The sequence below is a fragment of the Corylus avellana genome, chromosome 10, assembly GCF_965113065.1.
Source record: "Corylus avellana chromosome 10, dhCorAvel1.hap1.2, whole genome shotgun sequence".
Taxonomy (NCBI): Eukaryota; Viridiplantae; Streptophyta; class Magnoliopsida; order Fagales; family Betulaceae; genus Corylus; species Corylus avellana.
In genome coordinates, this window is record NC_142499.1 from 22,034,884 (window position 1) to 22,089,238 (window position 54,355).

A 54,355-nucleotide genomic window follows, 5' to 3' on the forward strand; every position below is an offset into this window, starting at 1 on the left:
AAAGCCCATGGCCATAAGGCTTGAGCGTTGGGTTTATTGGGTTTATGGTTTGCTTCCTTTTCAAAAAGCTAGATATCATAGTCATAGACACGTTAACCAATTGGTGACAAAAGCAAAAAACCAATATTGTATTTGTGTCGACTACTTTTGAAAATTGTGTAAAAGGAAATGTAAATGGAAGAATTAATAAAGTAGACGGATGGGGGTGGGTACCGTTTGAAGGTACATTATTGGCACTTTCCATCACTATTACCTTCTCATGCATTCTATCACCTTTTTATACTGTCTATATTGCTTTTTGACAAAGTCAGTCACGTTAAGATAAAGCAAACCAATTATTGTTGGCTATTGGTGATTGGGTTAATTACTGCTTTCTCCCTCCCCTATATAAGAAATATCATATACATGGAGATTTAAATTACAATCATTGTTCGTTCGAGTTGAAGCAAAGCCTTTGCTACCTCTTATTTTACACTTCTACAGCTGCCAAATCTCAGCAGTTCTCTGTCAGCCAACGGCTCAGCTACAGCCCCAAAATGTAATGTACTCTTCGCTCTTATTCTCTTCAACCCATCATTAATTTCATTAACTCTTCTTCAACTCATTATATATTGTGTGGATGTCTCTTATATATTGCAGCTTCCAATGAGAATTCCACTCTTTTCATGGCTTTTCTTGATGCCCATGATATGCTTACTTTCCATCAGCTTTTGTATCTCTGCCGTGTCTGGCCAATGCCTTGGCAATCAGCAATTCTTGCTGCTCCAATTGAAGAATAGCCTCGTATTTGACAGTAATTCATCCACAAAATTGGTGCACTGGAATCAAAGTATCGATTGCTGTTCATGGGAAGGTGTAAGCTGCAACGAGGGACATGTTATCGGTCTTGACCTGACCAACGAATCCATCTCTGGCGGACTTGATACTTCAAGCAGCCTCTTTGGTCTTCAACATCTCCAGCACCTGGGTTTGGCTTCTAACAACTTTTCTTCCGAGATTCCATCCCAATTTGACAAGCTCACCAACTTGAGTTATTTGAACCTATCAAACGCTTGTTTTACGGGGCAGATTCCAATTGCAATTTCGCACTTGACAAGGTTGGTTACTCTTGATTTATCTACTGATTACTCCAAATGCGAATCTTATTATCCATTGAAACTAGAGAGTCCAAATCTAAAAATGCTGGTTCAAAACCTTTCGGAGCTTATGGAACTTCATCTTGATCGTGTCAATATATCAACACAAGGGTATGAGTGGGGCACTGCCTTATCATCTTCACTACCAAAGCTTAGAGTGTTGAGCTTAACAGATTGTCTTCTTTCGGGGCCTCTTGATTCCTCGTTAACGAATCTTCAGTCTCTCTCAATTATTCGTCTTGATGATAACTATTTTCATGGTCCAATTCCAGAATCTTTTGCAGATTTCAAAAATTTGACATCCTTGATTCTCTCTTCTTGTTGGTTCAATGGAACCTTTCCAGAAAAGATCTTCCAAATTCCAACACTGGAAACGCTTGACTTATCACGTAACTCTTATCTTCAGGGTTCGTTGCCAGAATTTTCTTCGAACGGATCACTTCGAATGCTGGTGCTTGGTGACACAAACTTTTCAGGAACATTGCCACATTCTATTGGTAACCTGAAAATGTTGTCCGTGATAAATCTTTTTGATTGCAATTTCAATGGATCAATCCCAAAGTCAATGGCAAGCCTCACACAATTGCTTTATTTGGGCATGTCATCCAACAAGTTCGTTGAATCAATTCCATCATTCAGCATGAGCAAGAGTTTGACCACAATAGACCTTTCCCGTAATAATTTATCAGGTCAGATTACTTCCACTCGGTGGGAAGAACTTTTGAATCTAAAGGTTCTTGACTTGACGAACAATTCATTGGAAGGAAGTATTCCAATTTCTTTGCTTTCTCTTCCATCATTGCAAGTACTAGGACTTCACAACAACCAATTTTCTGGTCCACTCAATGAATTGCCGAATGCTTCTTCTTGTCTATTGGAAACTCTTGATTTGAGCTACAACAACTTGGAAGGGCCAATACCCATGTCCATCTTTGAACAACAAAGTCTTAGAAGTCTAGGACTTTCCAACAACCAAATTTCTGGTCCACTCAATGAATTGCTGAACGTTTCTTCTTGTCTATTGGAAACTCTTGATTTGAGCTACAACAACTTGGAAGGGCCAATACCCATGTCTCTCTTTGAGATTCAAAGTCTTAGCAGTCTCTCACTCTCTTGGAACAACTTTAGTGGCTCCTTGCAGCTTAATGTGATTATGACTATGAGAAATCTTTTAGACCTCGATCTATCACACAATAGCTTGGGATTCGCTTCTAGCAAATTGAAATCATATCCTCCCTTCCTAATAAATCAATCCGTATTATCAAATCTAGACCTTTCAGACAATGAGATTCACGGAGAGATACCCAATTGGATTTGGAAACTTCCTTATCTTAACTCATTGAATCTTTCTTATAACCATTTGGAGACTTTAGATTTGTCTTTACTCAACATGTCTTCTTTGAGCTCCCTAGACCTTCACTCCAACCAGCTCCAAGGGCAGCTCTTAGTTTTCCCAGAACATGCTCAATACTTGGATTTCTCAGGGAATAACTTCAACTCTGTCATACCAGCTAATATTGGCAACTTCCTTAGTGACACTTATTTCTTCTCTCTTTCGAGTAATAAGTTTAATGGGAGTATTCCTAGATCAATATGCAACGCTTCAAATCTTTTTGTTCTAGATTTGTCTAATAATTTCTTGAGTGGCACAATTCCTCAATGCTTATTTATGATGACTCGGGATCAAGGGAGGTTTAGTATGATGATTAAAGGTTTAAGAGTGCTGAATCTAAGGAGAAACAACCTCACCGGCACAATTTCTAATGCGTTTCCAACCAATTGTGGCTTACAAACTTTAAATCTCAATGGAAACCAAATAGAAGGAAAGCTACCAAAATCTCTGGCCCAATGCACATCTTTGGAAGTTTTAGACCTTGGGAACAACCACATTGAGGATGCCTTCCCATGTTACTTGAAGAACATATCCGTGTTGCACGTCCTTATTCTACGATCAAACAAATTTTACGGGCCCGTTGTTTGTCGAGGGCCTACTGCCTCTTGGCCGATGCTTCAAATTGTAGACGTAGCTGCAAACAATTTCACTGGTGAGCTTTCAATAAAATACCTTTCTGATTGGAAGGCAATAACAGGTGAAAAAAATGAGGCTGAATCTCAACTCAATCAATTACAATTTAAATATGTTTCATATCCTTTTGACCACAGTATGGACATTCGGCAAGACATATCTTATCCTGATGTGATAAATGTTACCATGAAAGGCATAGAGGTAAAGCTAGTGAAGATCCTAAATATCTTTACCTCCCTTGACTTCTCATGCAACAATTTTGACGGGTCTATTCTTGGAGAAATAGGAGAACTCAAATTGCTACATATTCTCAACTTGTCTCATAATGCTTTCATAGGCCAAATCCCACAATCTTTAGGAAAATTGACTTATCTGGAGTCACTAGACTTGTCAAGCAACAAGTTTACCGGTGAGATTCCTGTCCAACTTGCAAATGGTCTAATTTTTCTGTCAGTTCTCAACTTTTCGTTCAATCAATTGGTGGGACAGATTCCACAGATCAATCAATTTGCTACGTTCTCGGAAACTTCCTATGAAGGGAACAGAGGGTTATGTGGCTTTCCTTTAAAAGAAAAATGCACGCATGAAGAGCCAAGATCATCACCTCCAACATCTAAAGAATCTCATTCAAATTCTGGGAATGCAATTGACTGGAACTTCTTAAGTGTTGAATTGGGATTTGTTTTTGGCTTTGGGATTTTTATTGGGCCTCTTATGTTTTGGAAGAAGTGGAGGATATGCTACTACAAACATGTTAATCACATTTTTTTCAAGATGTTCCCCCAGTTATACATTAGAATAGAAAATCGCCAAAGAAGAGCACACAGGAATCAAGGACAACAAGCACATAGAAATCAAGGACGGAGGCATTAGTGATTGATATGAGGAGCAAAGCAGTCAGGTTTGATTCTTTCTTTTTTGTTTCAATATAAAGTTAACTCTTTATATATATGCTATTGGGTGTGAATGTTGTCTTAATTGAGTTTGTAATTATCAATCTATATATATATATTATTGAAATACCTTTCTAATACTAGATTAATTTGCAGGTGATCACTTAGGAGACGGTCATGGGATGGTGGAAGTCAAAACTAGATAACTCATGCTGTCACACTTGCCTTGGTTACAAGTATCTAGTAGTAGTCGACTTTTACTATAAGATTTGTAATATTACTCTACGCTCATCCATCAAATGTGTAATTCTAGTGGCCGGTTACATAAAACGTTCATTGGGATGCCACTTTCGTATCTCACTGAGTGGTATATATGTATGTATTCTATTTTTGTTTTTCACTGATCAGTTGTATGCTTCTTCATAAAGATGATGTTTTTCAGACATTCTTGTGTTTCTTTTAAGTCCTCAAGTGTTCTTGAGAATCTTTATAGAAAAAAAAAATAGAGAGATCAAAATTAAGAACGCATTATTGTTAAAATTATTTTAGCGTAAAATTAAGAGAAACCATATTCTTACACATAATCTCAAGTTGTGAACCATAAATAATGTTCATCCCATAAAAGCCAATATTCAAGAATTTCATCTACACAAGCGGTGAGGAGTTTGGATTACATAAATTCCGATCCGAAGATGCTCATGCATTGAGAGCGTAGAGAATGTTAAATATGAACCTACTTTCATATATAATTAAGTAGATTTAATTTTTGTTAGTCCTTTAGAAATCAAACTAATCAAGACTTAAATATGATAGAAATTGAATTATATATATATATAGTTTCAGAAAGATTTACTATTGTTACTGAAGAGTAGCCTGAGTAGGCGTGTGTTGGTAGAGCCGCTAAAGATTTCAGTCAAATGACTCAAATCGACAATGGTAATTCTTGCACATTTATAATGTAGATTGTAGCATATTAATTATGATATTTCTTCGTCTTGAATTTGCGGGATCTTTTTTTTTGGGATTTTATTTATTTATTTATGTTGTGAGGGGCTTTCTTTTTGTGATTGTCATTAAGATGGCACGGGCGAGGACGAAGGCGAGAAGCTCCTTAATTCCCCCAATATGAACTTCTTTGCCAGTACTTTCTATTAGCATTGGCAATATTGCTGTGGACAAAATTTACCTATCCATTGGATTGGACTAAAATTTCTTAATTTAGTTTATTAAACTGACATTAATTTTTAGAGAATGCTAAAAACATATGTAAAACATAAAAATCGTAACATAATATCATAGCCTCATCATTATTTCAACATAAGGAAAAGTTCATCAGGCTTCAAAGTGAGTTGGGTTTTTCATTAGAAACATCTGGTGGTTGCATCATTTCTGCAAGCAAAGAGTAATGATATAAGGAGGATTAGAGTCCTTCCAAAAGTGATGTGGCATTTAAAATTGTTAAGAGATCAAAATTTAATAATGACTAATTATCTCATATTCAATAGTAATTTTAAAAGTCATGTCACATTTGGGAGGACTCTGTGAAGATTCTAGTCCTCCTTATATCTAAACTCATTTGATATTCTAGTTTTGAAAACAGTTTTAGACTTGAGTTGTTTTGAGATTGGAATTGAGAATTTGTAACGTTAAAATAATGGCGTAAGTTGTGGGAAAGTAGAATCGTAATGGTAAGCAGGTGTTGAGTGGGGAGACAAATTAATGTTCTCTTAATTCCAACTCATCATTCATTAACAATAATTAACCATTAATTGCATTTTGATTTACAAGTCAAGCAAACCGTAAACCAATTGGTAGGATAGATTCCATAGATTAAGCAATTTGCTACATTTTCGGAAACTTCCTACGAAGGGAACATAGGATTATGTGGCCTTCCGTTGAGAGAAAAATGAACACATGAAGACTCGGGATCATCACCTTCAGCATCTGAAGAAACTCATTTGAATTCTAAGAATGCAATTGATTGGAATTTCTCAAGTGCTGAATTGGGATTTGTTTTCGGCTTTGGAATCGTTATTGGGCCTCTTGTATTTTGGAAGAGGTGGAGGATATGCTATTTCAAACTTGTTGATGACATTTTTTTCAAGATGTGCCCTAAGCTTTATATTAGAATAGAAAATTACCGAAGACGAGCACATAAGAATCAAGGAAGGTGAATACACAAGAATCAAGGACGGAGGCATTAGTGATAGATATGAGGAGCAATGTAGTCAAGTTTGACTCTCTTTTTTCAGTATTATTATTTTTTTTTTTTTTTGAAATAATTATCCATGCAGTTGGATGTGAATGTTGTTTCAAGTGGTGTTTGTAATTATCAATCTATATATATTATTGAAATACTTTTCTGATATTAGATTTGTAGGTGACTTTATAAGAAGCTAGCCCAGGCATGTGGAAGCAAAGCTGACCCATGCTGTCACACCTGCCTTGATCACTATTATATGTTTGCATTCTACTTTTAGTATAAGATTTGTATTAAATAAATCTATTTTTATATATAACTTGTTTTAAATTTTGTTAGTCCTATTCGTTCATCTAAAGTTCCATTCGGACTATATACAATAGATATTTATATCCCTGTTTATTTGCTCCACTGCATTGTTTGGAGAAAGCATGGTCAAAATGACTAAACATAGAACACTAGAACTGGAGCTCTTGATTGGTTCTTTCAAAGCTTCAATGCAAAAGACCACAAAGCCTTTGAATCGAAGTGATGAAACAATAAAACTTACCAAAAAAACAAGAAAAAAAGTGAAACACTAAAGGAAAGCATATATATAGTTATTTAGTCAGAACAACCTAATACTACAAGCTCAGACCATAATTAGGAACGTCTAGAGGAACCGGTCTAGCTGTATTTAGTTTTTTTAAGGGGGTAATTTTAATAATTGTTTTTTTTTTTTTTTTTAATTTTATAAAAAAAGACTCTAAATATGCTAAAAGTTTTATTTTAACATTGTGTTTTTGGGAGTATATAGGGGCCTGGGAGGGATGTGTCCTTGAATAAAACCTTGTAGTTCAATATTTTTCTAAAAATCCGATTTTTTAAATTAGTTTTGTTGTTGTTCTTTTTCCTTTTTTCTCAAATATGCGGTGTTTGATCTTTGATCTTTCGTATTGATCCCATATTGTATTCGAATAACATGCAATTCAACCTCGACAGTACATTGTGGTTATCCTTTTTTTAAAAAAAAGATTTTGAAAATATTTTTCTGTTTTCAAAATTATAAAAACACACTTTTTTCGACACCATTAACAAATAATTCAAAAAAAAAAAAAAATTATGACACTTTACATTTATATCACATATATAAAACACTTTATTAAATTTTTTTTTTTTTTTTTTTTTTTTTTAAATATTTCTCAAAACTATTATCAAACAAATCAATGGATAACCTTTTTCCGCGTTGAGTAGGATTTTTTTTGGGTAGAAATTTATGAGGTGCAATTCTTCTCGTTTTAATTTGCAAAGAGCCTTTTGGAAGACTTTTAATTTGCAAAGAGGTCATTCTTTTAGTATCTTCTGGTTCTGGTTTTGCATGGACTCATAGACTTATTAATGCTAAATTTTATGTATATTTTATTGTTTTTTTTTTTTTTTTTGGGAAAACATTCCATACTCATTTATTGATAAAAAGACGCGAACAAGAGCTCTTACAGAACAAAAAGCTTTGAAACAAGACATAGCCAAAACTAAAGTTACAGTCATCAACCAATCAGGTCAAACAAAGGCAACAACATCAGCTAACCCATGACTATTCATCAGGTTTAAGATCAAATCTGCACCAAACAGGCACAATCCAATGCATAGGTAGTGCTTATTCTTCGGCCTTGAGAGCAAAAAATTTCATATCAAAACTCATCCTCCTCGACACGACAGTCATGATAAGTCACGTGTTTTAAATATCATTTATATCAATCACTTCTAAATTTATTTTTTTATTTTTATTTATTTATTTATTTTTTTATAAAAAAATCACTTAAAACAAATCATGTCTAATTGTGAACGATATAAAAAAAGATATAAAAAGTAATATTAACTCAACCATTATTGTGCCCGAAAAAATGATACAACTATTTAGTTCTGAAAGTTCAAACCAAAACGTGTTGGTGGCATTTTGAGAAGGCCAACGAAAAAACAAGAGAAATTATATATCCTTCTCTACGTATCTCGTAATTTATGGTCTCTTTTGTTTTTTTTTGTTTATTTTTTTTTATTTTTAAAAACACTAAAATATTCATAAAATATTTAGAAAAGAGCAAAAAAAAAAAAAAGAAAAAAAAAGAAAGAAAAAAAAATGGCATTTGTAACAATGAAAAGTATTTTTAAGATTTGAGCATTCCATTCATACCGGACTTTGAAGGCATGTCTAATAATTCTTGTTTTCACAAACAACTATTTTCCTCCATTGACAATTTACTTGGACTATTACTTTGTCTTGCTTAAGAGACCAAAACGACTTTGATTTAACACTTACACTGTTAGGAAAAGAAAACCCATGGGCCACAAGGCCTCAGCGTTGGGTTTACGATTTGCTTAATTTTCAAAAAGCTATATATCATAGACACGTTAACCAATTGGTGATAAAAGCAAAAAACCATTATTGTATTTGTGTCGACTACTTTTGAAAATTGTGTAAAAGGAAATGTAAATGGAAGAAAGACGGGTGGGGGTGGGTACCCTTTGAAGATACATTATTGGCACTTTCCATCACTATTACCTTCTCATAATCTCATGCATGCTATTACCTTTTTATACTGTCTATATTGCTTTTTGACAAAGTCAGTCACGTTAAGATAAAGCAAACCGATTATTGTTGGCTATTGCTGATTGGGTTAATTACTGCTTTCTCCCTCCCCTATATAAGAAATATCATCTAAAATGGTGGTGTTTGGCAAACGACACTAAACACCACTATACTATTCATCTCATTTTTTAAAAAAATTAACATCAAAATATTCTTACTTTTTATATCATATCATTTATTTTTTATTATTATTTAAATAAAAAAATTATTATAAAACAAAAATTTTCTACTTTTCAATACAATTTTTTCACTTTTTTATACTAATTATTACACTCATTTTTTTCCTCTACAATTATGAACAGTGCATTGTAATGGGCTTGTTGTTTACTAAACAAGGCCTATATATATATACTACCTACTTGTGTTTTCTCAAAATAAGCATATAATTATATATATATATATATATATATATATATATATATATATATATATTTTCTGAAAACACAACACAACCAACAATTTTATTAATTGGACCCCACATAAAACATATAAAAACATAAAAAAATGAAGTAGAGAAAGAATTTTGTTCTCCAAATTTAATAGTAAATTTTAAAGATGCTCTTATTATATCATAACCAAATGTAACGTTAAAATCAAGCAAATCGATTATTGTGGTTGCTGAAAGAACGCTGCTACAAGTATATTTTGCTTTTTGAGAAGTCAAGAAAACTGTAAACCCAACGCTCAAGCCTCATGCCAGCGTGACATTTACCAAGTAGGAAGACTTTAACAGTCAAGCAAAGCCTAATCTTTCCAGTCCAACTAGAGGATGTATGGAAGACTTATAGAGTCAAGCAAAGCAACCATTATTATTGTGCTTGTGGAAATTACGCAACCACTCGGAACTGGAGTATGAAATGGATCCTCTCCATTGGAGAGCATCGATTAATTATTGCAATTAGGATATTAAAATTCAATGCTAACACTATTAATAGACCAAATTAAACAACCCAATTTAACATGTAGAATAAGCTGAGAACAAATCTATGAAAAATCACGACTTGGCGCTTTTTAAAATGGAAAATATTTTAAAAATAGAAACCATTTTCTAAAAATTAAAGAGGTTTTTTTAGTTAAATCAAAAATATTTTTCGTTGACTATTATTTTTCATAGCACCAAATACTCGAAAATACGAAAAACAATTTCTGAAAATCATATTACGCTGAAACAAACAGAGCCTAAAATTTGTAATATATATTACTCTATAGTCTATGCTAATCATCTTCTGGCTGAGTTTATCTAAAAGTTTTTCCATCAATTTTGTATTAACAGATGCCAATGAAGCTCATGATCAGTCTAGAAAGTAAGCTAGGATGATCTGACCTTCTAAACCAGAGTTCCAGTAAATAGTGTTGGCAACTATAGCAAACTACACGCCAACTTCAAAATGTGCCCTTTCTTCTTTCTTTTTCTTTTTTTAAAATCAGCAATTTGAAAAATAGATTTTGAAAACCATAGTTTAACGTTTTGGTAAATTACGGTATGCCTTTAAAATTGTGCATTTTTAAAAAATGCACTTCTTATTTGGAGTTTGAAAAGGTGAAAAAAATATTTTTTTTAAATAGCTATTTTTCTAAACGTATATATATTGTGTTTGACCTTGTAATTTCACAGCCAAAGTAACATGTTTGAAAGTACGTTTAGAAAAATGGCTATTTGGAAAAATTATTTTTCAAATAATTTATATATATATATATATATATATATATGCGACTATATATCAGGAATGAAGCATCAGCATTATTGCACACGCTCATGTAAAATATTTTTGGTGAAAAAACATCCCGAATACCTTGTCACCACCACGTACACCTCATCATCATGCATTCATGCCCTTCTCACATTGGCTGAATCGACAACACCCAGATATATAGACATAGACTCTCATCAAACCAGTTGGCCAACACGCGCAAACAACGTACTGTCATTTTCCAACCAAAACGTAAACCCAACGCTAAAGCCTCGTGGGCTTCCCTCGTGTTAGGGTATTTTGAATCATAGACATTTCTTCCAACCAACAAGTGTAGAGGAAAACTGTCTCTTTCTTAAAACAAATGCATGTAAAATTGTGAAGCTGTTGCAGTACTACTCTGTCGGCTCTGGTTTCTTAACTATAACATGAATTTAATGAGCAGTGCATTATTTATTACCAACAATTTTCTCCTATATTTTCGAATTAATCATTGCTACAAATTAATTGATCTATCTCGATGTTTGTGTAATTAAATTGTTGAGGCCGATGTTTCTGGAATAGGCTCCTCTTTGTCATCTGAAATGGAGAATTCCTTGACAGATTGAGATTTTTAGTAATTTTTTTTCTAAATTATTAACAATTTGGGTAATAATTATGAGAGAGTTGATATGAAATTCATTTAGCCAAATAAATTTTAAATTGTCCAGTTAAATAGGTGAGTCTCATAAAGACTCTTTTACCTTATTACTCGAATTATTAGTAATTTAAACAATAAAATTGTTTAAAATCTTTATCTCTTCTTGACATGATGATTAATGTTATTGATTTTATTTTTTTATTCCTGTTTTCAATAATCATTATTTAAAAAAAACAAGTGAATTGGTGATTTATCATTTATGTGCTGTCATCAATCAAACAAATGAAAGAAATTATATTCCTACTTATTTTTATTTTTGTTAATATATAGTTATATCAACGTACGTACCCATTAATATATCGTGACTGACATCTGAAAGCACACCCCCACGTAATTAGGCCTCCAAAAGCTCAATAATTCGTTATATATATATATATATATATATATATATATATATTCAGACATGCAAGACTATAGACGCGTTTTGGATATATAGAAAGCTTCTGTGCAAATTACGTAGTAGACGATAATGGTTGCTTGATTTTCAAAGTCTTCCAATTAAGTCTGCATATATGTTGAGTTTCAAAACTCGTGTGGGGGCCCGGCTTGCTGATTTGAGTGATGATCATCGGGGAAGACTCAAAAGCATTTATTGTAAAGATGTTCAACCAAAGCGCGTGTTGAGTTTCCAACCTGGTGTTAAGGCAATTGCTGATTGAGATTTGAGGGATTACTTTTCTCCCCCTCCGCCATATAATAAATAATTAAGCAATATTCCCATGAGTTTATGTACACTTCATACACTCGGAGATCAACTCTCATTATTCTTCCTTCCTTCCAGTTGAACCAAATTAAGCCTTCGCTACCTCCTTTTCTACGCTTTGACCAGTTTCCATATCTGAGTGCTTTTCCATCTGTCAGCCACCACATGCATCTGCTACACCCCCAAAATGTAATGTACTCTTTGCTCTTACTCTCTTGAGCCCATCTGTAACTAATTTCATTAACTCTTCTTCAACTCATTATATTTTGTGTGGGTGTCTCTTATATATTATTGCAGCCTCCAATGAGAATCCGGCTCTTTTCATGGCTTTTCTTGATGCCCATGATATGCTTACTTTGCATCGGCTTCTATATCTCTGCCGTGTCTGGCCAATGCCTTGGCGATCAACAATCCTTGTTGCTCCAATTGAAAAATAGCCTCGTATTTGACGGTGCTTCATCCACAAAACTGGTTCACTGGAATCGAAGTGTCGATTGCTGTTCATGGGAAGGTGTAAGCTGCAACGAGGGACGTGTTATCGGTCTCGACCTGACCAATGAATCCATCTCTGGTGGACTTGACCATTCAAGCAGCCTCTTTGGTCTTCAATATCTCCAGCACCTGAGTTTGGCTTCTAACAACTTTTCTTCCGAGATTCCATCCCAATTTGACAAGCTCACCAACTTGAGTTATTTGAACCTTTCAAATAGTGTCTTTACGGCATCTTTTGCATTTTACAAAAATGGGCAGCCCTTTATTTACTCTCTTTCTGGGTTTAAAGGAACTTTTCCAGAAAGGATCTTCCAGATTCCAACACTGGAAACGCTTGACTTATCACGTAACTCTCATCTTCAGGGTTCGTTGCCAGAATTTTCTTCGAACGGATCACTTCGAATGCTGGTGCTTCGTGACACAAACTTTTCAGGAACATTGCCAAATTCTATTGGTAACCTGAAAATGTTGTCCGTAATCGATCTTCATGATTGCAATTTCATTGGATCAATCCCAAAGTCAATGTCAAGCCTCACACAATTGCTTTATTTGGACATGTCATCCAACAATTTTGTCGGATCAATTCCATCATTCAGCATGGGAAAGAATTTGACCACAATAGACCTTTCCAATAATAATTTATCAGGTCAGATTACTTCAACTCGGTGGGAAGAACTTTTGAATCTGAAGGTTCTTGACTTGAGGTACAATTCATTGGAAGGGAGTATTCCAATTTCTTTGTTTTCCCTTCCATCATTGCAAGTACTACAACTTGACAATAACCAATTTTCTGGTCGACTCCATGAATTTCCAACTATTTCTTCTCACCTATTGAGCTACCTTGATTTGAGCTACAACAACTTGGGAGGGCCAATACCCATGTCCATCTTTGAACTCCAAAGTCTTAGAAGTCTAGGACTTCAAAACAACCAATTTTCTGGTCCACTCAATGAATTGCCGAACGTTTCTTCTTGTCTATTGGAAACTCTTGATTTGAGCTACAACCACTTGGAAGGGCCAATACCCATGTCTCTCTTTGAGATCCAAAGTCTTAGGAGTCTCTCACTCTCTTGGAACAACTTTAGCGGCTCCTTGCAGCTTAATATGATTATGACTATGAGAAATCTTTCAAATCTCGATCTATCCCACAACAGCTTAGGTTTGACTTCTAACAAATTGAAAACATATCCTCACTCCTTGATAAATCAATCCACATTATCAAGTATAGACCTTTCAAACAACAAGATTCACGGAGAGATACCCAATTGGATCTGGAAACTTCCTTATCTTGACTCTTTGAATCTTTCTTATAACTATCTAGAAACCCTAGATTTTCCTTTACTCAACATGTCTTCTTTGAGCTCTCTAGACCTTCATTCCAACCAGCTCCAAGGGCAACTCTCAGTTTTCCCAGAGCATGCTCAATACTTGGATTTCTCAGGGAATAACATCAGCTCTGTCATACCAGATAATATTGGCAACTTCCTTACTTACACTTATTTCTTCTCTCTTTCAAATAATAAGTTCAATGGGAGTATTCCTAAATCAATATGCAACACTACACGTCTTATTGTCCTAGATTTGTCTGATAATTTCTTGAGTGGCACAATTCCTCAATGCTTATTTAAGATGAGTGAGGAGCCCCAGAGTTTTGTTTCAATGATGCTTCAAAGGTACTTTCCATTGATGTCGAAACAAGGTTTAGGGGTGCTGAATCTATGCAGAAATAACCTCATCGGCACAATTCCTAATGTGTTTCCAAGCAAGTGTGACTTACAAACTTTAAATCTCAATGGAAACCAGCTAGAAGGAAAGCTGCCAAAATTATTGGCCCAATGCACACATTTGGAAGTTTTAGACCTTGGGAACAACCACATTGAGGATGCCTTCCCATGTTACTTGAAGAACATATCTGCGTTGCACATCCTTATTCTGCGATCAAACAAATTTTACGGGCCCATTGTTTGTCGAGGGCCTAATGCCTCTTGGCCGATGCTTCAAATTGTAGACATAGCTGCAAACAATTTCACTGGTAAGCTTCCAATAAAATACCTTTCCGATTGGAAGGCAATAACATATGAAAAAAATGAGGTTGAATCTCAGGACAATGAATTACAATTTAGCTATGTTTCAAGTTTTATTTATTTTCCTAGGCGGCCAGACTTTTCTTATCAATATGTGGTAACTGTTACCATGAAAGGCCTAGAGGCAAAGCTTGTGAAGATCTTAAATATCTTCACCTCCCTTGATTTCTCGTGCAACAATTTTGATGGGTCTATTCCTGGAGAAATAGGAGAACTCAAATTGCTACATATCCTCAACTTGTCTTGTAATGCTTTCACAGGCCAAATCCCACAATCTTTAGGAAAATTGACTAATCTTGAGTCGCTAGACTTGTCAAGCAACAAGCTTTCTGGTGAGATTCCTATCCAACTTGCAAATGGTCTTATTTTCCTATCAGTCCTTAACCTTTCGTTCAATCAATTGGTGGGAAAGATTCCACAAGTCAAGCAATTTGCTACATTCTTGGAAACTTCCTACGAAGGGAACATAGGATTATGTGGCATTCCTTTGAAAGAAAATTGCCCACATGAAGAGTCTGGATTGTCACCTCCAACATTTGAAGAAACTCAATTGCATTCTAGGAATGCAATTGACTGGAACTTCTTAAGTGTTGAATTGGGATTTGTTTTTGGCGTTGGGATTGTTATCGGGCCTCTTATGTTTTGGAAGAGGTGGAGGATATGTTACTACAAACATGTTGATGACATGTTTTTCAAGATGTTCCCCCATCTATATATTAGAATAGAAAATCGCCAAAGGCGAGCACACAAGAATCAAGGACGGCGAGTACACAGAAATTAAGGACAAAGGCATTAGTGATAGATACGTCATACGAGGAGCAATGCAGTCAGGTTTGACTCTTTTCTTTTTTGTTTCAATATTAAGTTAAATTAAAAAAATTTAAACTTTTTTTTTAAAAAAAAAAAACTAATTAAAAAAATATATGTGCTATTGGATGTGAATGTTGTCTTAAGTGAGTTTGTAATTATCAATCTATATATATTATTAAAATACCTTTTTGATAGTAGATTTCAGGTGACTTATGAGAGACTGACGGGATGTGGAAGCCAAACTAATTAACTCATGGTGTCACACTTGCCTTGGTTAATTACAATTATATATTAGTAGTCGACTTTTAGTGTAAGATTTGTAATATTACTCTACGCTCATCAAATGTGTAGTTCTAGTGGTTTAGATAAAACGTTCACAATACCAAGTTCATTGGCCGGGATGCCACTTTTGTATCTCAATGAGTGGTATATATGTGTGGTATGTATTCTGTTTTTGTATTTCATCATGAGTTGTATGCTTCTTGATAAAGATGATGTTTTTCGTCATGAGTGGCAGCATTTGAATGGAAGGCAAAAAACTCATGTTTTCTGCCACGACCGTATAGCAACACCTCTCTTTTCAGACACTTTGACATTTTTGTGTTTCTTTTAAGTCCTCAAGTGTGATCTTGAGAATCGTTATAGAAAAAAAGTTGAGAGATGAAAAGAGTGCTGCATTAATTATTACAATTCCTTTCGTGTAGAATTAAGAGAAATCATATTCTTACACTATAATTTCAAGTTGCAAACCATATATAATGTTCGATCATCCCATAAAAGCCACTATACAAGAAATTTTTCTGCACAAGCGGTGAGGAGTTTGGATTGTATAAATTCTGAAGATACTACGATCCCTGCTTGTGTATTTGAAACAAATTAAAAAAAAAAAAAAAAAAAAAAAAAAAAAATTTTTTACCTTTATATCACGAAAAAAATATTTTCAAACCTTTATATCACAAATTAAAACAAAATTTTTACACTTTTCAATACCACTTTTTCAGTTGTTTATAGTAATTAAAAAAGTATTGGAACATGTATAAATATATTTAGTATTTATATATTGAAAGAATGTAGATAAAATAAATCCTAAAAAGAATTTAGATAATTGCAATAGGCAAATAAGAATAAATCGAATAAAATGGTACTAAAAGTCTAAATACTAGTATATTTATGTTACTAATTAATAATTATTTTAATTGTGATCTTATCTATAAAAGTATCAATAAATAATAAATTATTAGTTAAAAAACTTCAATTAAGATTACAAAAATTGGAAAAGGATCCTCTCCATTTCAAAATCCCTCCATTTCCTCCATTTAGTGCATTTTGAAGGGTAATGTTGTCCAAAAGTTTTAATAATGGTAATGCATTAAATGCAATACCCTTCAAAATGCACTAAATGGAGGAAATGGAGGAATTTTAAAATGGAGAGGATCCTGTTACACAAAAATTCTCTGTACGATTTTTTAAAATTCCGAACCGGTAATCCTCTTAGATATTTATTAGAGCAATTTGTCCGTTAAGTTCGTTGGTAGATAAAAGTAACAAATAATAAAATATATGGTTGGCTGCGTCTCTTCAACTCCCTCCCTATCTCTTTGAGAATGGCGAGTGGTCTCTGCCTCCACCGCCACCTGCTCTGCATACACTCACCCAAGGCCAATTGTTCATCGTACAAATTCGAAGCGCTCATCAGAAGCCCTAATTGCTCGGCTCGTCTTAGAACCGTGCCCAAATCGTCACCTCGGAAGCACGCTAGCTCGTCTCTGGAGAGTGAAAGTCCGCCCCGAGAGCCAAAGTCTGCACGTTCTCGTGCTCCGGTCGACCCAGACCCGCCACCCACTTCGTCTCTTTCACATTCGTTTTCTTCTCTTGCTCACCGTCTAAGGTACGCCCAATTTTGAACTGGAGCATGAGCATTGGATTTTTTGTTTTTGTTTTTTTTTTTTGTTTTTTGTTTTTTTTTTTTTTCATTTTGAGGTTGTAGTTTTGGGAAATTTGCAGAGATGGGCTCAAGTTTGATGAACTGGGGCTGGAGATATTGACAATTGCATTGCCTGCTGCATTGGCTTTGGCCGCTGACCCGATTGCGTCGTTGGTTGACACAGCCTTTGTTGGCCATTTAGGTACTGATGTTTCGGTTCCGATTGTGGATGTGGAATTTGTAATGTTTTTTTTTTTCCTGGCTAGTTGATTTGGAAATGTTTGATTAATTGTCTGAGTGGAGTGTTGGGACTGCTTCAGTCTTCGGACTTGTTGATACTAATTTCAAGTATTGGGATGTTTCTGGCTGTGATTTGGGCAGTCGTTCTTATGAGACATATCGGTGTCATACTTCCCATCCATACTGTAGATGATGACCGTTTTTTTTTTTTTGTTTTTTTTTTGCGCATCTGATGACTACAATTTATTTTTGTGTTACTGATTTTCTCGTGTAGGATCGGTTGAGTTGGCGGCTGTTGGGGTATCTGTTTCAGTTTTCAATTTGGTGTCAAAGTTGTTTAATGTTCCATTGCTCAACATCACAACGTCCTATGTTGCTGAAGAGCAGGCATTGGTTAGTCAAGCCGCTGAAGATTCCACTCATATTGACAATGGTAATTGTTGCATGTAATCTAGCATATTATGATTTTTTTTTGTGAATTTCCAGGATTTTGTTTTGTATTTTTCTCTTCAATTATCTTACGGGGTTTTCATTTTGTGATTGTCCTTAAGATGGCATGGGCGAGCACGATGGCAAGAAACTCCTTCCCTCAGTATCAACTTCTTTAGCACTTGCTGCTGGTGTTGGCATTGCTGAAGCTGTTGCGCTCTCTTTCGGCTCTGGTTTCTTAATGAATGTTATGGGTATACCTGTTGTACGTAGACTTAACTAAATTATGAAATTCAATAATCAACGTTTTGTTTGTTACCTAATGTTTCTCTTATATTCTATCATCATTCTTAAAATTTAACTGATCTACGTTGATGTCTTTATTTGTATAACGAAATTCGTGAGGCACTTGTCTCTTCTTGACATGATGAATAGTATTGATTTTTTTAAGGAAAATTTTTGAATATCTAGAGGAAAAGATTTTAATTTTTAATTAAAAAAATTAATGATGGTTAATTTAGATATTCCTATGCTTGGAAATGCAACAATAGGTGCAGAGATCTAGTTTTACAAAGAGTTGATTGGTCAATCAGTAAATTGTGAACCAATGGACCTGTTTGTTATGAGATCTAGGTCCAATAATAATCACAATTTTTGAGTGGAAGTTCTGAATGGTCATCAATTATGTTGGAAATTATCATAACTTCTTGTGGAAGTCATAAATGCGGTAAGTCTTTTACATTACTCTATGCCCATTGACCTAGCTAAGCATGTCCATGATCACTCGAGCACGCACACACACATTAGAAGTACAATAATGTTGTGGAAGATGATGATTAAGTTTCTAATGCAAGAAAAAGAGTGATGCTTAGCATTAGTCACTAATTCCTTGAGAAACTATAGTAGTGAATTTATAAAGAACTATACACATGAAACTTTTATAATCATGATGTCTACAAGGGTTCATTCGAGCCTTTAATCTATTGCAATGTAAATATGTGCCTTCCATATTTGTAAATTTATTTTGGATGTGATACAATTTTGTCTTATTTGGAGTTTGTTATAAGATTAAAGATATTGTTTGGAAAGTGTCTAATGAGGTTTGATATGTTGTAGGACTCACCAATGCGAGTGCCAGCTGAGCATTTTCTTACCCTGAGGGCCTTTGGTGCTCCACCAATTGTAATTGCACTTGCTGCACAAGGCACTTTTCGTGGATTTATGGACACAAAGACACCTCTTTATGCCATTGGCAAGTTGCAACATGTCTCTTCTCTGTCTTTCTTTCTCTCTCTCTCTCTCTCTCCCTCCCTACTGTTGGGTGTGTGTATATAAATGCATGAATGAACAATGTTGTGACTTGCAACTATAAGTTTAAGTGAACTCATACATTCAGACTTTTATTCTTTTTGCATTTATAATAATAAGCTTTGAGCAGCCTCTCTTTTAAATGATTAATCCTTGAAGAGTTTATGGATTTCAAAACTTCTAGTATTTTTGGAAGTTGCAGCAGACAATTTATACTTTGTGGGATGAATCTGGTCATCTTAAATATTATAGGAGATTTTCTTTCATCAGGATGAGACTGCTAGTTGTATGTATGACATGTGACTCTTGAATATCAGGTGCTGGAAACTTGCTCAATGCGATATTGGATGTAATATTGATTTTTCTTTTTGGTCTTGGCATTGGTGGTGCTGCAATTGCTACTGTGATTTCTGAGTACGTCAGTAATGTGGTAAACTTTATAATTGTTTGATGTTCCTTTGAGTTACATATTGTTGTCACCTTTCCTCTCCTGACAGATTCTTTCATGTCCATTTTTCACCAGGTATTTAATTGCTTTTATTCTTCTCTGGAAATTGAATAAAAAAATATTGCTTATTTCTCCAAACATTGATGGGAGAAGAGTTTCCAGCTATCTAAAATCTGGTACGTTTATTGCCAACTAGTTTTATGGGTGTCTGCTGTACTTTTGCTCTTCCAATGCTTGGACTCCTTTCGGTGAAAATCTAAAGAAGAGTGTTATTCTTCTGAAACTATCTGGATGAATAATTGATATAGGCAATTTCCTTGTGGTGCTTTTGTTGAATTTATGATTGACTTGTGATATTCTTCTCTCAACAGTATCATTGTTGTATGCATAGATTATGGGTAGCAGGTCCAATGTGTATCTGGACATTGGCATGTGTTTATGTATTTCTGTGGAACTCGTGGCTTATCAGTTAAGCATCAAATCAAACCCAGTTGGCTACCTTATGCTAAGAAAAGTTTCCTAATTAATAGATACCACACCAAGTGACCGTACATGATGAGAGAAGCCAACTAGTTGGAAAAAAATAAATATTATCCATCTTATATATGGCATGCTTTGTGTTTATGCTAGATATTTTATTGGCTGGATCAGAAAATTTATTTGTATCTTTTTTGAGTTAAGCTCAAGGGGGAAAAGGGATATTCAGAATTATGGAGATACAGACATGCATGAACACTGTGTTACTGAATCCATATTTTTAACTGTAATTTCTATTGATGCATTTAGATAAGCATAATAGATGAATTCAGTCAATTTGATGAAACGTATTTTTGGGTTTGGAACTCTTATATGCCACATTAAATAATCTTAGGTCAACTAATGCTCTCAGCTTAGATCAAGGATTAGATATTTTACTTTAAACATTGTTTTTATTGTGATGCTCTTCATGATTGTTGCCTTGCTGGCCTGACAGACAAGCTGCTTAGAGAAAACAGAAAATGATCAATCTGTGAAAAAATTCTGGTTGCTGTATTTTGCAGGTGGGCTTCTTATTGGGAGGACCCTGGCTGTTCTTGTAACCATGACACTGGCAACGTCCATGGCAGCTAGAGAGGGTCCTATTCCTATGGCAGGTCATCAGATCTGTGTACAAGTTTGGTTGGCAGTGTCCTTGCTGACTGATGCTTTAGCACTTTCTGGTCAGGTATACTTTGCATGTTTACGCATTAATGTGTTGCGAATGTAATCAAGTTGTTGACATTGATTGACCAAAAAATAAATACTGCAAGCTTGGCAGCTCCGGGACTGTATAATAGTTTTTGGGGACATGCATAATTTCCCCAGATGATTAGTATCTTATCCCAGCCATTAGAGATGGCTTTTGGGATGTAGCTATTAGCTACCTGGGTTTATTGCCTTATTTAGGGACGTATTTACAATCAACCAAAAAAATAATAATGTTTTAGTAATACTAGACTATCAAATATCCGAATCCTAAATTTGACTCAGGAAATTCTGTTGGACAAGATACATGGAAGTGTGTTCACACCAATCTTAACTGATTTATTTTTGAAAACATAACTTCATGCTATGTAGGAGGTAGTTGTTGGGAAATATGTGGAAAAATTAGTTGTGTTTGCTGAAGATCAAATTGGGGGCTGGTCAGTACTGGGAAGCTTCGGGATAAAGACAAAATTCGAGAGACAGAAGCTGTTTGATGTCTTGACCTTACTCTTCGCTCACATGCCTTACATCCAGTAGCTCAGTAGACAATAACAAATCAAACATATATGAGAATAAATTATTGGCAATTTTTAGTTTGATGCAACCTCTACGCTAGGGTCATTTAGCATTCCAATTGGCTCAAACAGAAGACTTATGTATAACAGCAAGGTGGATTTTTTGTGCTGCTGCGGCTGCTCTCTCTCTCTCTCTCTCTCACACAAACATAAGTTGCATCTGAATGAGATGCTTTACTTGAATCTTCATTGTTTCTGTTGTCATTACATTGATTATTCTTCACAGGCTCTTCTTGCCAGGGGTTACTCCCAAGGAAATTATGAACAAGCACGTCAGGTGGTTCACAGAGTTCTCCAGGTTATACTAATTCCCTACCCTCTCTGTGCCAGTGCCATTCTGAACTGGTTTCATTTTTTTTCCCCCAAAGCAACAGACATAAGAACTGACCCAATATTTCCATGTTATTTTCCTTCTACATTTAACCAGATTGGCTTAGCAACTGGAATTGCATTGGCTGTTATTTTATTTCTTGGGTTTGGGGCATTTTCTAGCTTGTTCAGCACGGACTTGGAAGTTCTGAACATTGCCTGGTCTGGTATTCTGGTAAGAAACTACAAGTCTGAAAGTTTTACTAGTTCAGCAGTTGTTTTCCTTTTGGGTAGATGCCGAGAGTGATCTATTGGCTGTGCTCTTTTGATGTTTTATGCTATGGGGACTAAGGGTACCCATTTGGTGAATTGTTGATCCGCAGCCCCGCCTTACAGAATGAATAAGGAGAGGCCTATTGATGACCGAGCCATTCTTATACTACTTACCTCAACCCCCCTTTGATGTAGTCCTTTCAGGTCTTGGTATGGTAGATATTGGACCTAAAGGGTTTAAACCCATTGTAAATGTGGTAGGGGTAACTTTTTAAAACAACCCCCCAAAGGGTTCCCAGTATATATATATATATGTTATTTAGAATCAACAAATGCAAAAAGGGGGCGACTGGGCAAGGTTTATCCCCCAAAATTTTGGTAAGAATCGCTGCTGGAGTTTGATAGATACCTGTAAATAGGACCTAAAATGGCTATACCCTGGATAATACGATGATATTTATGATTTCATCTATAAATTTCTTGTGACAATGATTCTATTAAGCATATCCAACATTGTCATTCTTATGCAGTTTGTAGCTGGATCACAGCCAATGAATGCTTTAGCATTTGTTGTTGATGGGCTCTACTATGGGGTTTCAGACTTTGGATATGCTGCCTACTCTATGGTGCGCCTCTGATTCCTGTTATAATCATATTCACTTAATTTGATTTGTTCTCCTTTCTTAGCTCCCTTCTTGTGATGAAAAGGTGCTCGTTGGATTGATCTCTTCAATCTTCCTACTTGCTGCTGCTCCAGTATTTGGTCTTGCTGGAGTTTGGATGGGGTTGTATCTCTTCATGGTCTTGCGCGTAGGAGCTGGAATTTGGAGGTAAACTAATTTCTTATTATGTATGGTTATATAGGGTGTGTGAAATCATTGCGTCTTTATAATTGACGGTGAAATCAAATATCAACTGGCACATGGCGTCAGTTTAGTTTGACGATTACCTTTTTCTTATTCTTTCTTCTTTTTAATGGGAGGAGGGGTGAATAACTGATGAGATTCACTAACGATAATTAGGTTCATACTGCTTAATGTATTATGCTAATACCATGCAAATTGGTTTAGTCATATCCACCTGTTCTTATCAGACTGCTCTTTTCTTCCAAGCCTTGACTCTTTTGATAATATTCCCTCAGGTTGAGCTCGAAAAGTGGACCATGGAAAATGGTATGGTCCAAGATGAAGCAAGAAACTGACTGAGCTGTGATCAAGTTCTGCGTCCCAAAATTTCTGCCTTCTGGTTTGGATGTTGAGTGCCATCATTATCATGAGATGTGACACCGACGCTTATCCTAATTTTCAAGCCCATCAAACAACCTTTTACCAGTGCCTTGGTCACAAAAAAGAAAAAAAATAGTTTCAAGATGCTGAAAGAGGTGTACTTTTATTGAGGGTACAAGGATTGATTAATCAGAGTTACTGGATATAAGTCTAGTTAGTTTGATAAGGAGATAGGCAGGATGTCTTATTGAGGGTTTCAAGGCTGAGATGTCATCCCCTTCCGGCTTCATTGGGTTCTTATGTCTATCACGACTTTGGTATTTTCTCAGAGCTTTCCTTACTGTCGATCCTGATTGGTTTGACCCATTTGTAACAGCCATGTCAATTACAAAGTGTATATACGAATCATACAATTACAAAGTGATCAGTACATAAAGAACAATACCCATTAACGATTGACATATTTCAACGACCCACTTATCCCAAGTCCTCTGTCACACACCTCTATATTTACAATTGGTGTTCTCACTTCTCAAGGCCACATTTTCCTTGCATATACCCTTTTTTAAATGAGACTGTCTGAACACCATAAAAATTTAAGACTCAAGAAAATATGTAAGATTCATTTATTTGGGTAGTGTAAGATGTGAGATCTAACTATCTAGAAAAGATAAATTTCACAATTCTCTTCCCTAAAACTGTTCAAATTTTTATATTATTCAGACAACATAATAACAACAATATTATTAATTTATTTTGGCATACATACACTTACCGGTTACAAATGGTTTAAGATCACTAGGGGTGAAGGGCGGCAATAACGTGGAGGGGCCTAGAAGGCCAACGGGATGCCGTCGTTTCCTTTGACTTGGGTTACACATAATGAAGTGGGTGTTACAAAGATGTCCTTCAATGGTGTTGTGAAATGACAATCTGAGAGATATTATTAAATGGAAGATCTTCTCCTACCCTATTGCATGTTTAAGACGCATTAATGAAAAAGAAAGACCTTCTATCCTACCGTTTTTTGTCTAAGAAGCATGTACGTTTCACCAACTGAGCCGATTCAAGTACATTTTCGTGCCACGTAATCACCCAAAAAAAAAAAAAAAAAAAAGGTAAGGTTTTAGACCAATATCAATTAGCATTCTTCTATTTTCTTTTTTATTTTATGGGCCAAGTTGTGGTACGTTGCGCTTATATAGATTTCCTTGCATACACACTATCTTAAGCAACCTGTTTATTAACATGTACAAAATTCACTTGCAAAAAGTAACTACAAAATCTGACCGCAAAAATTCCTCGCGATCATTAAGAGAAGAAGCTGAAGCAAGTTGAATGACACGTCCAATCCTCTGCCATATGATGGGGAAAATTCCACAACCATAGCAGCTAAGAGAGCCTCTGTTGGCAGTTAAAAACGAGCTGTTTGATTCAAGAGCAGAAAATAATAAAAATGCAGATGAGATACTGATTTAGAAGATGAAGGCAATCAAAATACAGTAATTTTCATTTCATTTCATTTCACTTCATTGTCTTACAAACCAAAATGAATTTCTGAAATGAAAACAGAAATTTCAACGACAAAAACAAAACAAAGCAAGGATACTACACAGGACTTGACAATATACCCAACGGCCGAATTCCGCCAATCCTTATCATAGAAATCACCATAAACCCACAACGAGATGACATAAACTGTGGATCCATGATTATCAACCATCTTCAGCTCAAAGGTCACCAAAAGATCAAACTGCAGGATCATTGACAGCAATTCCATGGTTACAGGATCTTTTTCAGGAAAGCTTCAAGATCTGATTGTGCATTTTCCTGTTTTGAATGATTCCAGAAGAAAACCAAGAAGATAAAAGTAAGGAAGAGAAGGTGATTACTTATTTCTCCGCTATTTTTCCTACGCAAAATCTAGCTAATCATCAAATGCAAAACCGATCATGCCACCCTACTTAGTATATACAAGTATATAAAAAATATTCCCTTCACTAAGAATTGATAAGAGTTTCAGAATATAAAGAAACACATCAATAAGAGTTATGTCCATATATAGACTATCCAAACATATGGCTTTCTGCTACCATCCTCATTTTGCTATATAAAATCTAGCCTTCCCTCATTTCTCTTTCCAGGTTGTTCTGCCCTTACCCAAGCCAAGATACCTGTATCTCGCTGATCTCTGTCAAACCTCTACCTCAGGAAATGCTTCTTTATAAACCTCACCTCAGGAATCAATTCTATATAGCTTTTTATATTAGGCTAGCAAAATATATGTACAATACATCTTATGTTGCAATTTGACAGTATAATGACATAGTGCACAGAAGCTTACTTCAGTGAACAAGCAGAGTCAAAGGCAAGTTCACGGTATTTAAAAGGGGGTAAGAAAATATTTTAAAGCACTTTTTTCAACCCATGCGAGCAGTTTTAAAAGGATGGTAAACCCTCTACCTGTATCCTCCAATCCCCCAAAACACACATACTCAGACGTGCATAATAAAGCATAGGCATATATATGCAGGGATTTTCTTCAGGCAAGATCCTTTTCTTTTCTTTTTTTTTTTTTTTTTTTTTTTTTTTTGACAAGTAACAAAAATTACAACAATAACAATTACACTTGAAAAGAAAGGCAATCAATAAATAAAACAGAAGTCCGATCAGGGTTTTCAGGCATCAAATATTTGCCATTAACAAAAGATTAGATGCATAAATAGCCCCTTCCCCGCTGAGTGGATGATCACTCAGTGCAAAGTAGAGCACAAGATCAATTGTAGCAACTGACAAAATTAGTGTAGCTCATATGGACTACACACGATGTCTCTTTACTTTGTCTTTTCACACCAACTGGAGAACCGCTCCAATGGAGATGGCACTCCCTCTCTTTCTCCATAACCCCAAAACACAAGATTTCAGCTACATCAGCTCGATATCAATACGAGATTAAATTCTATGGAAACGTGTAATCATTCTAACAAGCCTGATATCACACAAAGTGTAATGTTTAATTGAATGAAAGCATGGTCTTTCTAGATGATACTCTCTGAACATATACTCAATTTGGTATAATTAGTTCCCTAACGACTACTGATTGGTTCCATTCTATAATGAAAAAGATGAGAAACCAAAGTACCTGGCGCTGAATAAAACTAGACGGCAGGTTGTGGCAGTTATTCTGATCCTGCCAACCGAGCAGCTTTGTGTCTCAACTTCCTATTGAGATTTTCCTGCCCCAGAAAAAATAAAATAAAAAATTCTAATTGAATGACATAATTTGTCAATGATAAACCTAGAATTACATGAATGCATATAACGCCAACAATTATTCAATTGAGCAAATTCAGTTACTGCATCCAATTCATTCGCATTCTTCAAAATCTATCGAATTTGTAGGTTAACTATACAAGCATTCTCCAAAATCTACCGAATTTGTTGGATAATCAACAAAACGAAAACCCACCTGCTCGAAAACCTTAGCGGAGCTGAGCTCCACCTGCCTCGCCAAGCTCTCGACTTTGGCAAGCATTTTCCCATACAAATCCTCAAGCTCCGCAGTATAATTGGCGGCCCCGGAGCCCATCAGCCGCCTCAATCTCCGGACCTCGAACCCCTCGGCGCACAGATCCAACTGCCTCCGCTCCACCAACTCCTCCTCTTCCCCCTCCTTCTCATCCTCAATCATCACCGAGCCCCCGACCACGCACGGCAAGGCCGGGAACGGCGAGTTGGGGCTGAACGCGCCGTAGTGGCCGCGAAACCCGGGGCCGATGTTGACGATGTCGATGGATTTGGAATCGAAGGACTCGGAGGAGACGCTGAACTGGTATGCGCGGTACTCGTGGGTGTGGATGGCGTGGTCGTGGATGGGGGAGGCGAGGAGGAGGAAGAGGCAAGGGGAGAGGGGGGTGGAAGAGAAGGAGAGGGATTGGGAGACAGAGAACTCGCGCATGGAGGGACGGAGAGGGGAGCGGCGGCGAGCGGAGAACCAGCCGAGGGGTGAAGGGGAGGAGGGGAAGGAGGGGAGGAGGTGTCCGGAGGGGGAGGAGAAGGGGAGGGAGATGAAGGAGGTGACGGTGGCGATTCGGGTTTGGGAGGTGGAGGTGGTGGTAGTAGTGGTGGAGGAGGACGGGTCGTCGTCGGTGAGGGTGGAGGGGGAGAGAAGGGAAACGTGGCCGAAGAGAAGGCCGTCGAGGGGGCCAGAAGAGGAGGAGAAGCGTTGAATCAGAGAGGCCAGGGTTGGGCCGGAGATTGCTATCTTGTCTATGGGAGTGTCCGCCATGGCGCTGTGCGAGAGAGAGAGAGAGAGAGAGAGCGAGAGGGCGATAAAGAAGGCGTCTGATTTCGATTCAAATTCAACGACATGTAGTTTTTCTCGCTGGTGGAAAGTGTTTCTTATAATTATTATTAGGGGCAACTTTATTTTAACATTTAAATTACCACGCGATTTGATAAGCCCTCAAACTTCATAACTTCTCAATTTGAATCCCTGAACAGCTGAATTTTCAATTGCAGTCGATTTGAAACCTTCCGTCAGATTTAACCGTTAACTTCTAACGGCAATATCTAAAAATACCAAAATATTCCTGATTTTCGTTTTTTTTTTTTTTGTTATTTAGAATTTTATAAAAAAGTCAGGGGTATAAACGTCATTGTCTCACTTTTAACGTTTAAAATCTGACTGAGGGGTTCAAATTGATTGCAATTGAAAGTTCAATTATTCAAATTGAGAGATTTTGAAGTTTGAAGAAGCTTGTCAAATCACGTGATAATTCACGAATCTAAAGTAAAGTTACCTCTTATTATTATCTCAATTTAACCCTAATACTATCAATATCAATTTATTTTCTTGGTTTTCAATTTTGTAATTATTTTTTTTGGGTAATTACCTTTTTTTCCTCATCAACTACAACACATTTTCACTTTTTCCCATGAACTACCAACTGTACCACCCGACCCCCTTGAATTACCATTTTGTGCCCAAAACCGCCATTCCGTCAGTCAAATGTGTTAATTCAGACAGTCAAAATGACAATGCATTGTAGTTCATGGGAGCAAAGTGACAAGTTGATCGTTTGAGTTAACGCCTTTGACTAACGGAAGAGCGTCTTTAACTGATGGAAGTAGGGGTTTTGGGCACAAAATGGTAATTCATGGGGGTCGGGTGGTACAATTGATAATTCATAGGGAAAAGTGAAAATGCGTTGTAATTGATATTAGGAACTCAAAGTATTTTGAGTTTCTGTAACTACGATCGAGCACTAATAAGTGCGATCGATCGCATTAACAAAGCAGAAATAATAAACTCTCTGTTAGTGCGATCGATCGCTTTAGTAACTACGATCGATTGCACTCGCGATATGTTGAGCTACTTACTGATTATTGAAAGAGTAGTTAAGTTGTTGAAGAGTAGTTATTCTTTCTGTTTAAGTTGGTTTGTATATAACAGCTTAATGTTATGTAGTTAGCAATTAGTATATGATATATATACTGTAAATGTACAAGAACCAATTTATTGAATAAAAATCACAAGAGAATATTTCTCTCAAATCTTGAGTTCACTAGTTTTACACTTTGCTAGTTCTATTTTTGTTAGTTGATAGGGAAAAAGGTAATTATTCCTTATTTTTTTGGATTTATGTTGTTCTTCAATAAGTCTCTTTGTTAGATTTTCCATCAATTTTTTTAACAAAAACCATGTGACATCTCACAAAATATAATTGAAAATGACAAAAACCTGCGAAATTGATTGTAAAAATTAAAAAATGATTTGATATTGACCTTAAATTCGGGATAATTATCTGTTAATTTCCGTTTTCTTAAGCTTTTATAGATTCTTAATTCCTCAATGGACAAATGAGTAGTTTTGGCTAAAGATTATTTTTGTAATATTTTTATAGGATATCAAGATGTTAGGTATATTATAAATCTCTTACAAATTGATACATTTATCATGCCGGTCACTAAATTGAGGTGAGAATCTATGCAATACTAGGGCTTTCATTCAGCCACCTTGGCCTACCTGGTCCGCCGCTGCATTTACACTCTCACAAACGACCTCACTAAATGCACCAACTCCTTGGGGGTATCACTAATTCATATCATGGAGGTAATAAATGTTGTTTAATCAATGGAAGCACGAATTGAAATGAGTAGTCATCATCACATAAACCACATGGAAGTGTTGAAACTTCATAATTTATTGAACTTCTCTGGTTAACATCAGAAGCAAGAATTGAAAGAATACATCATTTTCCTACAGAAAAAATAACTCTTATTCTAATAAGCCCACGTGAGCTTTGTATATACGTACACTACAAACAATAAGAATTAAAGAATTTGAGCAATACCTATCTCTCATCTCCTATAAACAATGTAAATTAATCATAGAAAACCAAATAATTAAACCATTTATTCACTTGTCGATGCCACTTTGGCTGCTCCATCATCGCCTGCTGATGGGTCCTTTGCTCCATTGTCACCTGAACTTGCTGGTGGTAGCTCTGGTTTAATCTCCTCCAGCTGCTGAAGAACTTGCTGAACTTCTGGGCGTGCTGCTGGTGTGGGATCAACACAATGCAGAGCTAATTTCAATGTGTTTAGCAACTCATCGCTTATGGAAGGTGCATCCCTCATGAGCTCCAAATCAAAGACTTCATTTGTCCACTCCTCCTTAACGATTGATGCCACCCACTGGGGCAGGTCCAACCCATTCACCCCTTCCCCGGGTGATTTTCCGGTCAAGAGCTCCAATATGATCACACCAAGACTGTATACATCGGTCTTCGTGTTCGCCTTCTTTATCTTCGAGAGCTCTGGTGCATTATAGCCAAGTGTTCCTGCAGTGGCAATCACATTGGTGTTGGCAGCAGCCGTCATGAGGCGCGAGAGGCCAAAGTCTGCAATGTGGGCATTTGTCTGCTCGTCAAGTAGTATGTTGCTCGATGTGAGATTCCCATGTACCATTTCCTCCTGAGAATGCAAGTGGCTTAAACCACAAGCAATCCCCTTGGCTATATTCATCCTTGTCGGCCAATCGATGACGGTTTCTGGCCCGCGAGCTGCATATGAATGAGTATATATTTGTCATAACAAAATAGTTCTGTCTTGTTTATAAATAAAGAGATTTTCTGAGAATCTACTTACCATGAAGGAAAGATGCAAGACTTCCCTTAGGCATGAAATCAAAGACAAGAAGCTTTTCTCCTTTAGGCCCCAAGTAATAGGCTCTAAGGGCTGTGAGGTTGGGGTGACGAATTTTGCCTAGTGCAGCAACCTCAGATTCGAACTCCTTATGACCTTTTGTACTCTTTTCCCTCAATCTCTTCACAGCAACTTCATTACCATCCTCTAATGTAGCTTTGTATGCAGTCCCATATGCGCTCTTCCCCATTATTTCAGCAGTTGCACACAACAGATCATCGGCTGCAAACACAAATGGCCCATCAAAGTGAACTAATTTTCCACCCGTTTCACCTCCGGATTCAACATGAGTGCCGGCAGGGATTGCCTTCTCTGAACTGCCTGATTCAGCCTGCTTGGAAGCTTTACCATTCTTTCCTTTTGAAGCAACTCTTTTCCTGGCCACACAGCAGAGCAAAATGCAGCACAGTAGAAGTAGAGCCGCTAGAAGGGCGCCAGCTGCGATGAGGATTATGTCCCTCGTGCTTAGTTTGTGGCGACGCTGCTTCCGAGCCTCTTGTGATGGAGCTGGAAGGTTATGAGGTGGCGGGGAAGGGGAAGGGGAAGGACATGGGGTTGCAGAGCTAAACCCACATAGTTGAAGATTCCCTACAAAAGAGCTTGAATTGAACTTTTTGGAAAGGAGAGATGGGACGGGACCAGACAGATTGTTGTAAGAAACGTTGAAAGAGCTGAGGTTTGCTAGGATGGCAAGTGAAGCTGGAATTTCTCCGGTGAAATTGTTCCCAGACAAATCAATTTGGTTAATGCCGGAGATATTCCCGATCGTCGCTGGGATTTGCCCTCTGAATTGATTATTCTTTAGATTGAGTACGGAAAGATTTTGTATCCTGTCCACTGTTTCTGGGATCTGGTTTTCAAGGCGGTTGCTCTCTAGATTCAATGAAACAAGGGAGGAGAGGTTGGAAAAGCTAGCAGGAAAACTTCCATTGATAGCATTGTATGATAAATCTAGCCGTTGCAGCCTTGTGAGGCTCCCAAGCTCACTGGGTATGGTCCCGGTGAGCTGGTTATGGCTAAGAGAAATCTCTCCAAGCCAAAACATCTTGCTCAGAGCAACTGGAATTGCTCCAGAAAGAAGATTATGACCAAGAGTCAAGAGCTGGAGATGGTAAGTATTGTTTCCTTTTGCACCCCAAGTGTTTGGAATAGAGCCAGAGATATTGTTATGCTGGAGAGCAAGGATGGTCAGAGAAGGGAACTGAGTGAGACTATTTGGGATTGAACCCGTTAATGAATTGAAGCTGAGATTGAGCCTGAACAGCTTGGTTGAGTTTGCAACACTAGGAGGGATTGCCCCAGTGAGAGAATTGTTGCTCAAATCAAGAGTCTGGAGAAGAGGACAGTTACCAATTGAAGGAGGAATGGAACCAGAAAGCCGGTTGTTGAAGAGGTAAACTCCTCTGAGATTGGGAAGGAATCCGAGGGAGGAAGGGACGGCACCGGCGAGAACATTGTCGTGGAGGCTAATCTTTCGAAGGGCTTGAAGCTGGCTGATCTTGTCGGAGATTCGGCCTCCCAAACCCTTCCAAGGAAGCTGGAGGGCAATGACCTGTCCATTGACGCATTTGATTCCTACCCACCCACCAGAGCAAGCTCCAAAGCCACTGTCATTCCAGCTGCGCATCACGCCTTTGAAATCGATTAGCTCATGTTTGAAGGCCCGAAGTGCTTGATAGTCTGCTTTGGTGACCATCACGCCATCCCACTGGTGGCCTGAAACAAGTTGAAAGGTGTAAACAAACAACAAAATGTAAACGCAAACGCAAAACTTCCATGTTTTTTTCTTTTTATGTGAAAAATGGAACCAATCAGGGGTTTCTTTTGATGGAAAATGCAGAAACTGTGATGGGTTTGTGACAAATGGGTCCATGAACAAAGGAGGGCTTAGAGAAAACTAAGTAAAAGAGACTGGAAAAGCTGAATCTCTTCTCCCTCCTCTTTGATTGGTCTCCTTTAACTTCTAGGAGATCTAGTTAGAGGGGAAAGTATAATGCTGAGGAGCAAGCAAACGATGAAGGGAAAAACTAAATAAGTACGAAGAAATAATTGAGCGAAAGAGAAATGGTTGATGGGTCTGATAAAGCATGTGAGAACTGACTATTGAAAGGGAATATTGTTTGGAGGAGAGATGAAGTTCGGACCCCCCAAAGTCAGGAGAAATGGGGTCAGGGGAGTCTTCCTCATTGTTTATGCCAACGGCTAGTTTTACTTGGCACATTTATCTGTAACGGCTTGGGTTGAAATTGGGTCGCTCTCCTAACGGCTATATTTCCATGATGCGGCCACCGGCTACATGTGCTGGATCTTCTGATGGCCCTCAAGTTGCGATGGAGCGAAGTTAGCCACTCAGATTCACCAAATAAATAAGTAAATAAAGATTAGTGTTTCTTAACCAAAATGCCACAATTTACGAAAGGACAATGTTCTACTCCAAATTAGGGCAAAAAAAAATTTATCTAATTTAGTTTATAAAATATACACACTTTTTTCGAGCATGTGATGCACGTGATTCTTACATATTTTATTAATTTCGTTAAGGAATACATGTGAAAATATATACTTTAAAAATAGGTCAGTTTAATAGACATTATTAGAACATATGCTCTAAAAATATATATGTCAGTTTAATTCAATTACAAAATGGCCTTAGCTTGTTAACAATTATTATACTTACGCGATATAACACGTCAAATTTTATGGTAAAAGGTTTTGTTTGTTATTGCTTTTTCATTTTTTTTGTTTTTTTTTTTAAACAAAATAATCAAACACAAAAAAATATTTACAAACTTTTATGTCACATCAAAATACTTAAAAAAATAAATAAATAAAAAACTTGTAAACCCCGTTAACCATTAATATATATATTTTTTACTTCTTTGCTTAGGGTTAGATCTCAAGCATATTATCAAGTGAAGGTAGACCATTTGGTGAGTGAACATTGTAACAGCTCACCAAATCGCTAAACTTGATACAACTTATGTTGGTTCCATTTTAGTATTTCGACTAAACAAAATAACATTCTGACTTATTTTGACTGGGTGAATGAAAATGCTCTCATGGTTTTAGAAGACCTGGATAACTACATTAGACTTAGATCATCACCTATAGTTTAATAATGACATCCATTTTTAGGACAGTGTTTTTCGACAAATTGGATTAGAGGAAATTCCTCCAAACTAAGTTGGAGGTTTTCATGTAAAACACATGTTTTTTAAATAACATGTGATAAACACATGTTTTTTAAATAAAATTTATCCCAACTTTGTCCTTACAATTAAAAAAAGTATGGGTTTCTCACATGTAAATGACACATGTCATTTTTATATAATAGGTTGAAAAAACAACCCAGTTTAGAGGAAAACTTTGTCCCTCTTCCTAAATCACAGCAATACTATCACAATTATTCCGAATAAAAAAATGTTGAATTTGTAACTCTTTTACAACTTATTGACATGTGTCACCATATGAGTGGAGAATATTAAAATTTCTTTTAGTGTATAGCGTGACTCCAATCACATACTGATATGTGTCAATAAGTTGTAATATATATATATATTTTGAAACATCAGATATTCATTAATCACATTGAACCTTGCACAACAAGTACACGTGGAGAAATACAAGTAGGAAAACCCACTATCCAGAGTTGTTCATTCTGTAAAGACGAAGCAAATTTAGCCAGACTATGTGCGGCCTCATTGGTTTGTCGAGAAACATGCTCCATCCTCCAGTCCTGTAGCTTCCCCAACTGTTGCTTCGCATCGTGCAGTTATAAGTAAGGTATAGGCATTACTCTCTAACAATATGCTGCTATTTACGTACTGTTACCCTCAAGCATACACAAGCAGGAGCCTAGATAACAAATTCTTTGAGCTTTTTGCAAAACATTTCACATGATTCATTTACGACCTTAATGGCTTACAATGTCCCATACGGATATTAAAATATTGTATTATTTACAATTTCTTTAATCTCAACAATAATTTTCAAATTAAACAATTGACATCACCATTATTCAAATTCAAGAAATTATACTTGATAGAAATTAGAATACCCTAAAAATAATAAATCATATTAATCTGGTTCATTTTCCATACTAATACAAAGGTTTTTCTAGATTCAGACATTTTTTTACTAAAAAAAAAAAATTGTCCTCAAATTATCGGAATTTTTTTTTTTTTTTTAAAAAAAAAAAAACACAAATTTGTCCCAAGCTTCAAAAACGCTGCTTAATTATTTTTTGGGGTCTTGCATGCTTCTTTTTGCCATGATGGATGATTTGATAATTGTTCAAACCTTTAGCCTCTCAAACAAAAGTATGCAAGTTGAAATTAACATATAGCCGTAGTATACAATCAAAGAACGATCATAATCCCATAATCTCTACTAAACAAAAATATCATCTAACATCCTTCAATATGAAAAGCAACGATTATCTTAGGAGTTATGCTACTCCTACAAACTCTCTTATAACTCGCTTATATGTGTAAGCATGTGATTGGAGTCACGTCAGCCACTAAAAATGTTTTAACACCCTCCAATAACATGCTGACATGTGTTAATAAGTTGTAAGAGAATTGTAGGCCTAGCGTTTTTCTAATCTTAATGGTGCGCAACAACTGCTGCTAGCATTCTCATAAATAACTTGTAGAAACTAAAGCAACATCAAGACAAATTAAAACCCTTCCAATATTGAACTAGGCAGTAAAGGAACTGAATATTTCTTATCTATGATGAGATTCACCAAGATTTAGACATTCAAATGCACATGGATCAGCACTAAGATATCAAAATCGAAATTGAGGCAAGAAACCCATAAATAAATGTAGCAATGTCAGCTCTCATAATCATATCATTATAAACTTCTTCGATAAAAGAATGTGCAAAAACCATATTCAACACCAAAATATCAATGTTTGTGAATTCTCATATTAAGTAGAAGGTTTTTCACTAGATTACATGACAACAGAAACATTATGGTATGGTAAAGTTGTTGCAATAGTCAATCCAGGCTACAATAAACTCATTAGGAATCAGTTTATTGATACAGAAAGCGAATTTTGAAGTTAAAGCTTGACAAATTTAGTGCAGACAATTTTTGACACTACCCACAAACCCAACATGAAATTAGCAGGTTAGAGTCGATGGGTTTGATCCGTTTAATTAAATGGGTTGGGTTAAGGTTAACATATATAGTCTTATTCTCATGCCTCAACAAGACCCAAACCCAATACGCGACATTTAGAGCTAGCAATTTTAACGCGTCCCGCAAACTCAACATGAAATTAACAAGTTAGGAGGGTCTAACCCATTTAACTAAATGAGGCGGGATATGGTTGGCCTACATAGTCTCATACTCATGTCTTAACCCAATCTCGACATGCGAACACAAATTGCTACCCCTATTGATAATGGGGTAGGAGGGTTGGGTTCAACTCTCACTTGCACACCCCACACCCCACTCCTTGTTCCAGGTGAAAAATCCCCCTCCAGCACACACAATGATCACTCAACTCAATTGCACATGTACCCAAAAATAACAAGTAAACATTGGTAATCTATCAGACAAAGCAAATTTAGTGTGCTTAATCTCAGGAACCAATGAATATAAGCAGTACCCTCACAGTTGATACAGCTCAACTCTGAAACTTTTCTTTTCTCAACAATGGTCTGTGATGGATCCTAAACCTAAGCATAACAGAAATCCAAATGATCTAAGTTTCTTTCCTGATTGTCTTTAATGGATCCAAATGACAATCCAACAAGAAAGATTTTATTTGTTCTGCAAAACCGAAGCATAACCAAAATCCTAGGTGATCTAACTACCTATTAAGAGAACATGCCCAAATGACCAACGCATCAATTCAGCCAACGAATCAAACACATCCTCACACACGCATCCAATTTGGAAAAAAAAGTGTTCATACATACATAAACACCACAAAAATGGAAGTGTTGCGCAAGCATAGCAGCAGATTATTCACAGATCTGAAATCTTTTGTTCTGAACGAATATCAGCATACAGATTCAAACTTCAAATAGAGAAATTATATAACATATATTCAACAAATTTGCACAGATTTAGAGTTTAGAATTGTGTGTAACCCAAAGATCTGAATCAACAAATTGGTATCACATTAAATCAATTCAGAAAATACAGAACTTATAGATCCATAGCCAGAAGTTTCACATTCTATCTAAAATTGAATCAAAGATCATAGATCCATAATATATAAGAAAATTGTGGGAAAAAAAAAATCAATTTCATATTTATTTGTGTACCGAACGCTAAACTTTCAATTGATCCATCGAATCAGGCGCGTGCGGCGGCGACTACGGGAGCGGCGGCTGCGGCGGCATTGGAGGCAGCGCCTCCGAGGAAGGAGAGGAAACCGGTGGAGGCGGAACTCTCCTGCTCGTCGAGGAAGAGGTCCTCCGGAACCCTAAAAGCGCCGTGGACGCAGACGACGGCTACGCCGACTAGGAGAGCCGAGATGAGGAGCGATCCAACGGTGGTGAGGAAGACGACAAACAAACTGGTGACAATCAAGATCCCGAGGGTCTCCTTGTCGGAGAAGGTGCGGCCGAAAAGGACGAGGGGCTGGTCGGAAGGGCGGAAGAGGTAGAGGAAGAGCCAGGCGGAGAGGAGGCCGAGGAGAACGAGCAGCGACATCGGGTGAGAGAAGAGCGAGAAGGCGAGGACGAGAGCGATGGCGGCGAGGTAGTTGACGCGGAAGTAGGAGTAGTTCTTCCGCACGCGGAGGGCGGCCTCGGAGAAGGAATCGGGCTTGGAGAAGGCGGATCGGTCGGCGAGCTCCGTCCAGGGACGGCGCTGGGCGAGGCCTTGGCGTACCGATTCGGAGATGTGGTTTATGAAGGAGCGGAAGGCTGGGGTGGCGATCGGGGCTTGGGATTGGGATTGCGATTGGGATTCGACGTTTGAGATCGGAAGTACGGGTGGGGATGACATGTTTGCCGGTGGATCTGAGGATTTTGGAATTGGAATTTGGGGAAATTAGATTTTAATAGAAGACGTGAGCCAAGAGAGGAGGAAGGTGGGGAGGAAATAGGAGACGACGACGTTTCTTCGATTGTGTTAAATTCGCTTCGTCGTTAAGTTACGCTTTTAGTCAACACGTTTACACAAGGGTGAAATGAAATGGGAGGTAGATTTTAATTTCTGATCTTACACCTTTTTGCAGAGAAGGGATCTGGAACGTTAAACCCTGGACACGGACGGTTTGGATCTTTTGGTGATGTATTTGTTCCCTTCATTCTCGGATCTGGCTTACATGCTGTTAATAACAGCATGTATGCTGTAGTTTAATCAACAGTTAAGATTAAATTTTAAAGTTGACTTACTTTTAGAAACTTTTAGTAGGAGATAAAAAATGAAAAGATATTTTGTGAAATTTAATCTTGACTGTTGATTAAACTACAGCATACATGCTGTTATTAAAATAACAGCATGTAAGCTGGATCCCTCATTCTCGAAAAGATTGGTGGTATTCGACTACGATGAATACCACACCATTATCTCGCTGCCATTAACACCATCAATTTACCATTAAATTAATCATAGTTAAAAGGAAAAAAACCAATAGTAAATTAGTATAATGAACAAGCAGTGAGATAGTGCTATGATATATAATATTTCTGGTTGCATCCAATCTCTTACAATTGAAAATCTTTTGTAAGAATAGACTTAAATTATACATCCATATTCTATTGAGCTGATACAGCAGTGTCCATCAATCCTTAAAATGATGGATGTCACATTAACCCAGTGAAATAAAAATGTGAAAAAAGTGTAATATTTATTATTACTTTTTTTTTTTTTTTTTTTGTAATTATCTATTTGTGCAATCAAACAGACAATTAAGCCCCTTTGGGTGGGGCCCTGGGGGTGGGGGGAAGGGTCTTACAATTGCAAGAAATATCCTCATATAGCGAATTGTTGGAAATTCCGATATGTTGGTGCCAATTTAAGTTCGACTAGCCAAAGGTTATTCTATAGCCGTGATGCAAATTTGGATGAAAATACTACTATATACAAATTTGCAAATTTGGAATTCCTTATACAAATACTTTGGAATAGAAATGCTTTGAAAAATTTTCAAAGAATGTTTAAATAAAATAATAAAAATAAATAACTAAAATAAAAAGATATAAAGTATTTTGATAACGTGTGCTAAAATAGAAAATATATATATATATATATATATATTTTCAGTTTAAATAGAGAGAATTTGCTTAGCAGACCTGAATGTTATTTAGTCACTTTCTCGCCTCTTTGAACGAATGTTATGAGCAGTACACGCAACAACACCAATTCAACACATTTTGGTGAAAGCAAATTGCCATTTGACTAAGCAAGCTAATTATTAATACAGAGAATAAGCCCCAAAAATGCACAAAATAAAAGTTTTCTTAAGGTAGCATATAAGATCGACATGTGTTCCACATTTCCTAACACAAAGAGCACATAGTGAGGAAATCATATGTCCTTCCCAGCATCACAAAAGTACTTTTGATACCAAATAACAGGATGGATATAAGATGGCCTGAATATATATATAAGTAGCATCAAGTTTATTAGGGATCACGACACCATCTTATAATTCCCACAAAATTTAGAAGGTCGTTCCATTCCATCCAAAGTTTGAACCCTGCAAAAAATACAAAAATGTGACATCACTATCTATGGTGCGAGCAAATAGCATAAACCAACTGCTAAATGTGGACATAACGCCCGAGAAGGGGTGGGTGGAGGGGGAAGGATCCTCTCCATTTCAAATTTGGAGAGAAGTCATTTCATAATTACGATGTAATGTTATTGCATCTAACGGTGTAAATAATACCACATTATTTAACTTTTTTGAATAGCGTGCCAACATATTTATCACGTGGCATCATTTACACTATTAAATGACTCCTCCTCATTTTAAGTAAAATTTGAGAGTATCCTATTCCAGGAGCAGAATATGGATTATTTAGACAAAGCTAATAAGAGTTTTACTGATGGTTTTAAATAGTAAAGATTTATTTACATCATCTAGTTCTGGTGTAAAGCATGCAAACACTGTGCATATTCTTGAGTTTGATGTGCCTAAACAAAAAGGAAAAATGCAATGAGAAAAAAAGAAATGCACTCATGACAACTTAGGAAGGAAGTTGAAATAGCTTGCCTTAGTGTCATAGAATTTGAGGAAGAATCTCGACTTTGGCACAGACAACTTGCTTTCAAGAATTGTGGCAATTGCACCACTCAGCTTCTTGTTTGTGTCAGGGTTCAGGCCGCCAATGGACACCAACTCAGCATAGGCGGCTGGCTGCTCAGTCCCACCAAATGAGATGGGTATTGATCCCTTCAACACAATCATCACATACTGCAGATTAACCGATATCAAATGGTTAAAACCTTCAAAGAACATGTACAGGAACAAAAAATAAATAAAAAATCAGGCTGACAATACCACCATTCCTTTTAGTTAGGTAAGCAAAAATATGAAAACAACTAAAAAAAAAACGAATTGAAGTGGAAATCTACATACACCAAAGGAAATCAAAATTTTCATTCTAAAATAAAGCCATGACCCATGAGTAGCTCTAGCATAGATTGACCAAATTCATTAAAGAAAGCCTCATCAAAGCACACAGACAATATCTGACTGAGTGCACGATATTAGGTTTTCACCATTTTAACGGAAACCATCCTTGTCCTTACTAGGTCCATGTACTCTTCTACCACTAACACAAGTGAACAACATAGGACCTACTCGAGATGAGTTACAAGTCACATAGCCGTATTATGGGGAAAGATGCCCAAGTTGGAGTATCCACACAGACTTTTCATCCCTGTACCAGTCCAATAATCAATTCAATGTTTAAGACATGCATAGCGCAAGCAAAAGTATTAACCAAACTGACTTTACCTTTGGCAATGCCTAGTATCAAGCCGATTTCAGACCACATTATGAACAAGTTTGTTTGTCATAAATCATGACTCAGTCACTACTTTGAGACAATTCATCTAGTTATAACTTTATCAATGCTCCCTAAAAAACATTCAAGAAACTACAAACCCAACTATTAACAGTCACCAACAAAATTCTCACTCACAATCCCACCGATTGATCCTATTAGTTAAACAATTTCAGCATGGAGTCAGCAGTAACAACGCTAAAATTCATTATCAACTTCTATTTTCAGCTAGAATACATCCATCATATGACTTAACAACTAGGGAGAGAGCCTGCCAAAACCAACTAAAATCATTTTCAAGCTGATAAAAGCCCACAATATTATTAGCCCAGAATCAAAATAACCGATCTAAGGAGTTTCCAACCCACAAGTCCTAAATGGGTATTAGAGTTTGTTTCAAGGGTAACCATACCCAACAACACTCTACACAAATCGGTCCCTGAGAGACCACAAGCGCACGCATTGCCCGAACCTTTTAGTTACATCAAAATCGCAAAGATATTAGAGACAGATAAGCTTAATAAAAATCTCTCCGCCCCAAACTCGCAGATATAGAAAGTCATCTATCTATTCCCATTCTAACAAATAGATCCAATTAAAAATAAATTTCTCACAGAATTTTTTTTAAACCACAAAAAAAAAAAGAAAAAAAAGTAGACAAAAACTAGAAAAATGAAATGTTCGGCAGCTAAATCAGTCATCAGGAATAATAGGAGACCCGAGAGAGCAATAGCCTCTTGATTTGAACAAATTAAAAAAGAAATCTCCAACAGAAAGTAAATATTAGAGAGAGCGAGAGCGTACGGCTTCAGGTTTGCCGATGAGCTTCGCGACAGTGGAGGTGGCTTCGGAAAGGATGGAGGAGGTGTCGACGCCCTCGAGGCTCACGTTCGTCGAGATGTTCAGGCACGGCATCTTCTCTCTGTCTCTGTCTCTGTCTCTGTCTCTGCTGGTGCTAACCGCTGCTTTCAATGAAACCCTCTCTCCGTGTAAAAATCTAATCCTTTTTTATAATTTTAAAAACAAAAACAAAAGTGGTTGTGAATTGGTGAGACATTATCAACCTGCCGAAAATGGGCCCCCCTTTTTTTCTTTTTTCTTTTTTTCAGAGCAAAAAGGTTGGAGAGGGAGACCAATTGTAACTATTCTATTTGGGCATGACCATAGTAGCACTAACCCGGGGGCACCGCTCAGGAAAGGCCTAAGCAATGGGAACAGCAGGTATTCCCTCAAGACCGACCAAGCCATAGCTTAACACCCGTCCCACCAGGGCATCAATAGGACTCAAGGTGGCTAACATTAATAGGTTAAGGGATTCCCATTGCGAGAGTTGAATTTAGGTTCTAGGACATGCCTAACCTCATAAGAATTTCCTTGAAACCATTGAACTACCACCCTTAGTGGTCTTCTCTTATTTGTCTTTGTTCCCTAAACTTCCAATCCAATCCATATATCGCCCATTAGCGAAACTTCCAATACAGTCCAACACAAAAGTTAAAAATAAAAAGAAAAAACAAAAAATAATATAATAATATTTTTCACATGCTTAACAAAACACATTGACAATTTCTAGAGCGAATCAAATGAAAAATTAAGCCTAATTTAAAGAAAAAATTTGTCTCTCAAAAGTTAAAACGCATTTCAATAGGTATTGGCACTTGTTAGACACGAATTGATACACATTTAAAAGGGAGTGAACTTTTTGCTGCTCATTTTAGTTCTTCCAACAACACTTGGAATAGGTTTGATGCGATATTTTATTGTTAGAATATTAATTAAATAATTAAATTTATTATATCATGTCATAATCTTATAGCATATATTATAAGTTTGACTCTTAACTCTATAACCCACTCTTTATTTTAATTAAATATTTTAAGTGTTGAACTTTAATTGTTAAAAATAAATAGTAGAACATCAATTAAACTATTGAGATTTAAAAAAGAAAATTAAAAACAAAAAACAAAAAAGCTCTATATGATAGATACCCTAAAATTCTGAAGAATCTCTTGTTGGGACTTGTCGTCCATTAATTTTTAAGGTACTGGACCTCTGCAGCCCGGGAGTGAACTCTATTCCATGTCAAATATTGGGCCTTAAGCCTGATTGTGTTTCTTGGGCTTTTTTTATTTTTTATATTCAATTTCAGGAAAAATAAAGGGAGACAAACAAAAAAACACAAAAACAAATTATAAATGAGGGTCTTTACTGCTCATAATTCTTAAAGCCAAAAGAAAATGAGAGTTATCGGGAATGCTTTCAAACACTAAGTGACAAGCGGCCCATTTTGCAACCTAGTGTGCCCGAGAATTGGCACACTAGAGACCTTCGAAACGGTCCAAGAGCCGGTGATGGCAGTTGGCAATCACAGGAGCAAAGGTGAATATGTTCAAAATTCATGATAACTTCGACTCGGGTCATATTTTTGGAGTTGGGTTCAATATTGAATATGGGTCCTGTTATTGAATATGGGTCCTATTTCAGCTTTGATAATGCGATTGACATGGCGTCCATTCATCTTTTACTAATAAGTCTACTCATCCAACGATCCTTAAGGACACATCACATTAACTTCCGGATTGCCCAATTGGTAGCAGCGCTTTTAAAGCGTTCATTCAATTTCACAATGGATCTGCCAGCCATAATAATGTTCCCACGGTGTTATAATTTGCGTTTAAGATAAACCATTTATTAACAATGTTTTTTTGGGGGGTTAAATACTTAAAACCCCCTAGGGTTTGGACACTTTATTTTTTCCTCCTTAGGGTTTGATTTGTATCACAGGAGGTACTTATGGTTTTCATAAAGACAAAATTAGTACCTCCATCTATCTGCCGTTAAAAAACTTAACGAAAATCCACATCACTGACACGTGAATCAATTAAAAGTCGACACTTGGCATAGGTGCCAAGTCATCACTGATGACTAGATATTACCCATGCCACATAATTTAAAAAAATAAAACCTTATAACAAATTAAAAATACTGTTAAATAAATATTAAAACAAAAACAAATACTAGAATTAAAACATAAAAACTATTGGAATTAAAACACAAACAAATAGACCCACATTTCTTCAAACAGTGGTCGTCGCTGGAGCAGGGGGTTGGGTTGGGTTGGGTTCGAAAAGTGGGTTGAGGAAGAAGCTTCGTCGCCGGAGAGTGGAGTTCCTCGCCAGCGACTGGGGTTGGGTTGGGTCGTCGCCGGAGTCTGGGGTTGGGCTGGGATGGGTTGGGTCGTCGCCGGAGCAGGGGGTTGGGTTGGGTTGGGTCGTCGCCGGAGCAGGGGGTTGGGTTGGGTTGGGTCGTCGCCGGAGCAGGGGGTTGGGTTTTAATATCGTGGGTCTCCAAGGAATTAGAATCACTGTTTGAAGAAATGTGGGTTTATTTGTTTGTGTTTTAATTCCAATAGTTTTTATGTTTTAATTCTAGTATTTGTTTTTGTTTTAATATTTATTTAACAGTATTTTTAATTCGTTATCAGGTTTTATTTTTTTAAATTAGGTGACATGGGCAATATCTAGTCATCAGTGATGACTTTGCACTTATGTCAGGTGTCGACTTTTAATTGATTCACATGTCAGTGATGTGGATTTCCGTTAAGTTTTTTAACGGCAGATGGATGGACGTACTAATTTTGTCTTTATGAAAACCACATGTACTTCCTGTGATACAAATCAAACCCTAAGGGGAAAAAAATAAAGTGTCCAAACCCTAGGGGGGTTTTTAAGTATTTAACCCTTTTTTGGGTAAAAAACCTTCCGTTCGACCAAAAATCCATGGTCGTCCATCAAAATTCAGAACGTTGTGTTGATCAACGTTCCTCGGCTGTTAAACCCTCCTCAAAATTCAAATGTTTAGTTAAGATCTTTTTTCACTTCCACTTAATTAAAAATACAATGGCAGTAAGGCACTAATGAAAAATTCAAAGCAGAGAAAGAGTAAATATTGATTGGTCAAAGGTCTTCCCTTTTTTTTTTCTTCTTTCATGATCGATAGGTGGCTCAAGATAACATTCTTTACCCCCATTCAATACCCCTTCTCTATAACTGGGTGGGAAACAACTTTCTAAAGAGGGTTCAAACGGCTACCGTGGGAACGACTTAGAGACGAGGCTCTCGGTGTTCTCCTCTAGGCTCCCGTTCAGACAACGGAGCGAATAACCTAGCGAACTGTGTTTTCTGGTTCAATTTTCCTGATTGTTCAATATTTACCCATATCATTTGGTGGGACTGAGAGGCCAGCAGCCTATGCTAAGTTGGTGTCCATTGGCAGCCTTGACCCTGATACAAACAAGAAGTTGAGTACAATTGCCACAATTATTGAGAGCACGTTGTCTGTGCCCAACTCGAAATCCTTCATCAAATTTTATGAGATCGAGGCAAGCTATGTCAACTTCTTAAGTTGTCATGAAGAAGAGTTGTTGCTGGGCAATATTTCTTCTCATTGCATTTTTTCCTTTTTGTTTAGGCACATCAAACTTAAGAATATGCAGTGTTTGCATGCTTTGCACCCAAACTAGAAGATGTAAATAAATCTTTACTGTTTAGAACTATCAGCAAAACTCCTGAAATATTTAGAAAAAGCTAACAAAAGTTTTGCTGATGGTTCTAAATAGTAAAGATTTATTTACATCTAGTTCAGGTGTAAAGCATGCAAACACTTCGCATATTTTGATGTGCCTAAACACACAAAAAAATTTAAAAAAAAAATGCAATGAGAAGAAAAAAGTGCACAACAACGACTATTCTTCATGACAACTTAGGAAGTTGAGATAGCTTGCCTTAGTGTCATAAAATTATATGAATAATCTCGACTGGGGCGTAGACAACTTACTCTCAATAATTGTGGCAATTGCAACACTCAACTTCTTGTTTGTATCAGGGTCAAGGCCGCCAATGGACACAAACTCAACATAGGCTGCTGGCCGCTCAGTCCCACCAAATGATATGGTATTGATCCCTTCAAAACACAATCATCACATACTGCAGATTAACAGATACCAAAGGGATAAAACCTTCATAAAATATGTACAAGAACAAAAAAAATATAAGGCTGACAATACCACCATTCCTTTTAGTTAGATAAGCGAAAATATGAAAACAACTAGAAAAAACCGAACTAAATGGTAGTCTACATACACCAAAGGAAATCAAAATTTTCAACCTAAATAAAGCCATGAGTAGCTCTGGCATAGATTGACCAAATTCATTAAAGAAAGCCTAATCAAAGCACACAAACAATATCCGAGTGAATGCTGGATATTAGGTATTCACCATCCTTGTCCTAGCTAAATCCATATGCTTCATCTACCACTAACATAAGTGAACAACTTAGGACATGCTCGAGATGAGTAACAGGCTACATAGCCGTATTATGGAGAAAGACACCCAAGTTTGAGACAATTCATCTAGTTATAACTTTATCAATGCTCCCTAAAAACCATTCCAGAAAACAATGAACCCAACTATTAAACAGTCACCAACAAAATCGCAGCTCCCAACTTCTTTGTCTCTCTCTCTCTCTCTCTCTCTCTCTCAAGCTCTCTCCCTCTCCGATTCAGTCTCTCTCTTCTCCCTGTCACTCGGTCTCAGCTCTCTCGAGCTCTCACTGTCTCTCCCTCTCTTCTCTTCTTCTCTTCCCTTCTCTCTCACTCTCTCACTGTCGTGCTCTCTCTGTTTTGGGTTCTACTTCCAAATCTCCCAATTTCTTAGACAATTAACTAAATCTCCAATCAGGCAGCAAGAAGTAATACCCATTTGTTAACAACCCAAGTATCACAAAACAATAAGCCAAAAACACTATAATCGGCTCAATGAATAATCAAACCCATATTATACCCTTAATATGGTAAATTGCTAGAAATCGCTTACCCACACATCTTGAAAACGCTAGCGTGGGTTGTTCCTCCGCCTATGGCGCCACCTAGCTTCAAGCACCGGTAGGCGGTAACCCGCTCCAAAAGTCACACTTCTGACTTCTCTCTTGGGTCTCTCTAAAAATTGCAGCTCTCTCTTCCTCTCTCACGTGCTGCCTCTCCCTCTGTCTCTTTTCTTCTCTTCTTCTCCTTATCTTTCTTTTATCCCTCTATCTCGTTCTTGTCTGGGCAGGAGAAATACTCCTCCTCCCAAAGCTCATCTCTGCATCTTTCCCTCTCATTAATCTCACAGGAGAAATTGCTAGAAATGTGAGAAGGGAAAGGGGGAAAATACCGGACTCCGGGGGGGACAGAGAGCTGTGACGAGAGAGGGAGAGAGAAAATATGTCGACCATCCCACCACCTCCGACACCATGCTCCCTGTTCTTTCTGTGTACAAGGGAGGGTCCCCATGCTTCCCTTGTCTTATTTGTCTTTGTTCCGTAAACTTCCGATCCAATCCATATATCGCTTATTTGTCTTTGTTCCGTAAACTTCCAATCCCGTAAACTTCCAATCCAATCCGATCCATATATTGCTTATTTGTCTTTGTTCCGTAAACTTCCAATCCAATCCATATATCGCTTATTTGTCTTTGTTCCGTAAACTTCCAATCCAATCCGATCCATATATTGCTTATTTGTCTTTGTTCCGTAAACTTCCAATCCAATCCATATATCGCCCATTAACCATTCACAGTAGCTTTATAGTAATTGTTCTTATATTTAAAGATTTAAACTACTTTTAACTTCTTTATGTTAAAATACAATCCAATAATTTCTTTTAATCATTTTCTATGTCATTAAAATATTTATTTTTTTAATTATATTATATATATGAGGAAAGATGAGAGAGAATTGTGAGATATGAGAGGAGAGATGAGAGAAGAGAGAGAATCATTTTTTTTTTTTTAATAATCATAAGGATTGCAATAGTAGAACTCAAAACATTGAGTTCCACTGTAACAATCATAATGTTTATGGTTCATTTAGGGAGTTTGCTGTAAAATTTTTTTGCAATTTTTTAGACATATTCCCTAAACTTAGGTAACAGACTCTTGCTAAGAATGCTTAGCCAAACTTTCAATCTCCAGCACAAAAACAAACAACTATATATATATATATACTCAATAAACATAATTTATAGACCCGATTAAAAGAAAAATTAAACCTAATTTAGAGAAAAAAATTTGTCGCTCAAAAGTTAAAACGCATTTCAACAGGTATTTGCCCTTGTTAGATGCAAATTGATACAGTAAAAGGATGTGAACTTTTTGCTGCTCATTTTAATTCTTCCAACATCGCTTGGAACGGGTTTGATCCGATGTTTTATTGTTAGAATATTAATTAAATAATTAAATTTATTATATTATATCATAATCTTATAGCATATATTATATAGTTTATTTTCTATTTTAATTAAATATTTTAAATGTTGAACTTCGTTAGTTAAAAACAAATACTAGAACATCAATTAAACTATTATTGAGATTTTGAAAAAATAAAAATCTATATGATAGATACCCTGAAATTTTGAAGAATCTTCGATTGGGACTTGTCTTCCATTAATTTTTGAGGTACTGGGTCTCTTAGCCCGGGAGTGAACTCAATTCCATGTCAAATCTTGGGCGTTAAGCCTGGTTGTGTTTCTTGGGTTTGTCTAGCAAGAAACATGTCTTCAATTGTCCACGTTCGAGAAAAGTGTCGTATTCTTTAGATTCTTTTATAACTTATTAATACGTGTCAATATATGATTAACGTGATTCTAATCATATATTAATACATATTAGTAAATTATAAAAGAGTTTTCGAAAGAGGTCGGTTTGCTTCCTTCCCATCATTTCTCCCTATAACAATCACATTCTCATCACCTAATTGGCTTATGGAATATCTTATTGATATCATTGTAACAAATGCACTAGGGCCCTCAAAACCTAAACATCATACAAGCAAGTCTGAGTTGCCATGGGGAAAATGTTTTGAGTGCAAGGATCTATAAGTAATGTTAGAAATTACATTTTTATTCCATTAATATTTCACTTTGTTAAGTTGATACTGCCAATCAGTAATAATTTATTAAATGGTTGATTGACACTGTCACATCAACATAGTAAAATAGTAGCGAAATGAAAGCATAGTTTCTAGCCTTACTTAATTGTAAGTAAACGGTTGTTCAAAGATCGATTGTCATATTTTGGAATAATTCCGCCCAGCAGTTGTATCATAGACTTTGAGGAAAAATCGGGTCCTGGGGATAGAAAGCTTGCTCTGCAGAATTGTGCCGATGGTAGCAATCAACTTCTTCTTCACTTCTGAATTAATGCCTCCCATGGATACTATCTCAGCATATGCAGCTGCTTCTTTGCTCCCAGCAAACGATATTTCCAGCGATCCTTTTAGTATGACCATCACATACTGCAGAAAGTTATTAAAAATAAAAAGCAGGTTAAATATTATCTTGTGCCAAAAACATGGGCAGTTATATAAAGTAAAAATCATGGGTTATGATCATATTGTTTGGCATAAAAAACAAAACGGCACAGTTTTACAGATTTTTTATTTTTTTATTTTCCTGTAAAACAGTAAAGGTGAAGGTATTTTTCAGTTGATGGTGATGTATTATAGGTGTCTGGCACTCCTACAATGGGATGATAGGGTAGGATGTAGGAATGGGGGACCTATATAGGATCATCAGTACTGCTTTTACTCACTGAATCTTATCTCTATTTTTGTTTTTGTGTTTTTGTCTTTCTTTCTAGATAACAACAGAGAAGGAGATTCTTATCTTCTGTTTATCAGCTCTTAATTATCACTTAAGGAGAATGAGCTTTAATTTGTTTGTCTAACTTTCTTCTTAAAAAGTATTATCAAAAAACTTATAATACAAAATATTTAAAATTATTTTTATTTTTATAACACTTTTTTAAACAAACAAAAAATTATAAAAAATAAAATAAAATCTCTTTCAAAACACCTTAACAAACAATCTATACCAATCTATAATTAATACTACTCTTTACTTCCGGTTTACATCGACCCATCTAAATAACTTTTAATGTTAATTACTTAAAAATAATAACATTAAACTGATATAATAAATGAATGTAAAGAATAGTACAATTTGTTAACAAAAGAACCATAAGAATGTCTAGGCACTATTTATGGCATGTATTTTTACTCATTTTATATATAGGTCGATATTTATAAATTGCATTGACCCACAGACAAAAAAACTTGAGACATATACTAGTCCATCTCTCATTCATATGGATAATGAGAGACGGGAGAAAAATAGCATTTCTGAATTAGGTAAGTCTAAGCTTTCCATTCTGATAAGAAAGGCACTCAATGCCAAGGAGGCAATAGCATTTCTTATTTCTCTTTACTGTATGTGTGAATAAAATTACAATCCATCCAAAGAAAAGAGAAAAGACAAACAAGAATAAAGTATCCAGCAAACGAAAATCACGATTGAAATAGAGAGAATTTATTTATAGTAACATTCTCATCAAATAACAACAATCGATCGCAGCCATTCCATTTATCACAGCTTATAATGATCACAAACAACTTACAGTAAGAAGATTTTATGCAGCAGAAATAAGCTTGAGAACTTGTTATAAATACCCAGAAAAAAAGGAGGGGAAGGAGGGGGAAAGGCAAAAGATTCTGCCATATATATATATATATATATATAAGAAGCTTTTTCTGTTATATGCATTAATGGAGGATTCTCTTGACGGGGGTGTTTGATACGCATGAAAAGCTAATAATAATAAACTTAAATCATAGAGAGAGAGAGAGAGAGAGAGAGGGGGAGAGAAACTGTACATGTTCTGGTCTTCCGATGATGGTGGAGACGGCTTTGGTTGCTTCAGAAAAGATGGGATCGGTGTCAACTCCATCCAGGCTGACGTTGGTGGAGATGTAAAGACAGGGCATCTTCCAAATCCTGTGTTTGTGTCGGAGGTATAAGGAGTACGTGTTAAATTTTCAGTGGCCACAGGAGCTCCGATTCTGGCTTAATCTTCTTCTTTCCAAAGTCTACTTTTATACTGGGAAAAAAAAAGGAGTTTACTTTTATAGAGTAATGCGAAAATGAACACCCACGTCCTCTTTGTTTATCTTAAAATTAGGGCGAGGTTAGTATTGTGATTTTATAGACAAAACAGTGTGATTTTAAATTAAATCGTAAAAAATGAATTGTTTGAGGTTGTATTTTAAAAAAATTGCGATTTAAAAATATAAAAAATTTTCATTTTCCAATCGTAGGTACATATATGATTTTTTGAAAACGTGTAATTTTAAAGGCTAAACTGCAATTTAAAAAATTAAGCTGTAATTTTGCTAAACCCTTAACTACATTTTTAAAAACACGTTTTCAAATGGTACATTTTAAAATCTTTATTTTTAAATAACATTTTTTGAAATCGCAAATCTAAACGAACTCTTAAAATCACTATTTAATCAAAATCCAATTACATAAACACAAGGAAAATATGGAAATGTCGCTTAGCATTGCTCCCTTTTATGAAATGACGCCCTTTACTCTCGTGAGTTTTTTTTTTTTTTTTTTATGAATAAAATTGTTATTTTACTTTTTGTGGATAACTTTACCCCTCAAATATAAAATACTGCTTAAAAAAAAATTGCTTTTGAATTTTTATTCCTTATTTGCTTTTTTTTTTAAAAAAAAAAGGAGATTGTCAAGTAAAGGGAGCACGGGAAAAATGTGTGGGACACATGGCCAAGGAAAGAGGGATACGGGGGACAAACAGAAACCCAACGAAATGCAGAAAGTGTAATTTATGAACTTTTAGGAGTTCTTTTCTTTTCTTTTTTGTTGATAAAAAACGTGGTTACTTTTATAAATGAATCAAGAAAGAAGGAGTGCATTAGGACTCCTTCATTGCAACTCATAACGTCATTCTAGCAAACATCATATTCCATGTACCAATCTCTATCTAATGGACTATAGACAGCAGGATAGGCCACCTCAAACGCTACCCAACCAACTGCCCCCATTAGGTTCTTCGAGACCGGATATGATAGCGACTTCTCGGTCATTTACTGCACAAAACTCAACTAGAGCACAACTTGCTTGCTGGACCAGCATATTCGGGTGGGTAAAGGAACCTCCATGGACGATTTCATTTCTCCGAAACCACACTCTACGTGCAATCCCGGCAAAAAGACGGAGCTCCTCATCGTCACACGTTTGAAACATCACCTCCGCCACTTGCCCAAACGTTGGTCTACATAGAGAACTTTCAAATTTTTTCAAACTCCCACTCCACACGTCTCTGGCCAAAGGATAGCCCCACAAGATGTGGAAACATGTCTCTTCTGCAAGAATACAAATAGGGCACAATGCATCCGTGATGACGTTTCGCTTACAAAGATTAGCTTTTATGGAAAGGATCTTATGACATGCTCTCCACAGGAAATTTTTGTCTGCGTTGGAAATTTTTAACTTTAGGAGTTAGATGCAGAGAATTGCCTTCTCCCCTTTCATGGTAGAAATGCTCGGCGTCTTCCCTGTAGGCTTCATGGGTCTTCGTTTCTGGTGGGTTGCTTTAGATCTAGTTTGTAGATCTAGATCTAATCTCTTCAAACTTAGATCTGATCGTTTTCTTCAGCTAATACGTGTCTTGCGAAGAGATGTCTACGATGCCATACTTCTCCACTACTGCTTGTGGGGGTTTTTGTTTTTGTTTTTTGTTGTTGTTGTTTGTATTTTATGGTCCTAGCCGTTGGGCTGAGGACATGAATAATGCTTCCAGCTTTCGGGTCGAGAGGAAAATGGTTTGAGTGTGAGTATTTTATTCATACCTGAAAAATGGCTTCTTGTGCTCCCGGAAGGAGTCTGCATTAGCAGATCTGTTCTATAATCTAAAGATTGGACTGGGATAGCGGATATTTCACGTCATAGATTGGTTTTTCATTGTAAGATTTATTATGTTTTTGATTTTTTGACGTGTAATCTTTTAACTGATTGTAAGAGCTTTTATGCTCTTAACCACTATTAATGAAATCAAATTGATTTTCCATAAAATAAAAAAATTTAAAAAAAAAATTCATTTTCAAATCGTAGGTACATATATGTATTTTGAAAACATATAATTTTAAAGGTTAAACTGCAATTTTAAAAGTCAAGCTGTGATTTTGCCCAACCCTTAACTACATTTTTAAAAATCACATTTTCAAATGATACATTTTAAAATTATTATTTTAAAATAACACTTCTTGAAATTGCAAATCCAAATAGACTCTTAAAATCACTATTTAATAAAAATCCAATTACATGAACACAAGGAAAATATGGAAATGTCACTTAGCATTGCTCCCTTTTATGAAATGAAGCCCTTTACTCTAGTGCGTTGATTTTTATTTTTATTTTTATTTTTTAATGGATAAAATTGTTATTTTACTTTTTGTGAACAATTTTACCCTTCAAATATAAAATACTACAAAATTGAGAGGATCTGTTTCTAGTTTGGGAAAAATGATTAGGAGAAGATCCATTTAGTGCATTTAAGAGGATAATATTGTCCTTATCTTTGTAGGGGCAAATTTTTTGAATAAATTTATCTTACTTCAATGCACTAAATAAAAATGAAATGAAGAAGATCTGTTTCCAAGTTTGGCATCCAATTATTTATCTTTAATTAATCTTTCGTCCTCTCATTAATGTTGGATGATCAGAATTAATAAAAAGAAAAACGAAGTTGTAAATGTCGCCATCATATGCCATTTAATTTATCATTATAAAAATAAATAAATGAACGCTGCAATTATATTCACATATAGAGGAGGGGGTAGCCGGGACCGGGCTAGGTGTGAACAGACCTTGAAAGGAGATGATGGGATTTAGATGTGGTCCAACACTATAGATATTTTATTGAGTGTAATATAATCTTTATGAATCATCTAAATTGTGATAGTAATATTAAAATAAATAAATAAATAAAAATGGCTTTCTATAATAGTTTGGTCATGTCTAAGATGGCTAGACTACCTTTTGTAATAGTTTCTCACAAATTACCTCTTTTTATTATTGTTACGGTAGTGCAGAAACGCGACGGGATGAGACAGTTCCTTTTTTTTAAATAAATGAATTGTTTAAAAAAAAATAAATAAATAAAAATAAAAGGTGGATGGGGGGTATTATAGCAATGCCCACATTGCCCAGGATCGAAATCCTGATAGGGTAAAAAATCATGATAGGGTTAAAAAATCGTACAAGTGAAAAACAAATATAACGATAGAAGATGACTGTGTATATGCCAATATGATTTGTCATGATGGTAATGGACATACAATATAATATTTCACTATTGCCTAGTCCACGCATCAACTTCACATAATAAAAATGTGTAATTGGATGGCTTGATATATATAGACCAAATGCCTAATTTGTGATATATATTTTTTTGTTATAAAGTTTAAAGTATCCAAACATTTCTTGATAATATTTGAACTTGAACTAGGGTCACCCCATGCATATTAGCATACATTACTGACACGTTTCACATAGTAGCAAGAGATCTTACGTCCCCATAAGGTAGTTCAATTGGCTGTAGACAACGTTTCATGAAGCAGAGGTCATTAGTTTGAATTCTCTTCCCCTTTCCTTATTGTGAATATGAGATTAAGTAAAGTGAAACTACTAACGGTAAAAATAGGAGCAGCCTGCTATATTGTAGAGCCATGAAAGAGAGAGAATAAAGAAGGAAAAAATAAATAAATTTGTTAACAAACAAATCTATATCTCTTTTTTTAAAAAAAAAAAATTAAAAAAAAACACAGATCTATAGACTATAGATTTACAACTCAAACTATTTTTTTATTTTTTGCTTTTTTATTTTTTTATTTTTTTATCTTGTATTTATGTCTGTATTGTTCTATACTTCTTTTTTTTTTTTT

At 36.1% G+C, this 54,355-nt stretch overlaps 7 protein-coding genes, 1 long non-coding RNA gene and 1 pseudogene across 11 annotated transcripts; 3 read left to right on the top strand and 6 right to left on the bottom strand.

Moving 5' to 3' along the window:
- Positions 1 to 636: 636 nt before the first annotated feature.
- Positions 637 to 4,035, top strand: LOC132161957 (receptor-like protein 54). Of its 2 annotated transcripts, XM_088510991.1 has the most exons (3): positions 637 to 967; positions 1,802 to 1,825; positions 2,048 to 4,035. In XM_088510991.1, the coding sequence occupies exons 1-3, from the start codon at positions 646 to 648 to the stop codon at positions 4,033 to 4,035; spliced, it is 2,334 nt and encodes a 777-aa protein (XP_088367117.1). In that variant the 5' UTR covers positions 637 to 645. The 2 variants fall into 2 exon arrangements, with proteins under 2 accessions (XP_088367117.1, XP_088367116.1); XM_088510990.1 differs by having other exon boundaries at positions 646 to 4,035.
- A 7,941-nt stretch (positions 4,036 to 11,976) lies between these two features.
- LOC148583518 (receptor-like protein 54) lies at positions 11,977 to 15,347 on the top strand (annotated as a pseudogene).
- A 1,593-nt stretch (positions 15,348 to 16,940) lies between these two features.
- LOC132161803 (MATE efflux family protein) lies at positions 16,941 to 23,780 on the top strand. 2 transcript variants are annotated; one of them, XM_059571997.2, is made up of 13 exons: positions 16,941 to 17,249; positions 17,366 to 17,487; positions 17,800 to 17,958; positions 18,077 to 18,219; positions 19,071 to 19,206; positions 19,580 to 19,676; positions 19,786 to 19,886; positions 20,751 to 20,914; positions 21,736 to 21,807; positions 21,937 to 22,053; positions 22,622 to 22,717; positions 22,800 to 22,921; positions 23,233 to 23,780. In XM_059571997.2, the coding sequence occupies exons 1-13, from the start codon at positions 16,966 to 16,968 to the stop codon at positions 23,294 to 23,296; spliced, it is 1,677 nt and encodes a 558-aa protein (XP_059427980.1). In that variant the 5' UTR covers positions 16,941 to 16,965; the 3' UTR covers positions 23,297 to 23,780. The 2 variants fall into 2 exon arrangements, with proteins under 2 accessions (XP_059427980.1, XP_059427981.2); XM_059571998.2 differs by lacking the exons at positions 21,937 to 22,053; positions 22,622 to 22,717; positions 22,800 to 22,921; positions 23,233 to 23,780 and having other exon boundaries at positions 21,307 to 21,776.
- A 1,035-nt stretch (positions 23,781 to 24,815) lies between these two features.
- On the bottom strand, positions 24,816 to 27,672 carry LOC132162630 (BRISC complex subunit Abro1-like protein). Its single transcript, XM_059572908.2, has 3 exons — positions 26,787 to 27,672; positions 26,460 to 26,553; positions 24,816 to 25,147 (listed from the first exon to the last, which is right to left on the bottom strand). The coding sequence occupies exons 1-2, from the start codon at positions 27,603 to 27,605 to the stop codon at positions 26,497 to 26,499; spliced, it is 876 nt and encodes a 291-aa protein (XP_059428891.2). The 5' UTR covers positions 27,606 to 27,672; the 3' UTR covers positions 24,816 to 25,147; positions 26,460 to 26,496.
- Positions 27,673 to 29,493: 1,821 nt separating this feature from the next.
- LOC132192045 (probably inactive leucine-rich repeat receptor-like protein kinase IMK2) lies at positions 29,494 to 32,697 on the bottom strand. Its single transcript, XM_059607233.2, has 2 exons — positions 30,470 to 32,697; positions 29,494 to 30,384 (listed from the first exon to the last, which is right to left on the bottom strand). Exons 1-2 carry the CDS (start codon positions 32,397 to 32,399, stop codon positions 29,735 to 29,737), a joined length of 2,580 nt encoding a protein of 859 aa, XP_059463216.1. The 5' UTR covers positions 32,400 to 32,697; the 3' UTR covers positions 29,494 to 29,734.
- A 4,006-nt stretch (positions 32,698 to 36,703) lies between these two features.
- On the bottom strand, positions 36,704 to 37,597 carry PRA1.B4 (prenylated RAB acceptor 1.B4). Its single transcript, XM_059607327.2, has one exon. It carries the CDS (start codon positions 37,497 to 37,499, stop codon positions 36,843 to 36,845), a length of 657 nt encoding a protein of 218 aa, XP_059463310.2. The 5' UTR covers positions 37,500 to 37,597; the 3' UTR covers positions 36,704 to 36,842.
- Positions 37,598 to 38,939: 1,342 nt separating this feature from the next.
- On the bottom strand, positions 38,940 to 41,531 carry LOC132191392 (Tautomerase/MIF superfamily protein). Of its 2 annotated transcripts, XM_088510907.1 has the most exons (4): positions 41,318 to 41,531; positions 39,718 to 39,918; positions 39,580 to 39,638; positions 38,940 to 39,198 (listed from the first exon to the last, which is right to left on the bottom strand). In XM_088510907.1, exons 1-3 carry the CDS (start codon positions 41,426 to 41,428, stop codon positions 39,585 to 39,587), a joined length of 366 nt encoding a protein of 121 aa, XP_088367033.1. In that variant the 5' UTR covers positions 41,429 to 41,531; the 3' UTR covers positions 38,940 to 39,198; positions 39,580 to 39,584. The 2 variants fall into 2 exon arrangements, with proteins under 2 accessions (XP_088367033.1, XP_088367034.1); XM_088510908.1 differs by lacking the exon at positions 39,580 to 39,638 and having other exon boundaries at positions 41,318 to 41,524.
- A 2,901-nt stretch (positions 41,532 to 44,432) lies between these two features.
- LOC148583519 (uncharacterized) lies at positions 44,433 to 46,380 on the bottom strand. The gene is made up of 2 exons (XR_015909302.1): positions 45,350 to 46,380; positions 44,433 to 44,796 (listed from the first exon to the last, which is right to left on the bottom strand). It is a non-coding gene; the product is annotated as an uncharacterized LOC148583519 (long non-coding RNA).
- A 1,924-nt stretch (positions 46,381 to 48,304) lies between these two features.
- LOC132191393 (uncharacterized) lies at positions 48,305 to 50,481 on the bottom strand. The gene is made up of 2 exons (XM_059606384.2): positions 50,261 to 50,481; positions 48,305 to 48,844 (listed from the first exon to the last, which is right to left on the bottom strand). Exons 1-2 carry the CDS (start codon positions 50,369 to 50,371, stop codon positions 48,617 to 48,619), a joined length of 339 nt encoding a protein of 112 aa, XP_059462367.1. The 5' UTR covers positions 50,372 to 50,481; the 3' UTR covers positions 48,305 to 48,616.
- Positions 50,482 to 54,355: the final 3,874 nt, after the last annotated feature.

What these genes read in the sequence shown, in the direction of transcription:
- LOC132161957 (XM_088510990.1), top strand. Translation starts at nt 646, where the DNA reads ATGAGAATTCCACTCTTTTCATGGCTTTTCTTGATGCCCATGATATGC.
- LOC132191392 (XM_088510907.1), bottom strand. Translation starts at nt 41,428, where the DNA reads ATGCCGTGCCTGAACATCTCGACGAACGTGAGCCTCGAGGGCGTCGAC. An exon ending in TCATCGGCAAACCTGAAGCC is followed by an intron (nt 39,919 to 41,317) that starts GTACGCTCTCGC and finishes GTTAATCTGCAG; the next exon opens with TATGTGATGATTGTGTTGAA. An exon ending in TCAAATTCTATGACACTAAG is followed by an intron (nt 39,639 to 39,717) that starts GCAAGCTATTTC and finishes CTTTTTGTTTAG; the next exon opens with GCACATCAAACTCAAGAATA.
- PRA1.B4 (XM_059607327.2), bottom strand. Translation starts at nt 37,499, where the DNA reads ATGTCATCCCCACCCGTACTTCCGATCTCAAACGTCGAATCCCAATCG.
- LOC132192045 (XM_059607233.2), bottom strand. Translation starts at nt 32,399, where the DNA reads ATGGACCCATTTGTCACAAACCCATCACAGTTTCTGCATTTTCCATCA. An exon ending in TCTTGCATCTTTCCTTCATG is followed by an intron (nt 30,385 to 30,469) that starts GTAAGTAGATTC and finishes ATTCATATGCAG; the next exon opens with CTCGCGGGCCAGAAACCGTC.
- LOC132162630 (XM_059572908.2), bottom strand. Translation starts at nt 27,605, where the DNA reads ATGGCGGACACTCCCATAGACAAGATAGCAATCTCCGGCCCAACCCTG. An exon ending in CCGCTAAGGTTTTCGAGCAG is followed by an intron (nt 26,554 to 26,786) that starts GTGGGTTTTCGT and finishes TTTCTGGGGCAG; the next exon opens with GAAAATCTCAATAGGAAGTT.
- LOC132161803 (XM_059571997.2), top strand. Translation starts at nt 16,966, where the DNA reads ATGGCGAGTGGTCTCTGCCTCCACCGCCACCTGCTCTGCATACACTCA. An exon ending in TTCCACTCATATTGACAATG is followed by an intron (nt 17,959 to 18,076) that starts GTAATTGTTGCA and finishes ATTGTCCTTAAG; the next exon opens with ATGGCATGGGCGAGCACGAT. An exon ending in GTAGGAGCTGGAATTTGGAG is followed by an intron (nt 22,922 to 23,232) that starts GTAAACTAATTT and finishes ATATTCCCTCAG; the next exon opens with GTTGAGCTCGAAAAGTGGAC.
- LOC132191393 (XM_059606384.2), bottom strand. Translation starts at nt 50,371, where the DNA reads ATGCCCTGTCTTTACATCTCCACCAACGTCAGCCTGGATGGAGTTGAC. An exon ending in TCATCGGAAGACCAGAACAT is followed by an intron (nt 48,845 to 50,260) that starts GTACAGTTTCTC and finishes AACTTTCTGCAG; the next exon opens with TATGTGATGGTCATACTAAA.